At 46.8% G+C, this 71,133-nt stretch overlaps 2 protein-coding genes and 1 pseudogene across 3 annotated transcripts; 2 read left to right on the top strand and 1 right to left on the bottom strand.

Moving 5' to 3' along the window:
- Positions 1 to 14,498: 14,498 nt before the first annotated feature.
- Positions 14,499 to 28,241, bottom strand: Emc8 (ER membrane protein complex subunit 8). The gene is made up of 5 exons (XM_051201788.1): positions 27,958 to 28,241; positions 20,778 to 20,854; positions 18,936 to 19,005; positions 18,382 to 18,476; positions 14,499 to 18,116 (listed from the first exon to the last, which is right to left on the bottom strand). Exons 1-5 carry the CDS (start codon positions 28,177 to 28,179, stop codon positions 17,957 to 17,959), a joined length of 624 nt encoding a protein of 207 aa, XP_051057745.1. The 5' UTR covers positions 28,180 to 28,241; the 3' UTR covers positions 14,499 to 17,956.
- Positions 28,242 to 28,374: 133 nt separating this feature from the next.
- Positions 28,375 to 35,203, top strand: LOC127234699 (cytochrome c oxidase subunit 4 isoform 1, mitochondrial). Of its 2 annotated transcripts, none has more exons than XM_051201789.1 (5): positions 28,375 to 28,522; positions 29,671 to 29,744; positions 33,579 to 33,746; positions 34,177 to 34,308; positions 34,978 to 35,203. In XM_051201789.1, exons 2-5 carry the CDS (start codon positions 29,672 to 29,674, stop codon positions 35,112 to 35,114), a joined length of 510 nt encoding a protein of 169 aa, XP_051057746.1. In that variant the 5' UTR covers positions 28,375 to 28,522; position 29,671; the 3' UTR covers positions 35,115 to 35,203. The 2 variants fall into 2 exon arrangements, with proteins under 2 accessions (XP_051057746.1, XP_051057747.1); XM_051201790.1 differs by lacking the exon at positions 28,375 to 28,522 and adding an exon at positions 28,843 to 28,867.
- A 17,585-nt stretch (positions 35,204 to 52,788) lies between these two features.
- LOC127234705 (cleavage and polyadenylation specificity factor subunit 5-like) lies at positions 52,789 to 56,020 on the top strand (annotated as a pseudogene).
- Positions 56,021 to 71,133: the final 15,113 nt, after the last annotated feature.

Genomic DNA, 71,133 nt, shown 5'->3' with positions numbered 1-71,133 from the left:
CCACCCCAGCACTCAGGAGCTGGGGGACACAAAGAAGTGTAGAAGAGTAGTTTAAGACCAGCCTGGGCTATGTCAGAAACCCCATCTTAAAAAAACAACACAAAGGCTGGAAAGATGGCTCAGTGGTTAGAGGCACTTATCACCAAGCCTGACAACTTGAGTTCAATCCCCAGGACATACATGCCGGAAGGAGAAAACTGACTCCAACAAGTTGTCCTCTGACCTTTACGTTCATGCTATAGCCCCCACACCATGTGTCCCACACCACACGTAAATACATGTCCAGAAAAGGAAAACATCAACAAAAAACAACAATTGGTAAGGATGTAGAAGTTGTTGCTAGGTATATGGTGCAATCTCTTGGGAAACAGTTTGGCAGATTCTTCAAGGGTCAAACATTTGCTTATCAGTGGGTCCTTTTATACTTCTAAGCTCTACCAAAGAGAACGCCCACTCAGACTCTCACAGGTGTGCTCTGGTAATGTGCTTACAATAGTTTGGAATGGAAACAGCAGCCATGGTCCATCCAAACTCTGGGGTGCTATCCCAGTTTGCTCCTATTGCTGTGAGAAAACACAGACCAAAAGCAACTTGGTCTGTAAAATATCATTTTCAGTTTATAGTCCGTCATTGAGGGAAGTCAGGGTAGGAACTCAAGGCAGAAACTGATTTAGAGGTCATAGAGGAGCGTTGCTTAGTGGCTTGTTCTCCATGGCTTACTCGCCATGCTTTCTTATACCATCTAGGACCATCAGCCTAGGGATGGCACCACCCATAGTGGGTGGAGCCCTCCCATGCCATCCCTAGCAGTCCAATCTGATGGAGGCAATTCCTCACTTGAGGTTTCCTCTTCCCAGGTGTGTCAAGTTGCTATTGAAGATGAGCTATCTATCACAAGTGTCTTCAGGCAGCCACAGAGGGAGGACTGGGTCACCAACCCTGCCCTACCACAGACCTCGATACATATTGCCCAGGGGGTATGGAGCATGCCAGTGATCCCCACTGTGGGGGCAGAGACAAGATCTCAAGTCCAAAGCTAGCCTGGGTACATAACAAGACTTTGTCTCCAAAACCAAAGCAAAACAACCCTCCCTGCACCCCCAAACCTACGGTGATCATAGAATGAAGCCAGATGCAACAGGTCACATAGTTTGTGATCTCACTGACAGCAAGCACCCAGAACTGGCAAATCCGGAGACAGAAATCGGATTAGTGGTTGCCAGGGCTGCAGGTGAACCTAGTTTACTGAAATTATTGAACTGTGCACTTATAATGGGTGGCTTTAAGGTATAAACATTACTTTTGCATAAAACAATGACCATACCAACAAGGACCACCAGAGCCTCCAGCAAGGCTGGCCCATTGGCGAGGAGGAAAAGAGGGCTCGGTGGGTGCTAAGCAGAAGGGTGCTAGAGAGGAAACATTGAAGAGACAGACGCTGCCCTGGAGGAGGGTGCAGAGTTGGCAGGAGGGGAGAGATAAAGGCAGGGACACACAGACCACTTAGGCACCCAGCTCACCTCAGGGTCACCGTGACTCAGTGCCCATGTTGATCGGGAGTCAGGTCACCATTTCCCAGCCAAGAGCTAAAGTCTTTCTCCCTTCCTTCCTTCTTCCCTCCCTCCCTCCTTTCTTTCTTATTTCCTCCATTCTTCCTTTCTTCCTTCCTTCCTCTTTCTTTCACTCATTCTTGGCTCACTCCTCCTCTACAGACATGGCTTCCCACACCTCTGTAACTGTCAGCTCTTGGGAAGGTACTGGCAGCTCGAAGAACAGTCAGGCAAGCCTTCTAGCTGTGGGGGCCACTAGGCCAGTAGGACAGAACCCTAACATGGGCAAGCCAAGTAAGATGCTGTGTGGCCAGCAAGCTGAGGGGCAGAAGGGGCAGACAGCAGGGCTTGGAGTTAAGGAGGTGGGCAAGTGTGGAAAGATGACAATCTCAAGGTTAGTCAGTGGACCAGGATCTGCATTCCCAGTGGTGGTGGGGGCAGGGAGTGCAGGAGGACCAGGAATTCAAAGGTCATCCTCAGCTACATGTGAGGCCAGCCTGGGCTACATGAGATCCTCTGGGAAAAAAGTTCCCATGGGCAGAGTCCTGACTTTTGCACATTCCAGGCAAAGAATCTACACTCAAATACATGGCCATCTCTTCATTTTGTTCTAGGTTTGTTTTGTGTGCATGTATCTTTTTCTTAGTTTTTCTTTGTAATTTATTTCTTTGTATTGAAGTAAAATTCACTGTGACTTCAAATCAATGTTAAAGGAAGTTCTGTAACAAATGATATTGAATATGGGATGTGGGTAGGCTCTGTGGAGGAACTTCTCAAAGTAAGGAATTCAGGGGTTCCAGATTGGTGGGGTGAGGCTAGGGTGGGGACTACAGAGGGAAGTGACTCTCTGGGAAGCTCGTGTGATGGGAGCCGCTGCCTGGGTGTGGGGGCATCGGCTGGCTCCTGACTTCATTCTGTGTGTCCTGCAGCCTATGGAGTCCCGTGTGAGCTAATGTACACACATTGCCCAAGTCAGCTATTGGGACAAAGACCGGAGTTCTGCTCATATGCCAAAGTGTCCATACCTCCACAGAGAACCAGGTGGCAGAAGGACTGGAAGGTTCCTAGCTCTGTCCAGGGAGCTCTGTCCAGGGAGATCTCAGACTGGGGCAGGAGGTAGGTGGGCTATGGACCAGTAAGCTCCGGGCACAAAGTTACAGCTACTGCCAGGCCTTGTGGGCAGGTCTGTCATCCCAGATACTCAGGAGTTGGAGGTGGGAGGATGGCAAGTTCAAAGCCTCGCTAGGCTAAAGAGTGAGTTCAAGGCCAGAGTGAGTTCAGTTTAATCAGATTCTGTCCCAAAATAGAAAGCAGAAAGAGGACCAGGATGCAGCTCAGGGGTAAAGAGCCCTTGCCTGAGGCCTTCAGTTCTACAAAACACTAGCAGAACAGTACAGATTCCTCTGTGAACTCTTTTCCACCTTAAGCCAGGCATGATGGGAGTGGGGGTAGGGGCGTGAGGTTGGTACTCCTAAACCCAAGCTGCATGAAATTCATTGTTCCGGACTCTGGTCAGGAGCAACTTCATCCCCCAACTCAGTGTGTGTGGAGCGTAGCATCCATTCCCAGGCTAACTAGGTGCTGGCCCTGGCCCTTGTGAAGCGCTGGCCCAGCATCTTCAAAGCAAACACCATGGTGTACCTACACTGCTGGCCTTGGCCTGGGAACTGTGCCCAGGGACGACCACATGCTGGCGTTTTCCTCCCTGAGAACTCAGGCTGTTGGCTGCACCCTTCCATAGAGCAGCTCTGCTCTGCAGGCTCTGAGCCAGAGCTCTGGGGATGGTGCCAGGAAGTGTCGGATGGGGTGGGGTCAGAGAGCTATTCCCTGGACTGCTGGGCAGAGGCTCAATCTCCCACTGCCCCATCCCCATAGGGGCTTGAGGCTTTGTGAGGCGAGAGGAGCAGGAGAGAAGAGAGGCTCCTGGCCTAGAAGTCTGACACTGCTGAGCTTTGGCCACTCTGCACATCAGTTCAGATGTGAACTTGCTCACCCATCTGTCCTCCTGTCCTTCCATCCATTGTCTGTGATACTTTCCTTGAGCCCCTGCTGTGACTGTGACACATCAGACTGTCTGGGAAAAGGATTAGCAGATTTCCAGGCACCATTTAAGAAGCCACAGTAAAAAAGTAAACAGCCTGGCAGTGGTGGTGCACCCTTTAATCCTGGTGCCTTGGGAGACAGAGGCAAGTGGATCTCTGGGTTCAAGGCCAGTCTGGTCTACAGAGGGAGTTCCAGGACAGCCAGGGCTACACAAGAGATCCTGCCTCAAGAAAAGTAAAAAGAAACGGTATGGTGGCCCATGCCTGTAATTTTAGTATCCAAGAAGTAGAGGCAGGAGGATCAGGAGCTCAAGGCCTGCCTGGGTCATATGAGACCCTGATTCAAAACCAAAACAAAACCCTTCTCCCAAACCCCCAAATTAAAAACAAAACAAAATTAAGATTCACTGGATTCTCATCTTCCTTCAGCAGGGTCTGTCAACACACCCAACACACCCTCATATAGTATATTGTTGGTATAAACATTGTTCCGAGATTGGCCTTTCCTCCGTCTCAAAGCTGGTATCCGTGGTGACATCACTGCTTGCAGCTGGCTGTGTAAAGCAGGGCTGCCTTGTCACCTGGTGACTAGGCACATCTCTTGGCCATGCATTGCTTTGGTGGGCTAATCCTGAGGAATTTCCATGCTCTACCCAGCAACTCCCGACAGAGCTTGGCCTGGGCAATGGGCAGAATCCTCACAGCTGGAGCCATGGGCAGGGCAGCTCTCTGTTATTTGCCAGCATCTGGAAAGCTCTTCCCTGGGGAAGCAGTGGCTTTGTGTACTCATGTACATACAAACACACACACAATCAATCAATCACAATCAATGAATCATATCAGAAGACCAAACTGGGGAGGTACTAGGGTTGATGTTCAAGTGTCCTGTGATTTCCTGTGCTTGGAAGATATTTTTTGTTTGTTGTTTTGAGGCCTAACAAAAACTCTTGTTCTTGGCCTGGTCATGTAAGCCCAGGCTGGCCTTGTCCTGTGTAGCCTTGGCTGGCCATATATTTGAGGTAATCCTCCTGTCTCAACCTCCCAAGTGTTAGAACTACAGGTATGTCCCATCATACCTGATTTATGTGGTGTTGAAGATTAAACCCAGGGCTTTATGAACGTTTCAAGAACACTCTATCATGTGAGATACACCCCTAGTCCTATTTTTGTTTTGTTTTTGAAAAAGAGTCACTTCTCACTCTTTGTGGACCAAGCTGGCTGGAACTCACCACATAATCCCAGGCTGGCAGAACCCTCCTGCTTCAGCCTCCTGAATGCTGAGATGACAAGTGTAAGCTACCATGCCCAGCCTGAGAATTATTTTAGTCTACAGGTGCTAAATCACCCCTCTGGCCCTGGCACCAGGGGCCCTTGGGAGTCAGAAGTGGCTGCCAAGACTATATGGAAGCCCAGGAAGCCACTTTTGACTCTTGGAGGCCCCAGATCCGAAGACTGCTGGCTCACTGGCTCATTGAAGGATGCTGATATTGCTCAGCTGGTAGCCCTTTCTTTTGCCTTCCAACTAGAAAGACATTCAAAGAGGCCATCTGCACAGGCTGTCCTGGGAGAGAGTATGCAGGGAAGCCGCTGGCTGCCTCTGCTGGAGAGGAACTCAGAAACCTCTAAGGCGACTGTTGATCTCCAGGAGCAAACAGACTGTGTAACAAATGGCCATTCCCTTCTGCACAGGGCACTGCCAAACATCAGTGAAAGAAGTGAATTTTTCCCTCATAACTTTAGTCAGGAGGGAAGCAGGCAAAGATCAGAGCAGGCAAGTGGGGACTACAGCATGGCAGGCCCCTCTTTCACCAGAGTGGACAGATGTCCGTAGTTTTTACCTTAAAATAACCCAACACAGAGCAGTAGAGATGGCTCAGCAGACAAAAGTGCTTGCCATTAAGCCTGATGACCTGAGTTTGATCCCTAGGAACAGCATGATGGAAGGAGAGAATTAAGTACTGCAAGTTACTCTCTGACCTCTTCATATGTGTACCATGACAGCTTCCACAATGAAACCAATCAATCAATCAATGTAAACCTTTTTGTTTAAGAAAAAAATAACCCAACAACAACAGATGTGGTGGTACTTTTAACAAAATAAAGATGACACTTCTTAGCCTTCACTGGTAAGAGGTTCGTAAGCTCATGGCACATGGCTGGGCACAGGGGGAGTTAAGAGCCCCGGAGGTGGCTGAATACAGGTCCTCTACATGCCTTCTAGGACCACCCCTTCCTGCCCCTCCTACCTGTTGTCACAGGAGCTCAGTGGCTGTCTTTAGTCTCAGAGAACTCGTTCAGGCAGGGGACAGTTGCTTGCTCTTCTGTGGTGGCCATCTGGGCTTGGGCAGCTCCCCGTCCCTCCTGGCTCTTGTGGACTAAATGCCTGGCCTTTGCAGAGAAGGGAAATTATCCCTAAGCCCAGACCTTGTGTGTGCCCTGTAGCGTTTGAGGCTTTAATCCCCTGGCTTTGGATCCCCATGTCTGGCCCTGGGGCTAGAGGGGTGGGCCAGTGGGGAGGAAGAGGAATGGGAAAGGAGAAGCCATTTGTGGGTGTCTGTCCCAGAAAGGACAGGTGTGTGCATCTTGAATAATCCTAGAAGGATACTAGACAACAGTAGAGGTTTTAAGTTTATACACAGCCTGAGGGTACAGGCCAGCAGTGGAGAGGAACTGCCTCAGGGCCAGTGGGTCCCCTGAATTTGGAGTGTTGAATCTCTGAGTCACCACCCTGGATTGCTCAGGGGTGGTGACAGAGTGAGCTCCTTGCTCAGCAGGCACCTGTCCCAAGGCACATCCAGTCCTGCTGGTGGGTGTCTGAGCTGGCTGGCTAGTGCACTGCTGCCTACCTTCAGAACTCTGAGCCAGCATTAGGCAGGGTGTTGCTCCCAGGAATGCCCTCCCCAAGGCCTGTGATGCTTGATCAACTTGGGAACCTCAGGGCTGACTAGAGGCCTGGTGAGAGCTAGGACTCCATTGGGGAGAGAGTTATAGAGCCTTCTCTGGCTGTGGCCATCAGTGCCTGGTCCCAGTGAAGGGCAGCAGGGCAACAGGACTGACCTGGGAAAGGGAGGCCAGATGCTGTAGGTGCCCGAAAGAGACCAGGTCACCCTCAGCAAGGGCATAGCTAGAACCTTATCTATGCTCCCATTGGTCCTAGAACCAGGACACACCATAGAGCAGCCAGCCACACAGCCTGTCCCCAGAAGCTCCTGAGCCTTGGGTCTTGAGAAAATTCCCTTTCTACCTCCCAGTTCTGGAGTCAAAAGTGGGAGTGAGCTGGGGCCACAGGGTATCCTGGGCTGTTCTTTTACACCGGTGTTAGAAAGGCCTTGGATCTGTAGTATACTGTAGGTCAGACTGAGGTACCTCTCTGTGATTCCCCTCATGCCAGGAGCCTCAGCTGGGGGATCACACAATCACACACCTGTTCAGTGACCCTGGCCAGGTCAGATGTGGCCATGGCTTGTCCTGGACAGAAGTTTCTGGGTCTCACAAGACTGAGGGGATTGTGCAGTCCTAGGGTGTAAATGGTCACCACTGACAGCCAAGCCAGGCCTCTTTCTGACAGTCACACCAAACACTTTGTCTATCTAGATTTGCTTTTTAAAAAAATAGATTTATTTTTTGATTATATATACAGTGTTCTGTTTGCATGTATCCCTGCAGGACAGAAGAGGGCACCAGATCTCATTATGGATGGTTGTCAGCCACCATGTGGTTGCTAGGAATTGAACTCAGGACCTCTGGAAGAGCAATCAGTGCTCTTAACCTCTGAGCCATTTCTCTAGCCCCTCTAGATCTTATTTATTTATTTATTTATTATGTATACAGTGGACACCAGATCTCATTACAGATGAGTGTGAGCTATCATGTGGTTACTGGGAATTGAACTCAGGACCTGTGGAAGAGCACCCAGTGTTTTTAACCTCTGAACCATCTATCCAGTCCATTTTCCTCCCCCTTTGAGACAGGGCTTCTCTGGGTAGCTTTGGTTGTCTTGGAACTTGCTCTGTAGACTAGGCTGACCTTGAACTGCCAGGATGCAGCCCAAGTCATTTTATTTTTGTTAAAATTAATTTTTTTCTTTCTTTTTATTGAAACAAGAGTCTCATCTTATTTTCTAGGATGCCTGGAAATTACTATAGAGCTGAGACTGGCCTTGAACTTATAGTGATCCTCCTGCCTCAGCCTCCTGAGGAACTGGGATATCAGGAGCTATTACACTCAGTTTAAATTTGTTTTTGTTTTTTGAGACAGGGTTTCTCTGTGTAGCTTTGGCTGTCCTGGAACTTGCTCTGTAGAGCAGGCTGGCCTCCAACTCACAGATCTGCCTGCCTCTGCCTCCCAAGTGCTAGGATTAAAGGCATGTGCCATCACCACCAATTGTTTTTTGAAAAAAAATTTAAACTGGCTGGGTGGTGGTGGCAGAGGCAGGAAAATTTCTGAGTTCAAGGCCAGCCTGGTCTACAGAGAGAGATCCAGAACAGCCAGGATTATGCAGAGAAATTATGACTTGGAAAAACAAACAAAACAACAACAAACAAACAAAAAAGGCAAGCAAACCATAGATCTGTCAAAAGTAAAGAGTAAGAACTGAGCTAACATCCCATCTTGGTACATCAGCTAGAGGCCCCTGGGGGAGATGAGCTGCAGAAGTGGCAGGGTGCTTCTCTCCTGAGACATACCTTAGTGTTTGGAATTCTGGGGTCACACATCTGGGGAATGCCTAGCTCCATTACCCTCCTCACTGTGACATGTGCAGGTGGCTGTCCACAGGGACAGGTTGGGCCTTGGAGGACTGTCCAACTTCCTGCATCATGGCCTCTCTGGGATTGTGGGTAGCCATTTCTGCCAGTGTGTGGAGAAGATCTTGGTTCCTCCTCTCAGTCCTGTGAGAAGGATACCTGCCTCAGTTTGTGGAAATGGAAGTCTCTGGCTGGTGAGTTCAGTGTGCCACCATCAGTGTGGTTCTTCCTGCATGGGAGAGGGTGAGGAACCATGAATCCCGTGAGAGAGACTGGCTGATGGTAGCCAAATGGTCCCCTCAGTCCCAGGCCTTCATGAGGCAGCAACAAACTTAGTTGAACTGTCTGGGGATGTAAGGTTTTACCCTAGCTGCAGACCCCTGGGGGCAGAGACAGTATATTAGACAGTGCCATGTTCAGCAATAGACCCTTGCTCTCCCTCCCAAATCACTCCCAGGAGAGACAAGGCAGTAGGTTTGTGTTGGGTGGACAGTCTTCTCTTTGGGCTTTGATAGAGATGAATACTTACAAAAGGCTGGACTGGGATGTTGGGCAGAAAGCTGAACAAGGAAGCTGGACAGGGATGCTGGGCAGGAGGCTGAGCAGGGAAGTTGGACAGGGATGCTAGGTAGGATGCTGGAAGGGAGGCTGAGCAGGGAGGCTGGACAGGAATACTTGGCAGGAGGTTGAGCAGGGAGGTTGGGCAGGGATGCTAGGTAGGAGGCTGGCCAGGGATGCTGAGCAGGAGGCTTGGAAGGAAGGGTAGACATGGAGACTGTGTGTGGATGTTAGAGAGGATGCTGAGGGGAATATTGATTAGAGTGCTGAGAGTGGTACTAGGCAAGATGCTGAGAAGGGTAGGAAGTGGGTAAACTTGGTAGGTACTAGGGTAGAGGGAAGGGTGATTTCTTAGTCCCAAGGGTGCTCTTTTTCTAGGTCCATGGCCCAATGATGGGGGAAATCTGTATGTGATCAGAACACTTCTCTCTTGGTTCTCTGGGAATATCTTTCCTTTCCCACGTGTTTTCTTGGTGGTGCTTCTTTGGCCATAACCCATACTTGCTAGATGTGGGCTGGTGGGGGCCCTGGATAGTACTCTGGATCACTCATCTGCCACGAGTCATGTTGGCTGAGATGCTGGCTCCAGGTGCACTCATCACTAGCTCTGTCTACCTTCCAGTAACGGTCTCAGGGGAAGGAGGTGGAAGCCTAAGGCAGGAAGGGCTTCTAGCTGCCTCTCAACTCTTCTCATCACACTCTAAAAGATGGGCATTCCCTGTGGCCTGGGGTGGACAGGTGGAAACTCCACCCAGACTCCTCTTTGCTCTGCTCTGCGCCTCCTGGGTATCACCCTCATAGTTACCTCCAGCTTGTCTATCTACATAGAGTTCTTCACACTTCTGTAAGGGTCCCCATTCACTCTTCCTTGTGCCCTCTGTTTTCTCAAATGGTGAGCCCAGGAAGGCTGTGGTGACAAAACAGAGTGGAGACGCAGCTCAGTGAGTCTTGCCTGGCATGTACAAAGTCCTGGGTTCAAATCCTATCATGAAAACGAAAACACTGGAGAATGTTAGTCCAGATCAGACACTGTAAAAGGAAGGTCTGAAAGTCCAGCTTGGTGCACCTGGACCAGGGCCAAGGCAGGCATCAGCATGGCTCCTGGCCATCAGCAGATCTCCTGGACAGCTTCAACAGGGGATGCTGGAATGGGGTGAGGTTCTCTGGAAGCAGCTGTGTGGGGATGCTCTTGACCTGAACTTCCTCAGAGTTCTGAACTTCCCCACCCATTCACTCCTCAGGTGCCCTAAAATGCACACTGCCCTTTCTCCACTTCCTGGGCCAGCAGCCTGGCCTGTTGGTCATATGAAAACACCAGTGGGCCTGTAGCAGCAGGTGTGTCAGCTCAGGCTGACAGCACACTGTGACTGTCACTCTCTTAATATAGATGATCAGACAGATCAAGGCATAGGGCCCTGGGCTGCTGCTTTGAAAACGCCTGCAGAACAGACCTTTCTGCAACCCTGGGCAGAAGTTCTCCAGCAGGCATACAAAAGCAGAAGTTCTCCAGCAGGCATACAAAAGCAGAAGTTCTCCAGCAGGCATACAAGTGGCTCTGAGCCCTGCAGAGGATGGTGCCAACCCCAAGAGCAGGAGACACTGCAGGGTTTGGTCTGGGCTCTGGGAGAGACAAGGTGGGGCAGGTGTTAGATGCTCACGGCAAATGTGGGACTTTAGGGGCCTTCAGGAGAGCTGTGTCAGCACTGGAGAACCCTCAGTTGTAATTCTCAAACCAAGAACCCCATTCTCCATCCAGAGGTTGGTGTGGAGGACACATGTCCAAGACCCTCCATCTCTGACATAGGACAGCTGGTTGAGTGTTGGTCTGATGTGGCCCGTGGTCCAGGTGCTGAGACTGCATATGTAGGTCATTGCCTGTTAAGGAATTACCTCTCATCTTTCACTTGTTCCTGCTTGGGGACACCAATAACACACATCTGTGGACCTTTAGAAAAACAAAACAAACAAACAACAAACAAACAAAAAACCAAAACCTGATGCAGTGGTTCTCAACCTGTGGGTTGTAACCCCTGGGGGGGGTTGAGTGACCCTTTCACAGGGATCATCTAAGACCACCAGAAAACAGATATTTACATTACAATCATAACAGTAGCAAAATTACAGTTGTGAAGTAGCAATGAAAATAATTGTATGGTTGGGGGTCACCATAGCATGAGGAACTGTATTAAGGGTCGCAGCATTAGGATGCTGAGAACCACTGGGCTAGAGCGTCATGTCTCAGTACTTGTTATATGTGTAGATGAGTAGTACACTGGGTAAATGCCTTTTTAAAGATGTATTATGTATACACTATTCTGCCTGCATGTATGCCTGCAGGCCAGAAGAGGGCACCAGATCTCATTACAGATGTTTGTGAGCCATCATATGGTTGCTGGGAATTGAACTCAGGACCTTTGGAAGAGCAGGCAGTGCTCTTAACCTCTGAGCCATTTCTCTAGTTGTTTTTTTGGAAATGTGTTTTATTTCCATTTCTATTTTACATGTATGGATAATGTCTTAGTTTTGTTGTTTGTTTTGTTTTCAGACAGGCTTTTTTTTTTTTTTTTTTTTCTGGCTGTCCTAGAACTCCTCTGTAGACCAGGATGGCCTCGAACTCACAGAGATCCATCCACCTGTCTCTGCCTTCCGAGTGTTGAGATTAAAGGTGTGAGTCACCATAGTTTGGCTTGTGTCTTAGTTATTTTTTCTATTGCCATGACAAAACATCATAGCCAAAGTTAATTATAAAAGCATTTAATTTGGAGCTCATGGTTCCAAAGGGTTGGAGTAGTCGACCTTCATGGTGGCAGGCAGGCAGGCAGGCATAGTGCTGGAGCAATAGCTGTGAGCTTGTATCCGTATCCACAAGCATGAGGCAGAGAGAGCTCCCTGGGAATAGTGTGGGCTTTGAAATCTCAAAGCCCACCCCTGCCCCCAGTAACACGCATCCTCCAACAAGGCCATACCTCCTAATTCTTCCCTAACAGTTCCACCAACTGGGTACCAAGAATTAAAACGTGAACCTATGGGGACCATTCTTATTCAAAGCAGAGCAGGTGTTTTGCCTGCATTTGTTTTTCCGCATTATGCACATGCCTGGTGCCAGGAAAGAGATCGTAAAAGAACTGGAGTTACAATTAGTCATGAGCCTCCATGTGGGTCCTGGAAATTGAACCCAGGTTCTCTGCAAGAGCAAAGGTGCTCTTAAGGGCTGAGCCATCTCTCCAGTTCCCTGGTTGTTTTTAGGTAGTATTTCATACTGTAGCTCCTAGCCTTGAATTCACAACTATCCTCCTGCCTCAGCCTCACAAGTGCTGGGATCACAGGCATGTACCAGCAAGCATGGTTGTTAGGTGAACTATTATAAGTGTCTTCTCACAGTGTGCTGCTTCCTGAATTTTTCAGTAGCTCAGGCTGGCCTTGACCTCTGAATCCTTCCGCCTCAACCTCCTCAGTGCCAGGATTAATAAGTATGCACCACACTTGTCTGCCGAAAACACTGGCTTTGGTCCCAACCTCCTTGGGTCTGAATCCTCTGGGCTAGAGTTTGAGACTACTACCCAATACTATGCCTTCCATTCTTCACTGCATGGGCCCAAACACAGGCACCTTGCTATCCACCTCTGCTTGGCAACGCTGCTGCTACAGCTCTGACCACTCTTAAGTCATTAGTGAAGGGGATGGCTGAATGCTCGTGCAGGTACACACATACACAAACAACAATAAAAAGAAGAGTACTTGGACTGGGCTGGAGCTGAAGGGCACTGAGTGCGTGCAGAGAGAGGGTTTTCTGCAGTACAGGGTGCCAAATCTGGATCTCACTCATGCCACATAACACTGAGCTATTGTCTCCAGTAGAGGTATGGCCAGCTCAAACCCTCTCCTCCATTACTTCCTGTTGTGTGACACTAAGAAGTCACTTCTTCAGGCTGGGCAGGCTTTGGTGACTCCATCTGTAAAAGGAGGCGACACCAACACTAGGTGAAGGGGCAGCTGATAGAAACAGTGGGGTGAGGTGGAAACTGCGCCATCTTTTGAATATTTTATTCACGTATCCTCCCAATACTGATTGTTGTCTATAGCCAGGTGGTACCCTTGGATGCATACGGCCAGCGACACATTCTAGATGTTAAAACAACCAGCAGCTAAGAGCTTTCTCAATGTCATCTAATATATCTAGTGTGAGTATGTTCTCTGCTCGGCATGGCCCTGTTATCAGAGGGTTGTGGGCAGCAACATGCTCAGGGCCACAGAACCACAATATGGCAAATGGCACTTACCTAACCCATCCTGGACTATCCAGCACGGTGTAGGGCTGTTGGCACCAGCTGACAACAGGCTCTAAGCCACCACCTGATGGGAAATGTCATTCTGTAAATATGTTTCTCTTACTGGTTAATGAATAAAGCCTTGTTGGGCAATGGGAAAGCAAGATAGGCGGGACTAAGAGAGAAGGGGGATTTGGGAAGAGGTAGGAGATTCAAAATGTAGGACGAAGAGAGCAGAGGTTGCGGCCCTCTCTCCGGTAAGATAAGACCACCTGAAAATACTTAGATTAATAGAAATAGGTTAATATTTAAGTCAGAGCTAGCTAATAAGAAACATTAGTAACAGGCCAACAGTTATATCTAATACAGTGTCTCTGTGTGTTATCTGGGGCTGACATGGCTGTGGGACCCGGTTGGCGGGAAAACTGTAACAACCACTCTAAGAAGCAAGGCCTGTTGGAAGCCCAGGGGGTGTCTAAGAATGCATTCAATTTAGAAATACCCAGCTTCCTCCCAGGGGTAGGTGACAAGAACCTGGAGGTATGGTTGATCCTCAGAGGCTGAACACTGACAACTGCCCACTCACTACTCCTGGTTGGTCCCGATGGGTAGGGGCTTTGTTCAGGGGATGTCACAAGTATTTGGAAATACAATTCTTTAGATTTATGGTATCTGAAATTTTCTCAGCCAGCAGTCAACACAGCATGCTATTCTACTTTGCAAGATGACAGTTTGAGCCAAGGCTTATCTCCAGTAAGATCCAGGTCCTAGTTGTGCTGGTGTGCTGCCTGCTTGGAAAATACAGGCAACAGAGAAGGCAATCCTTGGCCATTCTACAGCTGCCTTAGATGATTCCAGAGCTAGCACTTCAGATTCCAGCCTTTCAGAAACGTGCAAGGAGCAGCTCTCCAGGCAGTTAGTCTTTTGGGGATGGAAGTTTGAAGAACAGCTTTGAAGGAATGATAGAGTTCTACTGAGGATATCACAGGAACACATGAAGTTGCAAGCCAATTTGAAGAGAATGAAATATTTACAGGGCTGGGGATGTAGTTCACAGGGTAGGGTGCTCACCAAGCATGTATGAGGTCCCAGATTCAATCTCTAGCACCATGCATGCAACACCCACACCCTTTTATGCTCTCACCTGTGAGCTGGCAGGGAAGCATTCTACTGAACTTTCTACCAAACCTGAGATATAGGTCTCACCCAAAACAGGTAGGTTTCAGAAAGACAAGCGATAGAAGTAGGTATGAAGTGGAAAATATATTGAATAAAGTTTCTCCAGACATCAGAAAAATAAGCTCCTAGGATAAATAATGTTAATTACACAAAGGCTTTAAAAATAACATTTATTTATCAATTATGTGCACATGTAGAGGTCAGAGGACAACCTATGCAATTCTAACATGTGGGTCTCAGACATAGAACCAGATTTGAAAGGTGCATTTATCTGCTGAGCCATCTTCCCCAGGATTTCCAAGCTTTCTATTGCATGAGCACTGGACACACATAGTTTAGGCAAACACCCCAGACACCCCTAAATTAGCAGTCAGCTTTATCTAAGCAGCAAAGGATTTCTGATGAGGCTGTTGACTGTTTTCCCATATGAGCATCCTTCATTCTAACTTTAGGTTGTCCTGGAACTCACAACATAGCCCGGGCTGGCCTCAACTTGTAGCAATTCTTTCTCAGCCTGAGTGCTAGGATTATGGGTGTATGCCACCATGCCTGGATAGTATCCATAGTATCCTTAACTTTATTTTGGAGACAGGGTCTCTCTACATAGCCCTGGCTGTCCTAGAACTATGTAGTTCAAGCTGGCCTTGAACTCAGACATCTGCTTGCCTCTGCCTCCAGAGTGCTGGGATTAAAAACAAGCACCACGATTGGTTTAGTATCCTTAATTCTTTTTGTTTGTTTGGCAGAGGCAGGTGGATCTTTGAGTACGAAGCCAACCTGGTCTACTCAGCAAGTTCCAGATCAATTCTGTCTCAAAAAACAAACAAACAAACAAACAAAACAACAACAACAACAAAAAACCAAATACAAAAAACAAAATTAAAAAAAAAACCCAACAAATAAAAATTAAGTGGAAAATTTATTAAAAAAGCAAAACGATACAAACTCTTACAACAAGCTTACAACAAACTCTTACAACACACTCAGACACTGCACATTTGAAGTGGGTCAGACAGACTTATCTTTTTATCATTGCCTTATGGTGAGACCTTCTAAGTCCTTTCTAGTTTTCTGGAATGTCTAAGAGAATTTTGTATAAAGTTTTTACTATATGTATACTTTCTAATGGTGCCCTAGTTTAGTCTCCATTGCTGTAGTAAAAGTGGCCCCAAAGCAACTTGGGAATAAACAAGAAAAGTAAAGTTATGGTTTAAATAGTGCTGTGTGTGTCAAACTGACAAGGAGTCAATTGTCTGATTGTGATTGCTATTCTTGATTACATCTGGAACTAATTAAACCCCAAGCCGTTGCATACATCTGTGAGGAAATTTTCTTTATTCACCATTTAAAGCTGGAAGATACACCTTTTGGTGAAGCCTATAGAAAGAACAAGGAAGCTTCCACTAAGCTTACCTTACCTTCATTGGCAAGTTCATTCTTTCTCTGGCATTAGAGCCTACTTTTTTTGTGATTTCAGTGTATACACTCAAGACTAGCTGAGACATCCAATCTTGTGGACTGAACACTGAATTCTTGGACTATCTATTGGGAGCCAGGTATTGTTGGAATAGTTTGACTATTACCTGTGACTCTAATAAATTCCATTCTACATAAATATATATTTTATTAAAAAAAATACATACATATACACTCCCTCGGTTGTTTCTTTAGTGAACCCCAACTAAAACATTGCAGGCCAATTTTTGTCAACTTGACATAAACTAGTTTAGTTACCTGGGAACAGGGAACATTAAGGAATTGCTGCCATTAGATTGTGGACAAGTCTGTGAGTCATTTTCTTGATTAGTGATTGATGGAGGAGGGCCCACTGTGGATGGTTTTATCCCTAGGCATATGGTCCTCAGTTCTTAAGCAGGCTGAACAAACCTCAGAGAGCAAGACTTATAAGCAGTTCCTCCATGGCCTCTACTTCAGTTCCTGTTCTTTTGACTTCAGAGTTAATGGTGAAATAAATCATTTCCTCCCCAAATTATTTTGGTGCTTTATCACAGCAACAATAACTTAACTAGATCAGATGGGTAGGAGAGGTTAAAATGTTCCCTCGAGGCTGGATGGTGAAGCCTGTATTCTGCTCCCGTGAATGAAGCCCATAAGAACCACTTGCCAGGCATAGCTTTAAGGAGCTGTCTCTAAACACAATGTAGGTGACCTGCTTCCTGCATTCAGACTTTTTAGAACATGTTGTCACTCTAGTCTAAGTTGGCCTGAAACTCAAAGGATTGTACTCAAACTTGTGATCCTTTTCTTTCTGTGCTAGGACACAGGTATGGGCCATCATACCTGACTTGGACAGAACTGTGAGTTGCCACCCAACCATGGATAAAGAAACAAGGTAGTACTGGGGGTGGGGGGTGGGGATAGGGATGGATTTGGACCACACATATGCCTATTACTGTTCTGATATAGATGAGCCTGCAAAGCCCTGAAGGAATGAGGGTGAGGAAGGATGGGACTGGTCCTCACACCTTCCTTTGTTTGGATACAATGTCAATTTAAAAGGTTAAGGGGATTTGGGATGGGTGGTGATCTCAGTACTTGAGAAGCAAAGGCAGAGGGATATCACTGCACATTCAAGGCCAGGCTCCTTTCTTCACACACACACAGTCAATGCCAAGCTAACCAGAACAGCAATGGGATATTCCCAACCAACCAAAGCTAAACTCTTCCCAGCAGCAAAATTCAAGGCTCTTGAATAAGGGGGAGAAGCCACACCCATCAGGGTTCATTCACTAAGGTCACCCTGGCTGACCCACTTTCAAAGAGTGGGGGAATGCTGTCACCAACCCTTGGCACCAGCCTCATGAAGCCCAAGAAAGGCACTGTTTTCTGTGCAAAACATTCACAAAGGATAACACACAATGTACCAAAAATCTGCATACTATTTCCTAAGATGGTCAGAACACTTGGTCAAATGATCCAAGCTAACAAGCACATTGCTTGGGATATCCCAGGGACATTGGACACTAAGGGGTTTTTGCTCCTTTTAAATATAAAGCAGCTCTCCTTCTGAAGACCCAGAGCAGCTGAGTCAGGTTTTGGGAATGTTCACGGCTCGGCTTCCTCTCCTCATGGGAATCTCTGCTCTCATCAGCAATGTGCTTGTGTTCATTGCAGTGAGGTTTTCTCAGGCAACGGTGTTGGCTCTTTCCCTTGTGCAGCCTTGGGGAGCCCACAGCTCTTAGCCCCGATACCAACTTGGTTGATCAGACGATGCTCTAGTAGCAGTCCAAGAGGCTGCCTGATGTTAGGGTGCCTGGAATTGGCTCAGTCAAAGTAAAGACTTACACACTGGAGTAAAGACTGAAATGCATTCTCTCTAGATTATAAAAGACTAGAACTGTTTAATGGGAATAACCTGGAACAAACAGAAAGAGCTTGATAGGCAGCATTGGGCAGTGCATGACTAAGAACCCAAAGCCTAGGCAGCCCTTACCTCTCCACAGCCCTGCCTTGAAGGATGCTGACCGGACTCCCCTTCCAAGGCACACATCACAGACTTGCAGCTTCCCATCAGGCTAACTCAAATTCCTCTAAATTCAAAAATATGTTTCTCTTTTTTCTGTAGTGGAGTTTCTAGTTGTGGTGGCCCTGGTCTAGCACAGGTGCAGAACTGCTTTGTTGATCTCCGGGTTTGTCCAGTCATTCCGAATGTCATCCAGGTGGTTATCAAAATCCACAAGTGTTTCGTAGGAGCGGCTGTCCAGGAGTGACGCTGAGATCCTCTGCGCCTCTGGCCAATCTTCACAGTAGTCACTGCAGGGCAAACAGGAGAGTCAGCCTCATGCCTACCCAAGACCACACAGGCTGCTAAAGACAGAGCAGCTGCTGGGAAACACAGAGATGGACCTAAGACATTGTGAATAGACAGATCCCCTCCAAACAGGGCGCCGAAGAACCTAGAAGGACATGGCTGAAGAATCCGTGTGGTGCCATGGGTGGAGACCAACAAGTACCACCCAGACCCTGTCTTCCACACAAGCCCTACATTCTAGGCCCTGCAGGAGGGCACCGCACTCACTAGTGTGGGTCTCTGCTTCGCCACCTGTTCTCATGGTGCTCGTACACATGGATTGTAGGCGCTGCACAGTCCATCGTGAACTTGGCATTGTCCACCTGAAGAGAAGGTGAGGGTTGTGACAAGCATGAGGACAATGCTGAGAAGAGCAGTGCTTTCCTGGGCTCCCATGTGAGTAGCACCAACAGCACAGATAGGCTCATACCAAGGAAACTCTGTATTGCTTGGGCTGAGCATGAGGCCCTTCCCCACCTTTCCACAAAAGCATAGCAGAATGCTCAAACCAGATCCCTCCCCTCACACTGAAGACTACGTAGGCTATTCCCTCACCCTTAGGCTATACTGGCTTTTAACAGTAGTCCTTGTTTTTGCTGGGCCACCCCAAGGTTAGGGTTCAGTGAAGTTGGGGAGCAGGCCAGGACTGCTGGAGCTGAGAGCCCCACCCCAGTGCTGGGACTAAAGGAGTACTCAGCCCACTACTGTGATGTAACCCTTGAGGCCTGGAGTTGGCATAGCCTCAGGAAGGAAGCTCACACAGCACCATTAGTGAGACTCACCATGATAAGTGCAGTGTCACTGAAGCCCTCAGCGATCCTGGAGGCCACCTTCTCTGCCACCTGGTTTGGGCTGTAAAGAAGGATTTATGAGCTCTACCATATTTTAGCTGAGTCACCAGTCACCTTTGTCAGTATAGTTCACCAACACTTGAGTTAACAAGCAGCAATGGAGCAAACTGAGCGTTGGCTGGCTCAGTGAGATGACTTGGGGGCTATGAATGCCAGGGTGGGCCCTGCCTCACTCCTCTAATGAGCCCTTGTAGAGGGGACCCTAGGGGTATCTCCTGAAAGGATGGGGCTTTCCTTCTCGGGCTCAATAGAGTGTTGCCTAGGGCTTGCCAAAAGACCAGCTGGGCTGGAGCCTGTACTCTCCACATGCCTGCTACTCAAGTGGCTCATTCACAGCAACTAGTCACAGGAAGTTCAGGGCCCTGGCAAACAAATCCTCTTTTTAAACCAAGCTACGTTTAGGACTCTAAGCCATTTTACATCTCTCTATGCTGTGAGCTTTCAATCTGGTGCCACCTCAGCTTGACCAATGACACTTGAATCTCACATTGACAACCATGCTGCAGGGTAGGTCTGCAACTTTTGCTGCTGTAGCCTGCCTCTTTCTTTCAGGGCCCTCACAGGCTCTGTATGTGTGTGTGTGTCACACAGCTTCTTCACAGCAGCTTTTGTCATGCTCCTAGAGGCAGAATCAAGGGCCAGAATGAACAGAGAACAAGAAGTGGCAGGAGAAACAGGGGACCTGAGCAACAGGGCTTCCACAGGTTCTGGGTGGTCCCAGAAGGTGCCTTGATGAACTCAATGAACCCAGCATCTAGCTAGCTATCAACTTAAAAGTCCCTGGCTGGATACAGGCTTCCATGGATAAGATGGGCATTGCTCCCAAGCCTACTCAGTGACCACAGTATGGGTTCTCCAGCTCACTGTTTTATTTCTACAAGAGTCTATGGACCACCCTACCGTCCATACTGCATAAGCACACTGGGGTCTGTTGGCTTCATTTGACCACACAAGAAAACCCCAGTACTTACTGTGTGGGTATTTTCCAGCTGTCTCCTGGCTTCTAGCTGGCTGCAGCCAAAGGAAGCCTCAGGAGGACAGCAGAGGGCATGGAAGGGACATCAGTACCGACTGATCTGGACCTCCCTTCCCTGATGTGGGACCTATCAGGCTGGCTGCTGGCCATAGGATGTTGCTCCTCTGGAGATGGCCTTCTTTATCAGCTCTTCCTCGCTGGCCCTGGAGGGCTGAGGGATGGAGGCTGCTGTCACCATCTTGGTCCCTGCACACAGCTCCTGAGTTCTATCTATGGCCTACCTCGCTTATGAGCTCCTTAAGTTGCCCTGACTAAAGGTGTCCTTGGCTAGGCTCTTGGGACCCAGTCTGAAGCAGACAGTGAACTAATCCTGCTTGAGAGAGACAAGGTGGTGGTGTCTTGGGTTCAGAAATGTGGACCAATTCAGGTGCCAAAGACCATACTTTTTTTTTTTTTTTTTTTTTTTTTTTTTTTTTTTTTACCATAGGCCCCATCCTAATAGCCCCAAACTCCAAACCACTTTATTTATGCAAGAGAGCTATTTTGCCCTCCACAGCCTCTTGTTTTGGAGTGAGAGGCAGCAGGCTGGTGGACACAGGCAGACCTGGCAGCTGCTCCTCCTCTATGAATTCCCTTCATGCATAACAGAGGAGCCATGGATAAAATTCTGGCTATACTTCTGGCCAGTTGCCTGAACACCTCATAAAGCAGGGGGCGAAGGATGGAGGCTTGCATAGGGTACCTCAGTGATGGCTCTGTGGCTTCTAACCCACAACCCATAGATGTGTAACCCATACCTGGCATCCTTCACACGCTCATTAGCTTGATAATAGCCGGCGATCACATAGCTGTTCTCTTTGCACCATGAGTCAATCTGAGAGGAACACAAATAGGAAAAATGACCTTAGCATCAGGTCTCAGTAACAGCCCCACCACACATGGGACAAGCCACACTCCAAACAGTCCTTGCATTTTCCTTGACTACAATGAAATGAGAGCTCACAGAGGTCAGGGAAATGCACCAGGGCGGGGCCTAGAGGCAGGGTCCTCCCAGACAGGCTGTACTGGGTTCAGCAGCGGACTCAACAAAGGCAGTGCTGTGTAGATCTGAGAGGGAAGCATCTAGATTCATTCTTATTTTTTAAAAAGCACAGCACATGCTGAGGTGCTGCTATAAAGAGCAGCTTCCAGAAGCTCAGAGAAACTGGAAAGGAGGTGTGGTGTTGGAGGACGGACACACACACACACACACACTTTTTCTGAGAGCCAAAGTTTAATTCATTTTATTTTTCTTTCTGTTGTTTGTTCATTTTCTATTCTTTCTGTTCTTTTCTTTTACCCTGTTGTTTTTCTTTTTCTTCCCAGTTGTTGTTTCCCTTTCTAAGTTTTCCTGATTTTTATCCTTTTACTTCTTTTCTGATATCTCCCTTTAATTTTTCCTTTGCCTCTTATCTCTTTTATACCTCCTCATAAGTCAAGTATTTTCAAAAAAAAAATTAAAGTCTTTATATAAGAAATCACACTAAGAACACAGTTACATACTTTTTCTTAGAAACCCATAAGTAGTTAAACGTTTTTCTTCACCCCAAAGCAATGATTCCTTTATAACTGATTAACAAAGTTTTAAGCAAGCTAAACATATTTCAGCCAGTTTCTTTTGTACTGGCAGGCAGCTGTTTGCAGTTCACTGTAATAGATTTCTATTTTCTACTCTAAAGATACATTAAATTCAGTGGTCAGTTTGCCATCTATTTTCCTTTATACACAATAGGGTCATTTAATTTCCTTTCACAACTTTTGTTTTTTTCAAGGTGCATACTGGGGCCGGTGATTAATTCTGTAAGTTCCATGACCAAGGAACTCAGGCTGAACACTGGAGGTAGGGACATAATTATTTTCTTTGATCATTAGCCTGTTTTTCCACAGGCACAATGAATGGGTCTATAATGCTCCAAACTTCCTTGTTCATATTTTTCATCTCCTGTAAGTCTCACATTTAGCAAAGGTAAGGTAACTTTTAGCCTATCTATATTTACTTTTTTGGTATCTTTTATTGAAGCAATTGGCAGAATAACCTACACTATTTCCCTAATCTACTAACTGTTCTAACCACCTGTATCTTAGGCTAACTCAGAAAGGCCAATTAAATCATAGATCTAACTAATCATCATTGCTCCCTTAAAAACCATCTTCATGGGGCTAGAGAAATGGCTCTGCGGTTTAAGAGCACTGAGTGATCTTCCAGAGAACCCAGATTCAAATCCCAGCACCCACTTGGCAGCTCACAATTGTCAGTAACTTCAAGAGCTGACATCCTCACACAGACATACACCCACATAAAATAATAATAAAAATTATTTTTTAAAAATCATCTCTATTGTGCTCTGCAAGTACACTATCCAGTAAGGATAATTGCACCATGCCAAAAACAGAAGGTGTTTTTACACAGCAGCAGCAAATGGAAGGAAGCAGAGCAGAAGGGGCCTTCTGGAGACTGTCCCCCTCCCCACCCTGGGGCTTTGCCTTTCCAGGATGCACCCAGAATAGTTTTGCTATCCTCTGACTGCAGCTCCTCTGACAAAGCCACCAGCACCTCCTTTTTAAAAAAATTACTTTTCAACTGAAGCAGATAAATTCTCTGGGCTGAATGGATAGAAGATCCTAAATGTTTGAAAATGACGGGAAGAATGATTATTCCTATGATGATCCCTAGACTTAACAAAGATCCATAAGGAATTATCTTTTGCAAAATTTTTGACTGAATTAGCAAAGTAACTGGTTACTTCTTTTGTCGAGGAAGCCTGTATTTTAGAATGACTAACAGCACTAATCTGAGAATGGAGTGTGTCCATATTGATGACAAGTTGTGAGCTACTCCAGACACCTCATAATTGTGATTGTATTTGGTCCCAAGATATTTCTGACCTACTATATGATATAGGAGTAATACAAATGAGTAGTATGTACATGCTGATCTAAAGCTGTAACTGAAGCTGACACAGGTCTCAAACCTAACTGATCTGCTGGCTGTTTCTAATCAAAGCTGACCTGCGTGTCCTTACTGCAGCTGACCCCACATCTGGCCAGCTCTCTCAGCTCTTAGGGCTGGTTCCTCTTGTTTCAGGACCTACCTGTTTTCCACTTAGTGCTCTTGTTTAAGGTACTCAAACATGTTGGCACAGAACAATGTTAATTCATTATCTCACAAATGGGAAGTCTACAACAGGGATGAGGCTGGTTCTTTCCATGAGCTCTGGGCATCCTTTTGCTAGCCTGTCTTCTTGGACCTACACTCATACCCTCCTGAGTGCATCTGTTTTCACCCCATACCCACTGACTTTAACAACGCCTATGCTTACTCTGGTCCTACACAGAGAATCTAGGACAATCTCTCTACTCATGAATATCTTTTAAAGTCTATTCAGCTGACTGACAGCTATGCTGTATTTATTATTGAGGTACAATATATATTTTACTCCCCAATAACATAGCATTAGCCTTCAGCGGGCAGTCTAATCTGGCTCTTTGGCCAAAAGGTCCAGTACTCACATCTGCCTCAAACATACCTGGTACCATCTTGAATGTGTCCTCTGAGCACAGACAGCACTTGACAAGAGACTGATTCCTATGACAAATGCAACACATGCTTCAACCTACCTATGTTTGCTGAGGACAAACGTCTATGTGAAAATTTCAAGCACCTAACCAAATTCCAGTGGGAGAAATAACGCTGTGACCTAGAACTTCTAGAATTCTGTGGGGAGGCTTAAAGTAAACCAGGGCATAAAAGCTCTGCCTTGGCTTTAGGAACTGCAACAATTTTTTACACTGTGCATGTCTCCACCAACTCACAGATACCTACCCACTAACAGATGAATAGATCCATGTACCACCAGAGCTCAGAGGCATTTGTTTTAAGAATAGGGAAAGAGGGGCCGGAGAGATGACCGAGTGGTTAGAACAGTAGCTACTCTCGCAGAGGACCTGGGTAATTTCTAATACCAACATGGTGGCTCATAACTGTATGTAACTCCAGTCTTAGGGGATTTTTGACAGCCTGGTTTCCACAAGCACCATACACATGTATGTGGTGCAGACATACATGCAAGCAAATACCCATACACATGAAGTAAATTTATTTGTATGTAGGTGTGTGTACAGAAATGCAGGTACCTGCTGAGACCAAAGGCTGCAGATTCCCTGGAGTCACAAAGTGTTGTGAGCCACCCAACATAGGTGCTGGGACCTGGACTGGGTCCACTGAAGAGCAGCAAGTGCTCTTAACTATGGAGCCATCTCTTTAGCCTCTAAATAAAGCAAAATTTAAACAATGGACAAGGGAAGTTTCAGATGAGTGAGGTAGTAGAGGATGGGATAGGCTATTGGACAGAGGTTAGCAGTGGATAGGCATACAGAGGCTCAGACCCAAGATAGCCCAGGGGGCCCCATGAAAAGCAGTGTATATGTGTGACTTGGAATGGTAGCACATAGACAAGTAACCTGCCCCCTCCCAAGTGGGCCACAGCAAAGCACAACCCTAAAACTGACTTCTGCTCATGTCCATTTTCCTGGCGTTGTTGTCTGAAAACCCAGGTCTCTACCACGTAGCTTGTGAGAATAGAACAGGACCAGCAAATACCAGCCCAGGCCATAGAAAGGTGAATGCATCTAATACAGACACCATACCCTCTGCAGGCATGTCTTCACCTTCACAGGGAAAGGAGAAAGCTGTTACTGCGTGTGAACCTGCCCACTCTGCTCAATGTCCTCTAGGCTGTTCTGGGCCAGTCACATAGGAGACCTGCTGAGGGGCCAGGGCCAACTCTTTTTGGTTCCTGTTAAGAATCTGCACAGGTGGCCCCTCTCTGCAAGCCTGCTAATGTTTTATCTAAGCATCACCATCTATTTTAGGTGACTCCAAAATAACAAGAGAACAGGAAGGCTAAGAGCCTCTTGGAGGAGGGTACCATTCCTGACCCTGCATGACCACCAAGTGGAGGGTAACCTGGTAAAACTTCCTGTTTTAGAAAGAAGCAGGCCTTGGCTGAGTTTCTGAGTTTCCTTCTTAGGTCAGCTGTGACTTCTCTTTGGAAGAGAAGCTCGGGAGGCTAATGAGCAGGGAGTGTGGGCATATGCTGAGGAAAACACCCAGGTCAGGTGGGACAACAGCTGTGGAACATGGACCAGAGACAGCGGGAAGAAGGCTGGCTTGAAAGAATCACATCATGGTGAGGAAGAGTCACCTGAGCAGATACACAGAGAAGTTCCTGCAGCAGCAGAAATCAAGGCAGGGGAAAAACACAAAGGGGCTTAGAGAAACAGGGTCATGCTAATTTTCCTGCCAACATTTATGGGTTTTTTTTGCTATTAGAGGTAATTCCTTCACTGCCTACGTCAAAGGGCTGAGGATAAATAATAGGCGTAAGTACTTTAACAAATGAAAAACACCCAGAAATGCAAGGATTTTTTTTTTAATGGAAAATAATAATAGAAATCTCATGTTGCCCTTTGGCAGACCACATGTTAAAAAATGGCTAGCTGAGCTTTCCCATGTTCAACAATCCTTCCAGTGTGAGCTCCCCAGCAGTGGGAGCCACCAGGATAGGGCTTCACCACCATAGCTGCATGGGTTCTGCTGCTGTTAAAACTTCCACAGGCTGCACTTTGACAGTGGTAGGTTCCAAACCCACAGACTTCTCATAGCCTTTTGCATGTAAACTTGTATGGTTGAAAAGTAAACAGCACACATGTAAGGAACTTAATTAGTGGCTGTAATGGGGGCTGGTGAGATAGTCCAAGGGTGAGTGGGGGAGAACAGAGAATACTCAGGGCAGAGGGTGTATGAAGGAGGAATAGTAGTGGACACACTGTGTGTGTGTGTGTGTGTGTGTGTGTGTGTGTGTGTATCTAGGGCACAGTAGTGAGAACACTTGGTGGTGGTGGAGTGTTTGGGAAGAGAGAGTGGTTGATAAGGAAATAGGAGCAGAAAGAGGGGAGCAGTGGGCATATGGGACTTTGCTGCTCCATGGGCACGGGGCCACATCCTGGGGACAGACAGAACACTAATCTGAAAAGGTCCTGAGAGATTCCAGGCCTTCAGGTGGAACCTGCAGCCTGCTAGAGAGGATGAGAGTCACCTGAGACTAGAGGCTGCAAGGACATGAAGGGAGGACAGTCCACATTGTTTAAGGGGCACAGCAGAAGATAGCATTAGGACAGTGGTCACAGCATTGGTGCACAAAGAGTGTGAGACAGTCAAATTAACTCCTGATGCTCAAAGTTGAAAAGTAGGTCTGGGCTTGAGCTGGAGATTGAGAAAGGCAGAGCTTCCCAGCACCTGAAGACACCAGGGCAGGTCACATAGCCTGGGGCAATGGCCTGGCTTGAATGAAAAAAAAAAAAATCTTATTTTACCTTTTTTTCTTTTGAGATAGGGTTTCTCTGTGTAACAGCCCTAGTTGTTCTGGAACTCACTTTGTAGACCAGGTTGGCCTTGAACTCAGAGATCTGCCCGCCTCTGCCTCCAGAGTTCTGGGATTAAAGATCAGTGCCACTATGCCAGCTCTTTATTACAGATTCATGTGTGGGTATCGGGCATATGAATGTGCTCAGAGGCCACAAGAGGGAGTCAGATCTGGAGTCATAGGCAGTTTTGAGTGGCTGATCTGAGTGTTAGGAACTGTTCTTCTCAAGAGCAAGAAGTGCTCTTAACCACTAAGCCACCCCCACAACCCCTCTACTAGCTGGTGTTTCTTTGATATAGAGCTTGTTAGGCCATTGCAAATCCAAGCCTGAGTCTTGGGTTCAACCCACCACAAGTCACACTCAGCGGAGAAGCTGAGAAACCTGCCCTACTATTGAAGGCAGAGCCCTGCCAGGTTCACATTCAGCCACCTGCAACTTCTCTGCTAACAGAACAAGACTGGTCCAGAACATACACACTAATCCTCAGCAATGCTTCAGGCATCAAAAGCACACTTCTCCAGGAACTAAAATTCTGCCCCCTCCCAAAGGATCCAAATTAAAAAAAAAAAAAAAAATCACTCGATAATTCTTTAAGACACTCAAAATATGCTCTGTAAATTCAAGACAATTTGCCTAAAGGCATTTGCAAATAGTCATTTGTTTCCTTTGGTGTTGTAATGTAAATTAAGAAATGGACGAACCAGGCATGGTTGTGCACACCTTTAATCCCAGCACTCTGGAGACTAAGGCAGGCTGATCTTTGTATTTTGGAGGCCAGCCTGGTCTACACAGAGTGTTCCTGACCTGCCAAGGCTACAAAAGCGAAACCCTGTTCCAAAAAATGAATAATAGATGGCAAGGCATGCTAGTTCATGTCCCAGTTCTCAGGATCCTGAAATAGGAAGAGTGTTGGGAGTCCAAGGCTAGCCTGGGATACACACACACCAAATCTGTCTCAATCTTGCTAGAACAGCAAATCCTACAATATTTTATTTATTTATTTATTTATTTTTGGTGCGTGTAACAGCTCTGGCTGTCCTGGAACTCGCGCTGTAGACCAGGCTGTCCTCGAACTCACAGAAATCCACCTGCCTTTGCCTCCGAGTGCTGTGATTAAAGGCGCACGCCACCAACGCCACGCAAGATCAGTCAATTTTAAAGTCTTCAACGTCTGGGAAAAAAAGGCAAGTGGGCTGACAGGGTACAGCCTGTACATGCTAGAGGCATTTTTTTTTTCTTTTTGGTCTTTCCACCATAGGTTTAAACTTTTAAGTGTAACGTTAAGTATCACAGGGCTCCTTATGTAGATCAGGTTGACCTCGAACTCAAGAGAGATCCACCTACCTCCACGTCCCGAGTGTTGGTTTGAAGAATATCACACCACACTCGGTTTCTTGGTAATCTTACAGAACCTTGAGAGCTCGCTATGCTTGCTGCCTACCCAGGAGACGCTTCTCGCACGAAGGGCAACGACTTCACCCAGCCCAGAATCCCGCGTGACCCCGAGCTTACTAGGGTGAGCGCCACCTCCAGCATGGGGGCCAGGGCCAGCGTGCCATGGAAAAGCGGGATGCAGTCCACGAAGAGAGTGTGGCTGCCCGCGCCTGGCGGATGCTCCTTGCGCGGCCTCTGCCTCTCGGCCACCAGAAGCCCGTTGACCGCGCAGTGCGGGTACTTGGCGCCGTGTAGCACCATCTTGCAGTAGGCCTGGGTGGTCAGCTTCACGCCGGGCATGCTGAGTCTGGCTGGTCACGTAGCAACGGAGGCTCCCACTGTATAAGACACGACCCCACTGCACTTTGAGACAAACTTAAGCCTCCACTATCAACCTCCGGCTCCGACCCACCCGCCGGAAAGCGTAGTCGCTAGTGCCTGCCGGAAAGCAGCGTGACCCACCCGGCCTTTTGCGACAGTTGCGGCGCTACGACCTCGGCACGACGAGTACGGGCGGGGCTTCCTTGATCCCGCGGTGCTTCGCGGCATCATCTTGCTCTTCCGGTGCTGGCCTCACTCTTCCGGTCGCGAGCAGCCGGGGTGTAGAGGGCGGTCGCGGCGGTCGCTAGGGCAGCAGTGGCAGGTGACAGCGGGTGTCGGCCTTTGATGGCGGGTGAGGGCGGCGTGGCGGGGGGCCGAGGAGCTGGAGTGCCGGGGCGGGGGCTGTGGCATTGAGGCGCCTGCAGGCCCGGGATTTGAGCCGCTCCGTGACCTTGGCGCGCCCGCTCCCCGGACCGGTCTGTTGTCCTGGGTCGCCGCTGGCTGTTCGTCTCCGGCCTGGCTCGCATCTGGCGCTCGCATCTGACAGGCCCGAGGCGCAGCGAGCTGAACCCTGACGTCACGCTACGGTTTCTGCCGCTCCAGGCGTTGTTTTCTAGGGCTCGGAAGTCCGTTCCCGGGGAGCGTATCTCCGCGGGATTGTGCTGAAGTGAGGCTTGGAGCTCGATTCGCTGGGGCGGGTGACAGGGTCATCCAGGTCGCCCATGGGCCGCAGGGACGGCAAGAGGGCCACGGCCTGCCTGAAATGCCTCCTCCTCCGCTTGCCTCTTCGTAGTCTATGCGCAAGTCGTTTTTAAGTAAAACCCAGTCGCAGGCTGTGATGCCACCGCCAGCAAGAGGAATAGCTCGTAGTTGCATCGTGCTCTGCCGAGTTCTAGCCATGTTAGCTATTTGTCTTAACAATTGTCGTCTCCCCTCCCCTTAGGAAGCGGAGTTTTCTGTTAATTGGCCAAAGCTGTGTATATTACAGCCCCTGGTTTGATATCAGGATGCTCTGTAAATGCATACTAAGAAAAGCCACCTCTTTTACACTACTTCATGCAAGGCCATAAAAACAGATCCTGAGTGCAGGCTGCTGGGCTGTAATGACAGCTCTTAGGAGGCAGTGGAAGATAGAGTGCAAGCTACAGGCCAGCCCGTGTCTTAAAAATAGCCAGGCGTTGGTGGTGCACCCACCACTTGGGAGGCAGAGGCAGGCAGCTTTCTGTGAGTTAGTTCGAAGCCAGCCTGGTCTACAGATGGAGTTCCAGGACAGGGTCCAAAGTAATACAGAGAAACCTTGTCAGAAAAACAAAACCAAAAATCAGATGAAATCATAACAACAAAAAAATCATTTAACATTGGAGGAATGAGTTGCATATACCTCCTGAATGATTCGTGGCAAAAAAAGACACACTAAAAGGTGTTCTCTCATTGTTAGAAGTATGTATTTTTTTTTTTTTTGTCTTTCAGAATGTTGGCTACCAGGGCACTTAGCCTAATTGGCAAGAGAGCCATTTCCACCTCTGTGTGTGTTCGAGCACATGGTAAGTGAGACTTTTAATTTCTTGTCTGTCTATCTGTCTGTCTGTCTGTCTGTCCCTCTCCTTCCCTCTCACCCTTTCTCCAACCCCCTCTTTCTCCAAGACAGCATTTCTCTGTGTAGACCAGGTTGGCCTTAAACTCAGAGATTTGCCTGCCCCTGACTCCTGAGTGCTAGGGTTAAAGTCATTTACCACATGCTTGGTTAAAGACTTACTTTCAAATAGGCTAACTTAATGTCATTTTGCTTCTATGGCCAAGATCCTGTAGTGGCGTTTTAAACAAAGATGCATGGCAGCTTGACCTTGCAGGGACTTTCAGGAGAGATGCGAATTTAAGCAAGGCATTTGTCTGAGAATGGATGAATCCTATTAGTCTGGATCTTTACTTGTCCCCTCCCTCCCTCCTTTTTCTGTCTTATTGTGTAGCTCTGGCTGGCCTTGAATTCACAGGATTTCTGCCTCTGCCTTCCCAGTGCTGGGGTTAAAGGTGTACTACCATACCTGTAATGTTCATTCTCCTCTAGAGAGTGTCTCCATACATGACTTGCATCTTTTTTCCCACTCTATGTTTACTAAGCCCCCTCCTGTTGCCATCACAGAAGCAATGGAGGCAATGGGTGGTGAGCTTGGGTCTGCACTATGTTTGGATTTCATTTCAATCATGGCTCCTGAAGTCTAAGAATCTGCTTTCTCACCCGAAGCATACATGCGCATGCACACAATCTCTCACACAGTTTTAGTTCTGAGTTTGCTTAGCACCGTTTTAGCTTTGTGTTTATGAAACGTGGTGTCCTTTGTACCAGTGTTAGGTACCAAAAATATGATAATGTGAGAGGTGGATCTTCTCAGGGAGCTTGCAATATGGAGTGGGTTGGTAAGATGAAGGCAGTATAGACAGTGATAGTCCTAGAAGCAGACTGTTTAGCCAGGCTGGCACTTGGAAAAGACTTCTAGAAGAAGGGTTTTCTGCTGCAGGGCTAGCAGTAGAAGTGTGAGTCTTGGGTTATAGATGAGAAGTTAGAGAGCAATGTTTGTGCATCTAGAGGCCCAAACACCAACATTCATTCTTCCTACAGCTGCCTTATAATGCAGGTGTGTCAGTAAAACCATCCTGCAGTATCTATAGTCCCCTGTGTCCATCATTCCCCAGGGGCATCATGGGCACAGGCTGAGACATTGTTATTGAAAGGTGTTTGGAAAAGGAAAACCCTTTTTATTAACCCATGTGGAAAGACATGCGCCACTCCAAGGATAGACATGAGTGACAAGATTAATTGAGTAGTCTGGCCAGAAGATGAAGAACTGCAATCTCTGTGTTCTCTAATAAGTCATATGAGTCCTCCATGGATAACACATATGGTTATAGTATTAGGTACTGTGGAAACTCTACTAGGGCACTGTTGTCAGTTGAGTTATTCATAGTGTAACCTAACAGATCTGATAAGTTGAGCAAAACTCATCTTGGTTGAGAACAGAAGTGGCCTTATTGAATGCAAAGTCTTATTTTTTTAATTTCCCACCAAAGATACAGGTTTATTAAGGGCATGAAGGGCTACTGAGAACCCCTGATGTCAAGGGTAAGGCTTGGCATGTGCCTATGCAGGAAGGAAAGGTTTTTTACAACCTGGGTCTACTTGAAATTAAGGCTGTCAGCTCCACTCACCCAAAGCCTTTAGGCCCAAGGATGGTTGAGTAGCAAGGATGGTTGCAATAGGACTTGCCTTCATGCTTGGCCCCCAGAGACCAGTGTCTTTCCACATTTCTCACGCTTCAGGTGGGGATGATGCCAGTCTTTACCTGGTGAGGTCATTCACTCAGCAAAGTGTACCTCCTTGTCACACTTAGTTGGAACACTTGGGCATGGTGGGACCTGGTCTATAGCTAGAAGTAAGTAGGCTGTAGGCTTTGGACCCTGTGTCCCTTTTAAAAGGGGAGTGTGTGGCTTGTGGGCCTTAGTTTTCCTCTGATTCCAAGGACAAACACAAAGCTCTGAAGTGAACTTAGAAAATAAATTAACCACTCTTGGTCTAGAATATACCATTTTATGGCTAGTGTGTTCTGAGACCATGAGGGTTTATGGCAGTCTAATAGCTGAGCTGTAATTCACACAATACATTGATTCACTTAAATTGTATGCTTCTCATTGTTTTTACGATAGTTGTTAGTATGTGCTATCATCACCATGGTTGATTGATTCTAGAACATTCTCATCCTAACTTACAGTTGCTTTAATAACCTGTAATCAAAGTGTTTTACGCCTGGAGAAATAGGGGTTGGGTAGGGTGTGTATTGAACTCAGTAAGAATGTTCAGTAGCCACTATTCTTTTTTTCTGATCATTTTCTCCTATGTTTTGAGATTGTTTCCCTATGGAGTTGAGTCAGGTCTCATATTTGAGATTTCCTGCTTCAGCCTGCCAAATGCTTGGATTATTATAGGCATGTGCTATCATGCCCAGCTTTATGGGATGCTAAGAGTTAAAATGGAAAAGTTATTGTGGCTGTTTTGGTTCAGATTCTGTTGGGATGAGGTTGTACAGAAGAACAGAGACTTCACTGGTCATTTGTGCACTAAATAAACACCTGGAAGGGTCACAGCCTTGCTCAAGGCTTAGTGTTGTTTATCAACATGATGGGAAATTTAGACATGGGACGGGGCAAAGCATTTCTGTAAGGGTGTGTCCTTCCAGACAGGTGCCGCAAAGTTGGAGTTTTTAGCAGCAGGAAGCCTGGGGTGGAGTCTGACTTGGTTTCCTGAGTCCTGAGCTGTAGGGAGTTCGGTTTTTCTGCCCGCTGCCTGGTCTTGACCCGCCGCCCCGCGCCAGACCCAATTAACACACTGAGACTCTGTATTTGATACAATGTTATTGGCCAGGTGCTAGTTTCTTATTGGCTAGCTCTGTCTTAATTATTAACCCATTTCTATGTATTTCCACGTGGTCTTACCGAGAGCGGAGGAATGGCAGTTCTGTTCTCTCCAGGCTTTCCATCCTGACTCTTCCTTACTACTTCCTCTTCCTCCTTGTCTCTTAGTCCCTCCTATCTCCTTTCCTATTGGCCAACAGTGCTTTATTAATCAGTATGAGAAATATATACAGAATAACATCTCCCATCACTGAGCTCTGTGTTGGCGTGGCCTGTGTGATGCAGCAAGAGCCTCCACTCAGCTCATGCTCTTCTCACTGCTCAGTGTGGGCTGACTTGCCTGTTCTTGAGTATTCAGTATACATTGGAGGGAAAGCAGAACTGAACTGACCCGGCTCTTTTGAGCACATCATTTTTTCCTTGGAGTTTCTAGGGCTACCTCTTGGCACTTAGGATCTGCTTTCTGTCATGTGTGCATTCCTAGCATGTGACCCCATGTGTTATGTCTTGCTTGTTTCTCACAGATTGTGAGCCTGTGGGGGGTAGGTAGGAATGTTCAGTTGTTTCCTGACAATCCCATGTTTATAGAGCTAGCCTTAGTGAACAGTAGGTACTTGATAAGTCCTTGATAAACAAACGAGTTAGGTGGCTCTGTGATTGATCTTTTGTATGAGACCAACAGTTTCTGAGTGGGCCTCTGGGAGTCACAGTGGTCAATCACTCTGCCCTGCAGCAGCCACCTTTCTTGTCCCTTCTTGAGTTTCATGTTCTGAATATGAGTTCCTGCAGTTGGGACTTCATTTAGTCCAATTGCCTGTCCAGCAAATAACCCTCAGCCCTAGTCCCACATGTGGTGATTGTAATCAGATTTGGTTAGGTCAAGTGCTTACATTTAACTTTTGACTTGCTATCATCCTTCTACCTGGACTCCTACCCACACACATGGGTTTTCAGATTTATCCAATATGTTTTAGGGAGTGTTGTGAAGAGTGAAGACTATGCTCTCCCTATTTATGTGGATCGGCGTGACTACCCCTTGCCTGATGTGGCCCATGTCAAGCAGCTGTCTGCCAGCCAGAAGGCCCTGAAGGAGAAGGAGAAGGCAGATTGGAGCAGCTTGTCCAGGGATGAGAAAGTCCAATGTGAGTATCAGGGTGTGCATGAAAACTCAGTAACATGTATAGGTAAGTGTATGTGTGTGATTGCTTGTGCTAGACCAGATTTCCCTGCTCAGTTTCTGGGTATCCTTATTGATGCTGCTGGCTTACTCTTTGTGAGGAACAGGGTATGGAGATTATAGCTTCTTGTACATGTGCTTGGTGCAGCTTTGCTGAAAGATGAGCTAAGTATTCACAGTGTGGTATAAAAGCAGCACGGGAGAGCCAAGCCGACCTCATGTCCATAGGGCTTTGCATGCAGCCAGCTCTGCATTTTCTTCCTCCTGTATGTGCTAGTGTGTGAGGGCAAAGCTGTGCACACTGTGTGTCCAGGCCTAGCTGTACTGTCCCTGGGATGGGTTATTTTGGGAAGGGGGCTGTCTTCAAGTTCTTTACTCTGCACGTTTCTGTTCAGTGTACCGCATCCAGTTTAACGAGAGCTTTGCTGAGATGAACAGGAGCACCAATGAGTGGAAGACAGTCGTGGGTATGGCCATGTTCTTCATTGGCTTCACTGCGCTCATTCTCATTTGGGAGAAGCGCTATGGTAAGTGCTGAGGGAGGAGTGGCCCAGGATGGCTCTAACTCTTGGTGCTTTGAGGGCCTCATATGGCCTCTAGGCCCAGGATGGATAGAGAAACTGTAATCATGGGAATAGGTGTAAGCTAGAGCTTGCCTTTTGCATGGCCAGTCATCCTTGTGGCAGGGCAAGATAGGTTTGCTTTGTACAGCACACCATGTTTGATAGCACTGGATCTGTTTAATAAGTCACAGAGGGTTACATAGTGTTGTGAGTGAGAAGGGGCCCTTTTGCTTTGTGGCTGGCTGTATCTGAGCATCTGGAGTCTGGGCTGTTAGGCCTTTTCCATATTGTTTGGACATTGTTGGGCTTGGCTGCTCTCTGACATGTATTCTCTCTGGGTCAGTTCATGCTTCGTTCTGAGCAGGCCCACCCCCTAGTAAGTGTGGCTGCAGATGCCAGCCCTCTGAGTGGCACCCCCTGGCTGTATGCTGGACCAGCCTGCAGAGTCTGCCACTGATATCTGGAAGGAAGATACCTAGCTAAATACCTAATGACTTCCTTGTTGACCTTCTACAAGCAAGGAATGGTTCTGAGATAAGAATTATCAGTGCCCTGGATTAAAGCAGGTAGCTTGGTTTGGGCTTTGTTATCCCAGCAGGACACCCTGCCTCACATAGTCATTTTGCACCACAGTGTACGGCCCCATCCCTCATACCTTTGATCGTGACTGGGTGGCCATGCAGACCAAGCGGATGCTGGACATGAAGTCCAACCCCATTCAGGGCTTCTCTGCCAAGTGGGACTACGACAAGAACGAGTGGAAGAAGTGAGACCTTGCTGCTTGCCAGTTCCCTCCTCTCGGCATGCTGGAAGCCGCTGTGTCCAAAGGTCCATCCTAATAAATGACCAGTTTACGTGATGCCTGTGTGTTTCATTCTTTGATAATCACTAAGTGAAACTATCTGAATTGAGAGGCTAGGTTTCTCACAGTGAAGGTAAAGAGGGTTTTTACGTTTTTTTTTTGTTTTTGTTTTTTTGTTTTTTTTCTAGTTGTATTACTGTGTATGAAGTGTTGCAGAGGACAGAACACAACTTTGGAATTGGTATTCTCTCTCCATTTTGGTGTAGTTCTGGTGGATCTCTGAGTTTGAGGCTACCTAGTTCTTAGGACAGCCAAAGCTACATACAAAGAAACCCTGTCTCAAAAAACAAAACAAAATCAACGACAAATATGAAACTAGCCTGTCTACTGTCATTTGGGAGATTTTGGGTTGTGACAGTTTTAATGAATCCTGATAAAATCCTGCTATGGTAGCCTACAGAAATTGCTGTGAACTGTTGGGACTTTCCATCTCTTAAAATTGTCACTTTGGGGCTGGAGAGATGGCTCAGAGGTTAAGAGCACTGACTGTTCTTTCAGAGGTCCTGAGTTCAATTCCCAGCAACCACATGGTGGCTCACAGCCATCTGTAATGAGATCTGGTACCCTTTGCTGGCATGCAGACATACATGCAGACAGAAATACTGTATATACAATAAATCTTAAACAAATTGTCATCGTTGAATGTAGGTAACTACAGGGCTGTGCAGAGCAAGAGCAGGCCAGATTCTAACAGCTGGCCAGGCATGGTGGCATGTTCTGCCACCCAGCACTCAAAAGCAGAGGCAGACCCTGACAACATTAAATTGTGGCCTTAGAGTTGGGATGTGACCCAGTAGAGTGATGGCTGCTCAGTATTCTGGAGGCGCTGTGTTCCTCTGCTATAAGGTGGCAGCAGAGCTGGAGCCTACTGAGCAATGGCTTAATGAGCACCCTCCTGGCTCCTGGCAAGCACCTGGGGAACACACCCTGCTATCTTGTCCATGTAAACACCAGAGACTGTCCAGAATGGAAGAGTTCCTCAAAAAGTGGCCGCAGATCTGGTGCCTGTGTCCCTGGGGCCTCCTGCCTGGGTTGGTGGCAGGCACAGGCGTTGTCAAGATGTGGGCCTGGAGAAGCATAGCTGTGACGAGGACAGGTATTGGCCCTAGAAGTCTGAGCAGAGGGGCCTGGTTTTCTGGACAGCATGAACAGCGAGATAATCCAGAGTCCTGGCTGCTCTAGAAAACATCCCTGTTTTTACTTGGCTTATTGAGATTTCCATTTTCAACATTGTTTCAATTTGGATTTTCTTCAGCAATTTTAGTCCTTGTTGAATTTGTGTTTTCATATCTTGGGTTGATAGCTTTATTTCATGTTTTTTTTTTTGTTTGTTTGTTTTCTGAGAGCATATTCATATCTTTGTTTGGACATGCACATTCTTTTAAGTTCTCTAGCTCTTCCCAGTTTTCATTGGGAACCTTATATAGTATTAGTGGTTTGTGGAGCCGTTTGTCTTGGCTTTTCACTGAAACTTAAGATCTGATGTAGGTTTTTTGGTTGCCCTTTTTCTTTTGTATTTTTTTAAATTAAATTCAGGTCTCATTGGTGTTTGTAGTGTTTAGTGGAGGACTGAGTCAGAGTGGGACTTGTAGGGACCAGCCCTCAGCAGCTCAGCCCCGGAGTCCGTGAACCCATCACTCAGTTGACTTTTCTATGAGGGAGTAAAACTTTTTTTTAAGTGAATGATTACAATGAATAGAAGAAAAAAAAAAATCAGGTTTCCTATATCCCCTACATGATAAAACATTGTATGTATTACAGGTGAAAAGCCTACATACATTCATGACCAAGCAACTTGCTGTAGACCAACAAAGTGTAAAAAAGCACGATGCTTTTCTCAGCCAGTTCTTTTACTGGCAGGCTTCATTTTGCAGTTACAAAGAAAGGATTAATCATTTTATTATTTATCTCAAAAGGTAATTATCTCAATGTAATATAAAAAAATCTTAGAAGAATTACAACTCTGAACATTTATATGAAAACCAATCAGTCATCTCTAAATCCTCAGGGTGCACACTCATTCAAAAGTGTTTTACTAAATCGTATTAGGAAGCTCAGGGCAGAAATAGGTACAAAAAATCACTGCCTTTGATCCCAAAGGCAAGAAAGGTATATCAGCCAGCAGTAGCCAGGCTGCTACTGTTTTAAATTTTAATTTGTTCCCCAAGATTTTCTACCTTAAAACCATTAACAAGAAACATCTTAATCTAACTTTACTAACAATTTACATGTCTAAATTCTTTTTTTCTTTTTTGGTTTTTTAAGATGGGTTTTCTATGGCTTTGGAGGCTGTCTTCTAGACCACGCTGGTCTTGAACACACAGAGATCTGTCTGCCTCTGCCTCCCGAGTGCTGTGATCAAAGGTGTGCACCACCACTGCCCGGCTCTAAATTCTTTCTAAAGGCGGTGGTTGCATCATTAATTTGCTCCAGCAGCAACAATTGGAAAAAGTCAATCACTATTGTAAGTACCAGTGACACTGCCCAGTGAGGGGCTAGAAACCCTCTGAGATTTTCCATACATCTCTAGATTATGAGGAACCATGAAGGCAACACTCAGAGCCATGCACAAGAACAGCATGAGGTCCTCAGGATGTGTAGTCCTTGGGGCTCTGGCTGTCCAAGGCTTGCTCATTTGATGAAGCTTTGCTGATCTTCAAACCATGTTCCTTGATGCTGCCTGTTCTCTTCTTACAGCCTTCCTCCAGTTTCAGCATGGGCCTTCTGCCTGGATGTATAGCTTCACTATGAAGAATTCTCACACTCTGGGTCTGCAGCCTCTGCCAAAGCCACAGAATGACATGGAAATTCTGTGCTTGTGGACCTAAACCAGAGTCAAACCTGGTCTCTACCTGGGCCCATTGTTTCTGTTGAAGCATCTGCAGGATGTGGAAGCCCCTGAGTACCAACTGACCTTACCAGTTTCAGGACTGGTCTCCATCCCCCACCCTTCTGCTGAAGCTGCTGGGAAATGTTCATTTTTTTTCAAGATGGCTTATGTGTGTTGGCCAGGGACTCATGGCAGTCCCCTGCCATTAGCCCTCCAAGTGTTGGGATAACAGGTATGCACCACCCTGCCCAGCTCTACTGCACTCAGCTTTACTCTAGTGTATTTAGCCTTTGTGCTGCATGCTACAGGCCAGGTGGCAGGCATTTGTCTATGTACCTGGTCTTTTGCGACTGTAGCTTCTCAGCATTCCTGTGCATCCAGGTGTGGCATCTTTGTTTGAGGGAGGCCAGCTGCAGTGGGGCTGCTGGTCACATTGCACTTTCCTGTTTATTCTTTATTTTCTAATTGGGTGCCACTTTACATTGTTGTTGGCATCTAAGAAGGGGCTCACTATGAACACAGGCATTCATGGCAGTTGGGAGTTACCTCAGACCTGTGAGGCTTTCAGATGCCTGGTGTCGGGGAGTTCTGGATCCCATACAATGCCTAAAAGGGAGGGTCACAACAGGAAGTGCAAATATTCTATCCCCTCTGGGCAATACCAGGCCTTGAGTCTGGGACCTTGCACACAAGTATTGGGCCACTGAGCTATAGCTCCATGCTTTGTGCTTGTTCTTTAAAACAAAACTAGGAGCTGGAGAGATGGATTGGAGGTTAGGAATATGCTGCTCTTCTAGAGGACCTGAGTTCAGTTCCCAGTACACATGTCAGAAGGTTCACAATTGTCTCTAACTATAGCTCCAGGAATCGGATGCTCTCTTCTGGAGTATGCAGACACTTGCCTTCTCATACCCATGCCTCCCATAAACACATAATTTAAAAATAAATCCTTAGAGGTGGGTTGTGTTGATACCTTATTTTAATCCCAGTACTCAAGGGAGGCAGGAGGATCTAGGGGGTCTGAGGCTAGCCTGTTCTACCTAGTTTCAGGACAGTCAGGACTGCATCCTGTCTAAAAACCAAAACAAAAAAAACTTTAGAGAAGTACTTGTTTAGTATGTATTTTGTATGTGTGAGGTGGGTGTCTATGTGCTATGGTGAGTGTGTGGCAGTCAGAAGGTAACTTGTGGGTGTCTGGGTATCTGTTCTTTCCTACCCTGTGGGTCCTAGGGTCAAACTCAGGTCATTAGCATTAGCAGCGAGTGTCTTTACCTGAGGAGCCATCATGCTAGTGCAGGCTTATATTTGCCATTCCTGAGACACATAATTCTGGCCCCAGAAAGGGGGCCCAGGTGCCTTTTAAAGGGGCAATCTTCTGCTTCCAGGCATCTTAATGTCCCCTAACACATCTTGGGAAGTCCTATTTCCAGGCAACTGTATTCTCAGCTCTGGGCAGCAGAGGGCACTCTGAGACCTAAGCAATTAGTGTCAAGTCGGCAGTCAGAAATCTGAGCCAAGACTGAATGATCTGGGGCCCAACCCGGACATACCTTTCCCAACTTGGTTTTGTTGGAGTACCTGGTCCAGTGCCTGGCAAACAGGTACTTATAAGTGCTTAGAGAGTAAGTGAGCACATCCAAACGCTAGGGATAGGCTTTTGAGATTACTTCAAGTTTTTATTCTTTGGCCTCCCTTCCTCCATGAGTCAATGAAAGCAGCCGAATTCAAGTACCTAAGGGTCTCCCTCAGCTGCCTGCTGAACTAGAGGAGGCTGTGGGCAGCACCTTGCTTTGCAATGGATGCTCTTTCCTAAAATGCCTTTGTCAGGTTGATCTAGGCATGACCAAGGTGAGTCCTGGAGATGAGTATGGAAAACAGGTATTCCTGTCCTTGGGGCAGAGAGTTCAGATTCCTTTAAGAATTTTATGGTTGCTGGGTGGTGGTGGCACATGCCTTTGAGGCAGATTTCTGTGAGGTTGAGGCCAGCCTGGTCTACAAAGTAAGTTCCAGGACAGTGAGAGCTGTTAACATAGAGAAACTTGTCTTGAAAATAAGCCAAAAAAAAAAAAAAAAAAAAAAAAAAAAAGAAATAATTAATTAAAAAACCCTAAGGTTGATAGTTGTTGGGTGTGGTGGCACACACCTTTGGTCCCAGCACTTGGGAGTCAGAGGCAGGCTGATCTCTGAGTTTAAAGCCAGCCTGGTCTACAGAGAGAGTTCCAGGACCACCAGGGCTACACAAAGAAACCCTGTCTGAGAGACAGGGAGAGGGAGAAAGAGAGAGGGGAGAGGAATCTATTGGTTATTGGCTGCTTGCTCTCCAAAATGGATGGTTTGTACAGTGAAAGTCTGGGGCAGCAGTCTCCCCCAAACATTCCCAGTTTTAGCACTGAAGTTCCACAAATGTGGTCATTAAACCAATCAGTTCAGACCATAACTGTAACAAGACAGCTCTGAGAGATGCATGAGGATTTGCTGACACGCATGGGGTCCTGAATCAGTACTTATTGGGTAGAATAAGCTCACTAAATATGCAATATGTTCACACTGGACACACACAGCACACATGCCCCTGAATTCCTGTGGTTTCTGTGGAATAGAAGGAATGGTCATATTAGACTTAAAAAAATTATTTTTATTTTATGTGAATTGGTGTTTTGCCTGCATGTATGTCAGTGTGAGGGTGCCAGATCCTCTGGAACTGTAGTTATACAGTTGTAAGCTGCCATCAGTGCTCTTAGCTAATGCGCTATCTCCCCTGCCCCCTCACCTGAGCCTTATTAGGAACAGAACACAGGACCATCTATGGTGTGTACTGCCCTCACAGTGCAGGTAGCGGTAGGACTACCTGGCAGCTAGTGATAGGCACTTAAGGTAGTCAGTCTGGGTGTATGGGCTGTCAAGTACCCCCCCCCCCCAGTGTCCTAATGGAGGTTCAAGTCACTGCACTCACTCAGAAATGGATGGAGCCTAGGAGGCCCCTGGGAAAATGACTTGACACACAGGTTTGGCCTCTCCACCCTGAGGGGCTCAATAGGACCCAAGAGAGCAAACAAACATTAATAAGCCAGTTGGATTCCTAGAAACTAGGCAAGGTTGAGGATCACCACCCTATCTTATGGGGAGCTCCTGCCTTGAAACAGGCAGGTAGGGAAGGGGCACTGAGGCTGCCATCATTCTAGCAACCAGCTCCCCCAGGGTCCAGCTGCTGGTGCAAAATCTTGTGATATGCACAGCCTGAGATGGTTAATATTAGTATCTGGGTCTACAGGACCCAGAACCACCTAGGAGAAATCCTCTGGGCATACCTATGAGAGATTGTTTTGATTGGGCGAACTTAAGTGGGAGGCCTCACCCTAAATGTAGGCAGCACTGTTCCATGGCCTGGGAGCCTGGACTGAACCAAAGGGAGAAGGTGAGCACCAGCATTCACTGTTCTATTCCCGACTGCCGGTACATGACCAGCTGCCTCATGCTCTGCCATCATGACATCCCTGCCACGATAGACCCATCCTTGAGTTATGAGCCCAAATCAACACTTTCTTAAGTTGCTTCCTTGGGCAATTTCTCACAGCAGCCGAAAAACAGCTAACAGGAGTGAAAAAGTAACTGTCACTGATGTATTCTTGGATTCAGTTTGCCAGTATTTTATTGAGTATTTTTGCATCAATGTTCATCAGGGATATTGGTATGTAGTTTCCTTTCTTAGTTGTGTCTTTGTGAGGCTTGGGTACCAAGGTGATTGTGGCCTCGTAGAAAGAGTTTGGTAATGAACCTTCTGTTTCTATTGTGTAAAATAATTTGAGGAGTATTGGTATTAGCTCTTCCTTGAATTTCTGGTAGAATTCTGAACTGAAGCCATCTGGCCCTGGGCTTTTTTTGGTTGGAAGGCTTTTGATGACTGCCTCTATTTCTTTGGGGGTTATAGGTCAATTTAAGTTGTTTGTCTGTTCTGGATTTAATTTTGGTAAGTGATAGTTATCCAGAAATTTGTCCGTTTCCTTTGAATTTTTAAATTTTGTAGAGTACAGGTTTTCAAAGTATGACCCGAAAGTTGTCTGGATTTTCTCTGTGTCCATTGTTATGTCCCCCTAAGTCATCCACCATGACCAAGTAGGCTTCATCCCTGGGTTGCAGGGATGGTTTAACATATGAAAATCTATCAATGTGATCCGTCATATAAACAAACTGAAAAAGAAAAACCATATGATCATCTCCCTAGATGCTGAAAATCCTTCTACAAAATGCAACACCCTTTCATGATAAAGGTTTTGGAGAGATCAGGGATAACAGGAACATACCTAAACATAATAAGAGCAATATACAGTAAACCAACAGCCAACATCAAACTGAATGGAGAGAAGCTTAAGGCGATTCCTCTAAAATCAGGAACAAGACTCTCTCCATATCTCTTCAATATCATACTAGAAGTTCTAGCTAATGCTATAAGACACCAAAAGGAGATCAAGGGGATCCAAATTGGAAAGGAAGAAGTCAAACTGTCTCTATTTGCAGATGATATGATAGTTTACATAAGCGACCCAATAAACTCTACTAGGGAACTCCTACAGCTGATAAACACCTTCAGCAAACTAGCAGGATACAAGATAAACTCAAAAAAATCAGTAGCCCTACTTTATTCAGATGTCAAAGAGGCTGAGAAAGAAATCAGAGAAACATCACCCTTTACAATAGCCACAAACAACATAAAGTATCTTGGGGCAACGCTTACCAAACAAGTGAAAGACCTATATAATAAGAACTTTGTGGCTTTAAATAAAGAAATTAAAGAAGATACCAGAAAATGGAAGATCTCCTATGCTCTTGGATAGGTAGGATAAATATAGTAAACATGGCAATCTTGCCAAAAGCAATCTACAGATTCCATGCAATCCCCATTAAAATCCCAGCACAATTCTTCATTGACCTAGAAAGGATAATAATCAACTTTATATGGAAAAACAAAAGATCCAAGATAGCCAAAACAACCCTGTACAATAAAAGAACTTCAGGAGGCATCACCACCCCGACTTTAAGCTCTACTACGGAGCTATAGTTCTGAAAACAGCCTGGTATTGGCACAAAAATAGACAGGTAGACCAATGGAATGGAATGAAAATCCTGATATTAACCCACATACCTATGAACACCTGATTTTCGACAAAACAGCTAAAAGAATACAATGGGGCGGGGAGGAAAGCATCTTCAACAACTGGTGCTGGCACAATTGGATGATGTTGTGTAGAAGACTACAGATAGACCCATGTTTATCGCTATGCACAAAACTCAAGTCCAAATGGATCAAAGACCTCAACATAAATCCAGTCACACTGAACCTCTTAGAAAAAAAAGTAGGAGGTACCCTTGAACAAATTGGTAGACTACTTCCTGAACATAACTCCAGTAGCACAGACACTGAGATCAACAATTAATAAATGGGATCTCCTCAAACTTAGAAGCTTCTGTAAGGCAAAGGACACATTGGACAAGACCAAACAACAACCCACAGACTGGGAAAAGATTTTTTTTTTTAACCAATCCTACATCTGACAAAGGGCTGATCTCCAAAATATACAAAGAACTCAAGAAACTAGTCAACAAAACACCAAATAACCCTATTAAAAAATGGGGTACAGAATTGAAGAAAGAATTCTCAATAGAGGAAATCAAAAAGGCTGAAAGACACTTAAGAAAGTGTTCAACATCCTTAGCTATCAGGGAAATGCAAATCAAAACAACTTTGAGATACCATCTTACTCCTGCCAGAATGGCTAAAATTAGAAACACCAATGACAACTTATGCTGGAGAAGATGTGGATAAAGGGGAACACTCCTCCACTGCTGGTGGGAGTGAAAACTCTTACAGCCATTTTGGAGATCAGTATGGTGGTTCCTCAGGAAAATGGGAATTAGTTTACCACAGGACCTGGCAATCCCCCTCTTAGACATGTACTCAAATGATCCACATCCATGCAACAAAGACATGTGCTCAACTGTGTTCATAGCAGCATTATTTGTAATAGCAGGAACCTGGAAGCAACCTAGATGCCCCTCAACTGAAAAATGGATAAAGAAGACGTGGCACATCTACACAGTGGAATACTACTCTGCAGAAAAAAGTAATGGAATCTTGAAATTCGTAGGCATTTCAAGGATGGAACTTGAAGAAACCATCCTGAATGAGATAACCCAGTCACAAAAAGAGGAACATGATATGTATTCGCTCATATATGGATTTTAAACCTAAGAGCAAAGGATCACCAGCCTATAATTCACACCACCAGAGGAACTAGGATACAAGGTGTATTCTAAGAGGTTCATATAAGGCCCCTCACAAAAGGGGGAAGGGACAAGTCCCCCAGAGCACATGGGAAATGGGGGGGGCAGTGAATGGAGAACTAGGAGAAAGAGAAGGGGAGGAGAGGAAAGCATGTGTGACTAGGAAGATTGAGTCAGGGTAGGAATAGAAAATGAGAGAGAGAGAGAGAGAGAGAGAGAGAGAGAGAGAGAGAGAGAAGAGAGAGAGAGAACATAAAAGAGGGAGCCATTATTGGTTTGAAGAGAAAACTGAACCTAAAGAAAGATCTAGAGACCTACAAGACGGATTCCAACTAACAATTTGAGCAACCGTGGAAAGGCTACCATAAATGCCCTTCCGTGATAGTGAGATCAACAACTAACTTAAACACCATCATGGAGCCCTCATCTAGTACTTGTTGGAAACAGAAGCAAACACCCATACCTAAACACTGAGTCGAATTAGAATCAAGATGCAGAGGGATAGGACAAGACCAGGTTGCAGAAACACATAGAGACAGCTGACCTGAACAAGAAGGAGCTAATGGGTCCCCCAGACTGATAGCTGGGAATCCAGCATGGGACTGACTCAGACCCCCTGAATATGGGTCTCAGCTACAAGGCCTCAGCAGTCTAAGGGACCTCAGACAGTGGAACCAGAATGTATGTATTCCTGGTGCACAAAAGGACCTATCCCCATGGAAGGATACTCCCTTAACCCAGAGACAGGAAAAGAACTCCTAGTCCCTACTTCAAATGACTTGACAGATTTACATGACCCCACCTGGATAGCATAGCCCTACATGTGGAATGGGGGTTGGGGGATGGGAGGGGAGGGTGGTCAGGGTGCATGTGAGGGGGGAGAGAGGGTAAGAGGAAGGGAGGGAGAGGGAACTGGGATCGTCATGTTAAAAAAAAAACAGTTGAAGCTACAAAATGAAGAGTAATATGATTTAAAATAAGCTATGAAGAGATTGAATTGGTTCACAGAATTAAATAAAGAACAAGTACTTATTCAGAGGGGACTATTAATATGCAAAACATTAATATATAGCACACTAAAAAGACTTATAACAAGTTTATAGCACCCTATTTTACAAGAAATAGTGTATATTGATTATTTCACTATTCTTAGGAGAAATATGGACTGTTAGCCCTGAGATTCACTTCCAATTTGGCAATAAAACACAACGTTGCATAAGGAAAACAAAACAAAACAAAAAAGTAGCTGTCACATCCTGAGTGAACAGCAGGGGGCGCAAAGACTCCGTGCTTGGTTTGGGTCTCTAGTGACTCTCCTGCCCCCATGCTTCACCTTCACAAACTGCTGTATTCATTCAAAGGTCTGAACTATTAGACCTTTTTCATTTGATTTTTAATTTGAAACTTTACAATTTGAAATGTTTTTGAGTTTTTAAATTATATTTATTTAATTATTTTAGTGTGTTTGTGTACTACGGAACCAGTGTTGAGGTCAGAGGACAATCTGTGGGAGCTGCTGTCTCCTTCCACCATGTGGGTCTTGGGGGAATGAACTTGGGTCCACAGGCCTGGCCCCACCTGCTGAGTATTCTCATTGGCCCCTCCTGTGAGTTATACGGCTTGATCTGGACGATCCATGGGCATTGTGTGCTGCTCCATGACACTGCTGTGGTTTTAAAATAGAAACAATCACTTCCACAGGTGATGCAGAGCCACCTGTGTCACCACCCGCAGGACCCCAGACGGGTCTGGCACACAGGAGAAAGGGTAATGCAGGCCTCCCGTGTTTATTATTTCCTCAAGCATGCTACAAACTCTGTCAGGAAAGGGTGGGATATGCATCCTCAGGCCGGTTGAGAAGCATCACCAGCTGTTTCAGACATTTCAGCTTACCTCTGACCACATGCTGCTATTTCATCCAGCTGCTGATCATTCTGCTGCAAACGCCCCTGTAGGAACAGGGAATGGAAACTCAGGGAGGTTGGCCTGTATGTGGAAGGTAACATGGGTCTTGGGGCCAAAAGCTAACCCTGGGCCAAAAGCTTTCCTTCTTGTCCTGATGTCCTTTGACCATGAATCCAGGGTTGCTTGAGTATGGACCTCACTTCAGGTCCACTCAGAATACAGAGTTGCACTCCAGCTAGCTGAGAAGACCCTTCCTCCACAGGCCTGGTCACCCCTTCTTACATGCAGGCCAGAGAGGGTGTTGTTTTCTCCACAGTGGCTCAGCAGTCTGTGTTTGTGCTCCTGACCTCACCTTCTGGGGACCTTTGGACATACATGGTTGGGGCTTGGAGAGCTTAGAAGGATGTCTCTGTGTGTGGGCGATGCATGTCCCAAAAGCTATAAACAGGGTATGTTTTTTTGGGGGCATCATTTTCATTCCAAGTTTGGAAAAATGTTCTTGTTTATAAGTAAGACAAACATGGCTGTACCACAGAATGGAAAGCTTAACTTTACAGATACAACATACAGCTTCAAAGGTACTTGAATTGGGGACTGCTTGTGTGGGAACTCTTTTGCTTTAACAACTCGAAGAACAAACTTATTCATCAGCAGCTTTTTGAACACCTACTATGCACATAAGAGAAGTTATGTGTAGTGAGTAAGGTTTTTTTCCCCGCCGCCAGTCCCACCACCATGCCTGCCCCAAATAACACACTGACATGCTGTATTTGATACAATGCTGTTGGCCAGTTACTAGTTTCTTATTGGCTAGCTCTGTCTTATGTATTAACCCATTTCTATTAATCTAAGTATTTCCATGTGGTCTCATCTTACCGGAGAGTGGGCCCAGACCTCTGTTCTCTCCAGTCTCTCCATGTTGACTCCTCCCTACTACTTCCTGGAATCCTCCTTGTCTCCTAGCCCCGCCTATCTTGCTTTCCTATTGGCCATTCCTATTGCTTTACTCATTAACCAGTATGAGAAACATATTTACAGAATGACATCTCCCATCAGTTGTGAGGTACACTTCCTGCTGAGGAGCCTATGTTCTGGATAGGAGTCTGTTTCGCCTTCATCATCATCACTGCCACTGTCACCCCCACCATCATCACTTCAACCACCATTGCTATCATTACCAACCATCATCACAGTTATCACCACCATTACCATCACCTGTAATAACTACCACCACCATTATCACCATCACTATCATTGATGTAATCACTCTAATTTATCATATCTCCATCACCATGATTGTTACCATGGGTGAGGCTATAACAACCACCATCTTCCACCTGGCACCTACTAGGCAGCTGGTCCTGGAGGATACTTCCATTGTGTAAGATGCCCGTGCTCTCTTGTGTCTGCACTATGCTTAGTGTTACTTGCTTCTTATTCCAGTCGTAGGAGGTAGGAAGTGTAGTTTTCTGATGGAGACAGGATCACTTCTAAATGCTGACCATCAACTAGACACGAAAGTCAGGGGGCAGTCCCTGATCTTCTGTCCCTAGATCCTGGCTGTGTACATCCTTGAAGAGTAGCCTGAAGTTCATAGCATGGACCTTGGGTCAGAATTGAACTCAGGCATGAGCCATGGAAGCTGGGTTAGTCAGGGATGGCTAGGAATTAGCTTTCTGCTGGCTACTGAGACTAGCCAGTGTTTGGGTAGCAGAGAGTGCCGACTGGGGTTGACCACATGTGGTTAGAGGGTATGGCCTCTGGGGATTTTAATGCTGGATTTTGTGTGTGGAGCCCTGTGGCTACTGACATCTTGGCTCCTAGTGCCACTCAAGCATTTCCATAGGAGTTCTGGCTACACTGGGCTGGAGGACTGGGGATCATGGGGCTTTCCCTTTGAAGAACCTGCTGGGGAGTTTGGAAGAGGATGCCTTTTTAGATTGTCTGGGGTCACCTGGGAAGTAGAGTCATGAGGCCCAGAGAGGACTTTCCCAGACTTCATGGCCACTACTTCCTCAAATGTCCCTGTGATCTTTTTGGAAAACCCCAGATTGGGATGCTTGAGTATGGAACATAGGAGTTCCAGACCATGGGTGGAGAATTCATGCACTCATGTTGGGATGATATTGGAGTGGAGGAGCCATGCACTCATGTTGGGATGATGATGTTGGGGTGGAGGAGCCATGCACTCATATTGGGATGTTGGGATGGAGGAACCATGCACTATATTGGGATGATGTTGGGGTGGAGTAGCCATGTACTCATGTTGGGATGATGTTGGGGTGAAGGGTCATGCACTCATGTTGGGATGCCTAGTTTATACCATCTGGTCAAAGCCAAGGTCAATGTGCTGCTCAGTTTTATGTCAGCTTGATACAAGCTAGAGTCATTTGGGAAGAGGGAACCTCAAGGGAGAAAATGCTCCCACCAGACTGACTCATAGGCAAGTGTGTGCAGCATTTTCTTAGTGATTGACACAGGAGGGCCCATCCCACTGTGGGTGGTGCTGCTCCTGGATAGGTGGTCCTGGGTGCTGTGACATGCTGAACAAGTCATGAAGAGCAAGTCAGGAAGCAACATTTTTCCACTGCCTCTGTACCAGTTCCTGCCACCTGAAGTTTCTGAATCGACTTCCCTGGATGATGGGCTTTGTGAACTGAAATAAAGCCTTTCCTTCCCAAGTTGCCTTTGGTCTTGGTGTTTTAGCACAGCAGGTGGATCCCTAACTATGATAACAGAATTGAATGTATATTCGTTTCCTTGGAGCTTTGTTTAACAATGACCTGGATAGGGTGAGGGTTGAAACAGAGGTTTTTCCTTACACTTCGAAGTCTGAGGTTCAGGGCGCTGTTTGAAGACTGAAGTGCTGCCTCCATCTCCTGAGTGCTGGAGTCCCAGGTGCAAGGCACCATGTCAGGAGTTTGTCTTTTATTCATAACAGGAGGCCAGGCTGAGGTACACAGATTCTGGGACTTTTGGAGTCATGCTCCCTTTAAGAGCTCTAAAGCCAAGGATCCACCCCTCCTGAATACACACAGGCACTTAAATCTTGGTGTGCAGTAGGGCACCTATGTTCATGGGTCTCTGATGTAGGCCTTTAGGCTCTAAGAATCTCAGGATGAAACTCAGCTTTAAAACATTTGAAAGTTTCTAGACATGTGTGCAGAGGCTGACCAGAGTTTCCTTGGGCTCTGAGATGGATGAGCCAGGATTGTCCACCCTGGTCCTGTGTTCTCAGAACACACAGGTATGGGACAATTGTGCCATGCCTTCAGGGCCAGGCACTCATGCTCTTGAAGACTTGGTTACTGCCAGGTTTGTACTGGTGGAGAAGTGTCCTGGCCCCTGGCCACAAGACTTCAGCTATGTAGTAATATAAGCCAGGACCTGGGTGGCCGGAGGCCAAGCTATTTATGCCGAGAGTGAGTTATGCCATTTTGTCTGTTTCTAGAGAATGGATCTTTCTGTTTACAGAATAAAGATCCTCCCAGACCTGGGGATCAGGAAAGCAGTATTTGTTTCAGATGTCTGAGCAGCCTGGCTTTTCTTTGGGGGTTTGAGAAACCTTGCAGGTTCCTTCCATGCAGGAATGCTTTAGGATCCTTGTAGGGGAAGAAAGACAGCCATTTGGGGGGTGGCCTGAACAGGCCTGGCTCCTGGAAGCTGGATAGAGGGTCCTTAGAGTCCTGAGGGACCCGAGGCATGACTGTCACACAAGGCACAACTGCACTGTGGCACTGAGGCAGGGCCTTACTTTCTGTTCTGTTGTCCCATGGCTGGATTCTAGGGCAAGCAGCTGAGTCCAGCCTTAGACTCACAGGGCACAGCCACTCAGCTAATTTTCTTGTTTTTACTCGGGGATAGAGCAAGAACTGATCAGGTCATTTCCTTAAGATTCTATGGCAGTGGTTCTCAACCTCCCTAATGCTGTGACCCTTTAATACAGTTCCTCATGTGGTGACCCCCAACCATAAAATTATTTCATTGCTACTTCATGACTTTAGTTTTGCTATTGTTATGAACCACAATTGTAAACATCTGGTATATAGGATATGTGATATGTGACCCCTGTGAAAGGGTTGTCTGACCCTCCAAAGGGGTCGCAACCCATAGGTTGAGAAACAACATTCTAAAGACCTGTTTCACAAAGGCCAATGCAGGGACCCATCGGGGCCTAAGAAATAACACATCTCCATGCTCAGCTTCTTTCCACCCTGACCCCTACAGGCTTCTCTCACCCTGCCCCTTGTCCAGTAGGTGAGCTCTTGGTGACTCGACTTCAAGAAGCCTCTGAGGCTTCCTATGTCTGAAAACTTGAAAGTGTCTTCAGAGTCACTCAAAGCCTCTCTGAGCAGGAGAGGAAAAAAAGGTACCTCTAGGCAAGGGCTGATTTCTAGGACCTGGAGTCTGTCTGTAGACAGATGTCACACTCCTTCCTCAAAATAAAAAGGCAAAAGAAAGGGCTTTCTTCATAGGCTGTTTAGCAACCTAGGGAGGGAAAAGCAATCAGGGACGTGGAAACGGCTTAGGGTGTTCTATGTGTGCCTGCAGATCCCCACTGGCCACAACCTGCCTGGGAAAAGCAGAACAGGAAAAGCATGGTTGGTTGAGCAACTAGAAGCCCAGATTGGGGCTAAGGCAACCACAAGCCATGGGCACCACAGCTGCCTGGCGTTGGCAAAGAGGCTGAGCTGGCTATGGGCACAACCAGGCAGGAAGCACCCTTCAGAGCCAGGCCTTGCTTGGGGGGGGCGGTCATGGCTCCTGCTTGTTGCCAGGATGGGGCTGTGGCCCACTGCACCCTTTGGAGAAGCCCAGTAATTTGGTGACTGAGCACAAAGGTTTGGCAGCTAGCTTTCAAACTAAGACCTAACTGTAAGGTTCTGTAAGATGGGGTCCTCCACCAAATGCCTATGAGAGCCTGTCCTTGTCCTTGTGGGAGGCCGGCTTTGACATCCCCATTACCACACAGTCCTTTCCCTGAGATTGTGGCTCTCCTAGAAGCCAGGTGACTTGTGCATGGGACTCAGTTCCCTTGATGGTGCAGTGCCTGGCTCCTGCCTATTACCACCTTGGGTTGTATGGAGTTCATACTGAAGTCTATGTGAAGGGCCCTACTACAGACTGCTTAGAACAAGGAAAAAGATCAGCGGTGTTTGAGTTACATACATCCCAAACTCCAGCACTTGGGAGGCTGGGATAGGAGGATCACCTTAAGTTCAATGCCACCCAGGGCTGTGGGTTCTCAAAAAAATAAAACAGGAAGAAAGAAAGGAAAGAAAGAACTATCATCCCTCTATTCCGCCACCCAGACTTCAGTGGTTGTAATTTTGGTGCATGTCATTCTTCTTGGTTGTATATTTTTGCATGTAATTTAAGCCACAGCACAGACTCAGCTGGACCATCAGACCCTGTCATCTGTCAAGCATGCTTCTGCTGTAGTTTCACAGCAGTATAGGATAGACTGCCAGCTGAAAGTGTCCAAGAAAGCATGTTGTGTATATGTAGGGGATCCCAAGGACATCCCAAGGACAAAGGCTCTCCAGTTTCAATGATCATCCTGGCTTTTTTGTTGGTGGTTTTTGGAGACTTGTCTCATAGCCCAGGCTACCCGGAACTCACTGTGGAGGCAGCAATGGGATCATTTTGCCTCAGCTTCCCAAGTGCTGAGATCACAGGCATGTGCCACCGTGCTTGGGTTTGGCATTTCATTTTTATTGTGCCTAAACTTTGCCACTGCAAGCATTTTAAGTATACCTTTCAGTGACATGAGGTACAGTCACATTTCTTGGCACCCCCTCTCCATTCCCAGCACTTATTTAGCACCCCAAGTGAAATTATACCTAGCAGCCACCACCTCCTTTCTTCAGGTACCTGCCATCTTGCTGTCACTATGAATCTGATGCTGTAGGGACCTCACGGAAGTGTGACTGCAACCCCAATCTAGGGTTGGCACATATAGCATGGGTCAGCCTGCTTTTTCATATGAACAGGTCTAGAGCTGCTGGTCAGCCAAGTCAGACCATGCATGTGTCCAGAGAACCAGGCACAGAGTTCCCTCCATCTAGTCCGAACAGGGGCTGGTTGGAAAAGGGACATATTGCAGCACCAGCTAGGAACATCTCTGCATCCAGTGAGCCTCGGGTGCTTTTCAATGCGGTCTGTTCAGAAAGTGTCTGCCTCTGCTGATGGATGGCTTCCCTCAGAGCAGGTGTAGGATGCTCCACCCACACTCCTCCCTCTTGGCCTGCTGACTGTGGAAGCAGGAGTACTGCTGGGCCGAGTCCCAGTTAAATTCAGCCCTGCTGCAGAGTAGAGGGAAGGGGAAAGCATGGAAGAAGGGGATAGAGGGGAGGGGAAAGGGAGGAGGAAACGAAAAAGGGAGGGGGGAATAGAAGGAAAACAGGGAGAGTGTTCTTCACTAGACAGATCATTTACACAGTAAAGAAGAAAATTCCATAGAAATTTCAAGGCTGGCAGGACAATGAATTCTGTAAGGTTGTTCGTACCCTGGCTTCTCCCAGTGTGCTACTCTGGCATTCCTGGCCCAGTGCTTTGTGGTGTAAGAATGGGCTGCACAAACTCCATCCATCACATCTGCATCCTAGCTGGCAAGGAGAAAGAAATGAAGACAGAGCTCCCCTGCTTTGGCTCTGAGGAGAATGCACCTCAGTGTGCACTGTGCCAGCTTCAGCTCTCCCCTGTGGGTGCCCTTGGGCAGTGGGCTGGGCAGCGCTCATGCCTTTCTCCCAGTGAGGACTCCACGTGTTTGCCAGAGACACCTCTGAGGTGGAAGGGCACTACACGGGGAGGGTTGTGCCTAGCAGGGCTGCCTTTGGGAAGCGTTCAGACCTCATGCCTAAAGAGGTGCGCTAAAGGAGCTGGGGACATGAGTGGCTATGACAGGTCTAAGCACAGGTGGCACTTTCCAACAATATACACTTTACGTGGCAGTTGACAGGTGCTCTAGAAGAGACCATGGATGGCAAGTGGCAGAGCTAGGCTCTGAACTTGGGCAGCAAATGTCACTCAGCTGGCTGGATGGGATCAGACACAGATTGGAGGAAAGCAGTTTCCATCAGAAACCCAAGGAGGAACATATCCACTGTGGAAGGAGGCATCAGCTGGTAAGGATACTTGGGGATGGATGAATTCAGAAATCGTCATCATACTGTTAACCATGTGCCTGTATTTTATGCACTGGCTGAGACAGAGAGCAGCCATTACAAGATGGACAGACCAGGCTTGCAAGCTAAAGCTGTTAATACCTGCTTTGTGCTGCTCCTGCCAGCTGAGAAATGGCCTGTCTCCAACGTGGCTCCCTGGGCACATCTATCTTAGGGTTTCTGTTGTTTTGATGAAACATCATGACCAAAAAGCAAGTTGGGGAGGAAAGGGTTTACTTGTAGTCTTATCACTGAAGGAAGTCAGGCAGGAACTCAAACAGGCCAGGAACCTGGAGGCAGGAGCTGGTGCCGAGGCCATGGAGGGTGCTGCTTACTGGCTTCCTACCATGGTTTGCTCAGCCTGCTTTCTTATAGAACTTAGGACCACCAGCCAGGGGATGGCACCACCCACAATGGGCTGGGCCTTACCCTATCAATCATTAATTAAGGAAATGTCCTACAGTCTTGCCTACAGCTCCATCTTATGGAGGCATTCACACAATTGAGGTTTCCTCTTCTGCGATGACTGTAGTTTGTATTGAGTTCACATAAATTTAGCCAGCACAGGGCATCTTTTAGGGCTGACAGGCCTTTGGTATCCAGCACACACAGACTTTGAGTAGACTATTAGGTTCACAACTTTCTGGGTCTATCTAGGAGACTTCATCTTGAAACAGGACTAGTGTGACAAAGGACATGTGCTACTGCATGAAAATGGTCTCCTAGCCTCTTCTGCTGCCCCTAAAGCCTACATTATAGCTCCATCTATGTAACAGGGCCTGAGTGAGGTATCCTTGCTTTTGTGTGTGTGTGTGTGTGTGTTTTATTTTTGAGACAGGGTTTCTCTATGTAACAGTTTTGGCTGTCCTGTAACTCTTTTGTAGATCAGGCTGGCTTCAAACTCACTGGGATCTGCCTGTCCCACCTTCCAAGTGCTGGGATTAAAGGCTTGCACCACCACTGCCCATCAGTGAGGTGTCCTTTAAGTCTCAGATAATCAATACTGAATCAGGAGAGTACTTGACAGTTTGCTGTCAAACAACTCTGTTCAGACATGAAGCAGTCTAACCCTGTACCCATGGGCAGGTGGACCTAGGGGACAGGGAGAGCCAGGTAGAAACACTAGGTATCCAGGCCCTTCCTGAGCCCCCTTGGCAGTATAAGGAACATTGGTTCTGAGACAGGAGTCAGCCGGAAGCTCACGTAATCACCCTTTCACTGACAGATGGTTGGGAGATTGCTATGAGTGTTTTCCCACAGGCCTGGTCCCAGAGCCACACCAGCCACAAATAACACACAGAGACACTGTATTAGATATAATTCTGTTAGCCTCTTACTAGCATTTCTTATTGGCTACCTCTGTCTTAAATATTAACTCATTTCTATTAATCTAAATATTTTCACCTGGTCTTATCTTACTCTGTAGGTCTTACATCTTGAATCTCCTTCCTACTATTTCCTGAATCCTCCTTGTCTCCTAGTCTCACTTATCTTGTGTTCCTATTGGCCAGCAGGACTTTATTCATTAGCCAATAAGAGAAACATATTTACAGAATGACATCTCCCATCAGGAGATCACCTGTGGGGTTCTGCTAAATTCTGATGACTGGCTTTCTTGGAGAAAGCCCTTATTGCCTAGGGCTGGCCATTGCTGCCCTAGGTGTCAACCCTCCCTCCATGGCTGACTTCCTACCAACATCATGGTGCTGTTGGCTCAGAGGTAAAGAGTGAAGAGCTGGATGGGTGTATTAGTCAGTGTTCTCTAGAGGAACAGACTGATGGAAGCACGCGCACGCGCATCTTTTATGTAGGCTGCCACCAGAAGGTGTGGCCCAGATTTAGGGTGGATTACCTCACCTTTGATCCAGATTAAAGGTGAGACTTTTCACTTCAGAAGATTTAATTAAAAAAAAAAAATCGCTCCTCTTGCCCTAGACTGTTAATGGCAGGCGGCAGCTGCTGAGCAGGACGCAGATAACCGATACTCGCCCTGCCCTGCGGAGCGCACCATTAACCTGTACCCACTTACCAATTATACCTTTGGTACAAAAGAGCCCCTCTATGAGAAGGACAGCTCTGTTGCAGCCAATTTTCAGCGTATGCGGGAGGAATTTGATAAAATTGGGATGAGAAGGACTGTTGAAGGGGTTCTGATTGTACACGAGCACCGGCTACCCCATGTGTTACTGCTACTGCTGGGAACAACTTTCTTCAAATTACCTGGTGGTGAACTTAATCCAGGAGAAGATGAAGTTGAAGGACTAAAACACTACCTTCTCAGTATCCGTATATTCCTGCACATATTACAAAGCCGAAGGAACATAAGAAGTTATTTCTGGTTCAGCTTCAAGAAAAAGCCTTGTTTGCAGTCCCGAAAAATTATAAGCTGGTAGCTGCACCATTGTTTGAATTGTATGACAATGCACCAGGAAACGGACCCATCATTTCTAGTCTTCCTCAGCTGTTGAGCATGTTCAATTTTATTTATATACAACTGAATCCCTGCACAGAAGTAACGAAGCCGTCTCTGTCAGCACAGCTAACACTTAGAAGAATTGTAGAGAATTGTTGGTTTTCTCTTGTCCCCTAAATTGTCACCACATTCCTGTTTGAAGAGTAAATCAATATGAACTGGATAGTGGTGTAAACATGTGATAGTGTTCATTCATTGTTTGTTCTACTCATACATTTTTTGGTACAACATTAAAAAAGGTGAACTTACAAAAAAAAGATCCCTCAGCTGGGTGGTGGTGGCCACACCTTTAATTCCAGCACTTGGGCGGGAGAGGTAGGCAGATCAATGTGAGTTGAGGCCAGCCTGGTCTACTGAGTTGCAGAATATTCAGGGATACACATAGAAACCCAGTCTCAAAAAACCAAAAGGAAAAAAAAGAAAAACCTTTCAATGCAAATAAAAACTGTTTTGAGATTTCATCTTTACATCTGCCTGAATGGCCAGAGTCAATAAAACAAGTGACAGCTCATGCTGGAGAAGATGTGGGTTAATGGGGCCATTCATTCATCGCTGGTGGAAGTGAAAACTATTCAGCCACTATGGAAATCAGTGTGACAGTTCCTCAGGAAGATGGGAATTGATATATCTCAAGATCCAGCTATACTACTGTTATGCCTATACCCAAGAGATGCTTCATCTTACCACAGAGATACTTGCTCAATAATGTTCATTTCTGTTCTATTCATAACAGCCAGAAAATGGAAACAACTTATATGATCCTCAACAGAAAATGTACATTTATACAATGGAGTATTACTCAGCTTTTAAAAAAATGAAATCATAGCTGGGTGATAGTATCACACAACTTTAATCCCAGCACTCAGGGGGCAGAGGTAGGCAGATCTCTAAGTTCAAGGCAAGACTTGTGTACAGAGAGAGTTCCAGGAAAGGCAGGGATATACAGAGAAACCTTGTCTTGAAAAATAAAACAAACAAAAAAAGAAGTGAAACTTGCAGGTAGGTAAATTAATTGAGCAATAGAATCACCCTGGGTGAGGTAGCCCAGACCCAGAAAGACAAATATGGTATGTATTTGTTTATTTATGGATATTATCTGCTAAGTCAATGATGATCAAGCTATAATCCATAGAACCATAGAGGTTAGGTATAAAGGAAAGGGGTTCCAACAGATCTCTTTAGGAAAGGCAACTAGAATAGACAGGTATGGATGGATGGGCAGGGGTAGGAATGGGAGGTTCAAGTAGGGAGGGGGAGGGGAGAAGAGGATGAGGGAGGAAAAAGAGGAGAGACAGCTAAAATTAAGGGCCGTTTGAGGGTTAGTATGGAAACCTAACACAGTAGAAACTTCCTAAAATATATACATATATGAAGGTGATCTAAATGGACTAGACAAATAATGGGGAGGCCATTCTTTGTCACTAAATGAAGCTTCCAGTCCTGGGATTGGGATATATCTAATTACTTGGCCAAAAGGGTCCCATGGGAATCCCCAAACAACCAAGGCTGTTACTAGGACTATAGGTTGCTCTCCACAAACTGATGGCAAGGCCCCAGTGCTCACCTAGACAAGTCATTGAACATGAAGAAGTTGAATGGGTGTCTACATAGAGCCTTCATTCCTACTTTCTACTGTCTCTGGGGTGGGAAAGTACTCTGCAGCTACCAAAAGAGAAACAAAAACATTAACCTCATCACAAACCATTTGATCTACAATCTGTCCTGTCTGCAAGATATGCTAGGTCAATGGAGGTATAAAGCTTGTGGAAATAACCAACAACCTGATTTGACTTATGAAAAGGAGCCCATACCCAACACTGCTTGGGTGACCAAGAACATGAGACTAGGTAGCTCAGGGACCTAGGGTAAAATCAAATACTACTGTTCAAAACAAACCAACTAACAAACACCAACATAGCAATAAAATTACCCCTAATGACATTCTGCTATACTCATAGATAGTGCCTTGCTCAGCCATTGTCAGAGAAGCTTCCTTTTGCAGCAGATGGGAACATATACAGAGACCCACAGCCAGATGTTAGGCAGAGAATAAGAGACCTTGGGACACTCAGTCCTAAATGGGGTGTCTCCATCAAATCCCTCCTCTCAAGGGTTAGAAACCCAGTAGTAAAGGAGGCAGGAATGTAAGGGCCAGAGGGGATGGAGGACACCAAGAAAACAAGACCTTCTAAACCAACATGATAAAAGCACAAATGAACTCACAGGTTGAGGCAGCGTGCAAGTCCTACACTGATCTGCACCAGGTCCTTGCGAGTATCTATGGCTTCCAGTTTAGTGTTTTTGTGGGGTTCCTGAGTGTGTGACAAGTGGGTCTCTGTTTGTTCCTTGTACCTTCTTTTGAACACTTGTTTTTCTGTTTGTTTTGTTTATTTTGGTCAATTCCAATGTCTTACTTTCTGTTTTATCTTTTTTTTTTTTTTTTGAGACAGTTTTCTCTGCTACAGTCCACTCTGGCTGTCCTGAAACTCACCTCTAACTCACAGAGATCCTCCTGCCTCTGCCTCCTGAGTACTGGGATTAAAGTTGTGTGCTACACCACCCGGCTTCTGTTTTATCTTATTATTCTTTATTTTATTATTATTCCTTAGATGCCCATTAGTCTAATGAGAGACAGAAAGGGAATTGATCCAGAAGTGAGGGGTGATGGAGAGGAACTCAGAGGAATAGAGGGAGGGGAAATGTAACCAGATGTATTATGTGAGGAAAAAAATTCTATTTTCAATGACAGAGAGAGAGAGAGAGAGAGAGAGAGAGAGAGAGAGAGAGAGAGAGACTTTACAGGTGTACTCAACAGCTTGGGTTTTGGTTAATTCCAGATGTAGTCAAGTTGACAATGAAGAATAGCCATCACAGTGGGCTTGGTGAGCTGTTACAGTCCTATAGTGAGCTGTGGAACAGGCCTCCCAGCCCAGATGTGCTGTAACTGACAAGTTCATTGAGGACAGTAAAGGTGACATGCCATCCACAGCTGAGTGTGTGAAGTTTGTGTTCAATTACATAGGAGATCAGTCATGGCAGTGGGTGGATTTTTGAAGCACATGTGTGAGTCAGAAGTGACTGGTAACTTGGGATGGTAGTGTGTCCCTAGAGATCTGCCATGCCATAGGGGACAGTTGTAATTTTCTCCCATGTAGTTCTCAATCTTTTCACTTTCCAGTGATCTGAGCAAAACTGAACATACCACATGGAGTCACAGGTGGCAGAAAAGCCCCACGCTGTGAGGGGCCAAAGCCACAAGCATGGTTTGCCATGGGAAGCCTGGATTTATGAGCAGCACAGGGTTGTACCTCGGTGGGCTCAGTCTCTTGGGTGTGTGACCTGAGCCTGGCAGGAAGGTTTGCAAGGCTCATGAAGCTAGCAATGGGAGGGGTTTGTGATTAGCTGTCTCTCTACTCAGGCTCTCGAAGTGCAAGGCTGACAGGGTTAACAGACTGCTCACGTGACTGTGGAGCCCAAACTAGTTCTTGGAAAAAAGAGAGAATGTTGTTCTGAGAAGGAACATTTGAAGGAAATTCAAAAAGGGAATTAGCAAATTTCCATCAACAGGAGAAAGTGCATCCATGTGGGCTCAGGGCTGGTTTCCAGGGATACCAGAGTCACCTCTCTGTTTACCAGGCATCCAGAAGTGGGTCACTTCAGCAAATGCCTTTTTTGATGAGGAAATGACTATGATGATGTAAGCTGGGGACCTCTTGAGCTCGCGGACCTCAGGAGACCTGTCCTTCACTCTGCAAGTCATAGTAGTTAGGTAGATAGCTTCAAGGTTCAGGTTTCCAAGAGCCACAGACATAAAAAGTGACTCAGCCAAGTTACATAACTAAGAAATTTCAGGCTGGACTCAGGTGTTCAACTCCCAGTGTGGCCCATGGTCAACACTCACCCGTGTCTTCAACAGTGTGATAAGCATGGCTTTCCAAGCCAGGAAATGGGTTCGACAATAGGTGTCACACAAAGGATTTCCTCATCAGGTGGGGTGGGGGTTGCATAGAATTTACATGTTCTTGACAAAGAGAGCACAATGCCCCACCTGCCCTTGGCATGGGAAGTAACTTGTATGGTGTTGAGTGTTGCACAGAAAACTTGGTCAAACCAGGCTCTTCAAGTGGGTGTGACAAAAGAGAGGGTGAATAGCTACTCAAGACACAGTTTACACACCTGTTAGGGCATGAGTGGAGCCAGATTTGGACATCTGGTCTTGTTCAGAGCATCATGGGAGCCTATGTCCCAGTACTCAGCACCTATGAGAGGTCAGATCTGTGGAAGATGAGATAATCCTGGGCACTGTGAGCAGGTTTACTGGGTGAGACCCAAGGAAGGCTCCATCTCCTCTTTCCTTAGTCTCCACCTGGTGTCCATGACCCCAGGGTCTGTTGTTTCCCAATGCAGCTGAACCTGCTGATGATGGCCAGCTGGCCAGGCTCTGTGGAGAACACTGGACAAACAGATAGAGAAAGCAGATGCGATATGGCATCAAGGGAACGTCTGATGCCAGGGGACGGCGTACTGGTGAACCATAAAACACAAACATGGTTTCGTTTTGTTCTCAGGCCCAAGTACCTGTGAACTGAGTTCCATCTGGGCCAGACTGCCCTTTTCAGTTCTCCACGGACTCCTCTGTTCCTAGGATTGCTGGTGGGCAGAGTGGCCATCTGGAAGTGGGTCTGCATGCCAGCACCTGTCCACTGAACAGGATACCATCTTAGCTGGGATGAGTAGCAAGCACAGGTGGCCTGGTGTAAGTGCTGGCTTTCAGGTGTGTGGTAAGGGGCAGGCAGGGTGGACTTCTGTGTCTAAGTGCAATGTGGGTGTCACTGGGCAGGCAACCAAACTCTTTGTAAAGCAGGGCCATAACATCTACATGACATGTTGCTGAGGGAAGCAAATGGTACAAACCGATGGCTGGACAGTGCACAAGGGCTGTGGCATTTGCTCACTTCCATTTTCTCTTGACTCCTTCTCCAGGTCTTCTCAGCACCCTTTTCTGTCCCTCCCCATGTGCTGCTGCACCCTGCAACTCCACAGTGCCCCTCCTCTCTCTTTCAGAAGAAACTGGGGGTGACTACATGTCCTTGGGCATCTCTTGATCTGTGGAGATATACTGCTGAAGAGCTACCCACCCATTGCCTTTTCAGCTGCTCCAGGGAGCAGGGACCCCACTGGGTGTGTCTTGGTAGTTCTGTTTCATAGGTGACTTAGTGTCATAGCTTTGGCATCAGGGTTCAAAGTCTACCTGTGGACTTGGGATCATCCTAAGTGCTGTGGGGTGTAGGCTTTCTTCTGATTCCAGCACACACAATTTCCAAATTTAGTGAGAACTCAGAATATTTTCCCCCAGGCATGAACAGCCCTTTTTAATGCCTCCACTGCTGGCAGATCTTCCCCTGGTAGGAAGCCTGGGTACCTGCTGACTTCTTTATCTCTGTCTTTCTGTGTGAGAGAACTCTTTCTTGTCCAGTGGGCCTGGATTCCACTCAGGCTGGCTGTCATGGTCTTGGCAGTGAGAAGTGGCTTATCCCCAGAAAGGCACATGCTCCGAGCATGGAGAAATCTCTGGGCCACACTAGTTATGCTAGGGCAGTGCACACACATGGTGTACTTAGCCAGGGCACCCCAGCTTCCTGTGCTGCTGCAATGTTCAAGCTGTGGTAGGAGGGTCTCAGAATGGCAGACATCTGTCCGAGTTTGTGGACCAGAAACTAGGTTCAGATTCCTTCTTAGGCTGCAGGAGAGAGTTCTCCTTCCCTTTCCCTTGCCTTTTAGTGGCAGTTGACCATCCTTGGGGATCTTGGGTTTACAGCCTCACCCAGCTATTCTTGCCTCTGCTGTCCTGTGTCCTCACCCAAACCCTGTAGTGTCCTGATTTCCCTCTTCTCGTAGCTCCAAACTACTCTAGTATGACATGACTCTGAACTGGGTTAATCAGCGCAAGTGATGGAGGTTAACACACCTCCATCCGCCTTCCGAAGCATAGAGGGAAACTGAGTCCTGATATGCTTTTGTACAGTGCACAGATGCACAGTCACACAGACACAATCTCACAGACACACGATCACACACACAGTCACACAGTCACACAGACACACAGACACACAGACATACAGGCACAGAGACTCACACACACAGACACACAGAAACACAGGCACACAGACACACAGTCATACAACCTCACAGTCATACAGACACACAGTCACACAGACACACAGACACACAGGTACACAGACACACAGTCACACAGACACACAGACACATAGACACACAGACACACAGTCACACAGACACACAGTCACATAGTCACACAGACACACAGACACACAGTTATACAGACACACAGGTACAGAGACTCACAGACACACACAGACACACACAGACACACAGTCACACAGTCACAGTCACACAGTCACACACAGACACACAGTCACAGTCACACACAGACACACAGTCACACAGACACACAGTCACATAGTCACACAGACACACAGACACACAGTTATACAGACACACAGCTACAGAGACTCACAGACACAGAGACACACAGTCACACAACCTCACAGTCACACAGTCACATACAGACACACAGACACATAGACACACAGACACACAGTCACACAGACACACAGTCACACAGACACACACAGTCACACACAGTCACACACAGTCACACAGTCACACACAGACACACAGTCACACAGACACACAGTCACACAGTCACACACAGACACACAGTCACAGTCACACACAGACACACAGTCACACAGACACATAGACACACAGACACACAGTCACAGACACATGGACACACAACCTCACAGCCACACAGTCACAGCCTCAAAGCTCACACCATTCAAGTTGACCTGGTCTTCTTGCCCAGTTCTGTAAGAACTCCTGATTCCCTCTGGGCACACAGATGCAATGGCTCTTCTTGGTTCTGGAAATGGGAGGACTCTCTCCAAACACCAGCTCCTCGATGCCAAACAGTGGCAGTTGCGGAGCCCCCTTCGTAGGGGCCGTGGCCTCAGGCCTGGTGGGAGAACTCCCCTTGGTGCCCATTGCTTCCCTTAGCCTTTGCATCCACACTGCCCCAGCGTTGTGCGTCTGCCATTGTCTCAGCATCTGCCACTCCCTGACCCCCTCTCCTCTGCTCCCAACCCTCAGAAGTCCCCATGTCTACGGTGCCCTTACTCTTGTCACTACTGCTGCTGCTTCTGGTTTGTAACAGAAGGCCCCGCGCCTCCATTTCACCTGGAGCATCTGCGTGTATCAGAAAGACCTCTAAACCCTCTACAGGCTGTCCAGCACAGGGTGCCGCATTCTGGCTTCTGCGTTGGCCTTTGCTCTTCTGCGGTGCTGGCCTCCCACGGCCTTGTGCATGCCAGACAAACTCCATTGCTCAGCACTGAGCCAATCCTCAGCCACAAGTCTGGGTCCTCAGACTAGTTCCCTGCCGTTCAGACAGCCATGTCTTTTATAGACCATCGCTTGTTTTTCTCCACCCTGGAAATGTCTCTGCATTATTCCTTGGCCACTGACAACCATGCAGCCCCCCCCACACCAGTGTCTGCTTGCAAGCGTGCTCCTGTGTGGCGGCTGTCCCCTCTGGGCCTCTCTCTGTTCTGAACATTATGACTTTGACCCTATTCTATATCTCTCCCCATGAGTTTCTGGGCCAAGAACACTTTCCTCTAACCACACAGCAAAAGAGCAGCTGCTGGGAGGGGCTGGGCTGGAATTTCATGACTAACAGTCACCTTCACACAGTGAGGTTACTCCCCCCACCCCAGGCTCTTTGCTTCTTTCCTCAGAGGAGCGGAGTTGGGGTTGTGTCTTATCTCCCACTGTTTATGTGTCTGTGGGTTTTCGAGGGTCAGGCATAGTTTAACTCCTGTAGTGTTGGGGAGATGGATGGAGTGTTGGGGTTCTGGGTTGTGTATGGAGCTTGCACTGAGCTACTGACCTTGCCTGACAGGCTTAAGAGGCAGTTTGGTGCAGTTTCAAAAGGTTTCCAGGCTGTAACGACAGGGTGCTGACAGCACAGTTTGCAAGGCTTCATTTTGTTGAAACATTTACCTTCAGAGTAAGTCCCGAGAAACCTTTGTCTCTCAGACAGTCAAGGGTAGTCGCGTGTGGGACAGTGCCCATTGCAGACTTGGCTCACTGCATCTGGCACAGCAGGCAGCTGACTTGGCTCACAGCACAGACTTGCTGACCAGGATGTATGGAGGTCCTTTTATGCCTAGCAGAGTGCTCATCCTGTACAGAAGCAGAGAGCCTAGGACATTTTCTGCCCTGAAGGAGCCTGGATTCAAGGTCTAAGATGAAGAATAGGTCCTTTAGGCAGTTTTTCTGAGCCCCAATTTTCACTGCAGCACCATAGTCCATTTTTCTTTTTCTTTTGGGCCGCATCTGCAGACTCTCTGTCAAGGGGAAGATCTGTGTCCTCTTATACACATATATTCATACACTAGCAAGCAGACGGGTGGCCCCTGCTGTCCCTCTGAGTGCTTTCCCGCTTACCATTTGCTCCTCTGCTCCTCCTCCACAAGTATTTGCCAGAACCATCCTATAGCTGTACATGGGCACAGTCATGGTAGCATTAGATGGAATTCCACCCTCACAGTGTCAGATGTGCCCAAAGAAGGAAGACTCGGGTGGGCTTGATCTCTATGGGGACTAGTCTAGAACCCTATCAGGAAGTTCTCTCCCAGGACAGGATGCATTCTCTCATAGTTCTCTACCTGCTTAGCCTTCTGGCCAAAGCTGGGTCATGAATAACCACTGATTCTTAGGGTACAGTCATAGGTCCCTATCTGCACTCAGGTGCCATCACTAGGAATGAGGTCAGCCTGGTATACCCAGACCAGGGCCGGACACTCAAGATGCCTCAAACTAACTCTGGTGGAACGGTGGAAGCCGTCTTCACACATGAAGCATTTCTGCAACTGGGAGGCAGTCTGAGCCGCTCACGGGAGCCACAAAATCCTACATCAGTGGATGGCCTGAGTTAGGGAAGGTGACCACTGTAGTGTATCTGAACTTAGAAACACTGTGACTCAACTCTAAATGCAAGCCAGAGCCAACCTGAAAGGTCAGTGTTCCAGAAAACTAATGAGGAAAAAGTGTGTGTGTGTGTGTGTGTGTGTGTGTGTGTGTGTACATGTGGCTGCACTCACCCCTCACCTCTGCATGCAGGAGAAGAAGGAGAAAGCACCCACAGTGCAGGCTACTGAGACTCATAGGGTCTTCCTGTGAGGGACCACAAAGAGTCCTGCCTAGCACCCGGAGGCAGTGGCCAAACTTTCCCTGGGGTTCTCTTTAACTTTTAAATATTTGCCAACTGGCAGGGAACATACAGAGCAGTTTTACTGGTGACAGTTAAAACCCAATGAGAGAATGAGTGGCTACACGAACTGTGGTCTGTACCGTGAACTGTCTCTTGGTAACAGAAAGGAAGAAACCACAATGCAGGCGAGGTTAATGGTACTGTGTGATCTGGAGAAAAAGAAACCTTATCCGGGATGCATTTGCCCAGATGAAGTCTTCAAGTAGACAAACCCACCATGCAGGACAAACCCCAGACCAACAGAGCACATACAGAGAACAAGAACACAGGAAGAGGGAGGGGGAAGGAGAGGAGAGAGGGCGCTGTGTATACCCCCGTATCCTGCATCCATTTGAGACAGTGACAGACCTTAACACTGCTTCATTGTTGGCCTCTTCTTTTTCTCTCAGTGAGAATCCCCAACATGGTGTTGGCAGAGTCCCTGATCTGGTGGCAATATGTTGCCTTCTATCCCTGCCATTTACTCTCAGTGTTGTTGACGGCATTACAGTCTGATCTCACCCTTGAAAATGTTTCTGATTTTGAACATGCATTGTTTTTTTTTTTTTGTTTGTTTGTTTTAAATACAGGTTTCTCTGTGTAGCTCTGGCTGTCCTGGAACTCACTCTCTGGTAGACCAGGCTGGCCTCGAACTCAGAGATTTGCCTGCTTCTGCCTCCTAGTGCTGGGATTAAAGTGCCACCACCTCCCGGCTAATACACTGTTATTATTTCATCAGTTGCCCATACTTGCTCCTTTTTATTGTGTCATACTTCAAGTGCAAATGTACAGGCTGACACATCCTGGGAAGCAGCTGAGATAGAAGAGTAATACTGTTCATGTGCACAAGGACTGTAAGCCCCTCCAAACCATGACCTCCCTTGCCTGGAGGAGTCATTGCCCTGACTTTTGTATCATGGTTTTGTTTTGTCTTTGATCATCTCTGCTTGCTCTGCATTTAACATCTTGTTTAAAAATTTCTACTAGCGGAAATTGATGATACCCATTTTATTGCAGCATTTACCCAGTGATTAGATCCTGACTCAGCTGACACAGATCTCCAAGCCATTATTACTGCATGGATACAGGCTGAGCATCCCTTATCTGTGAGTCTGAGACTTTTGGTTTTGTTTTTTGAGACAGGGTTTCTCTGTATAGCCCTAGCTGTCCTGGAACTTGCTCTGGTCATTACAAGGCCCAAGACCTTCACAACTGACTGCATGACAGAAGTACCATTTAAGCCATAAAACTCAGCACATAGCACCACCCACCAATGAAACAAAGACCTAAGCCATGAACATTCATAGTTCTGGGACAGTCTCTGATTCTGGCTAACTGTTGTTGTTAACTGAAGTATATCAATCCAGAACATGGTTTTTATGCTTAAATCTCATTCTGAGAAAGACTTGGAACTACACTGGGATCCCAAAGACCCAGTATAGTCACTGGCTAGCTAATAAAGACTTTCTTGGCTTAAACCCATGTCCAAGCAGTCTTCTCTGGTGAATACCCCACAACACTGTAGACCAGGCTGGCCTTGAACTCAGAGATATGCCTGCCTATGCCTCCCAAGGGTTAGCTATAAGTCTGAAATGTTTTAAAATCCAAAGCTTTTGATCACAGAGGTGATACTACAAGTAGAAAATGCTACAAGTATCATCATCAGTTTCCTACAGAAAATTATTAATACTATATACATTACTTTCACCTTATGTATACAAGGCATACACAAAGCAAGGCAATTTTGTATTTAGACTTGGATTTTGTATTTGCCTTGACTAGTGGAAATTTAGTAGGAACAACCATGGGGATGCTGTAGGTGCACTGTGTGACTCCAGCTCCAGTTCTTTGCCAGTTTCCATGGGAACAGCACTGCTGGTTGACAATAGACCTGGCCTGAGCATCACATGGATGCTCTTGCTAACCTACAGGCCAAGGGAAACAAGTGTCTCTAAAAGAAGCTACTTGACCTGCAAGCCTAGAGGGGATTTCCTAAAATATAGTCCACCCAAAAGATGCCCCTGTTAAGTGTGTGGTATATGCTGTGTGTACATGTTCATGTGTGTAGTATATACCATGTATACATGCTCATGTATGTGGTATATACTGTGACATATTCATTATGTGTGCTGGCCGGAGATCAATGCCAGATGTCTTTCTCTGCCACTTTCCACATTATTCTTTTAATACAGGTCTCTCACTGAAACTGAAGCCTACTGATTTGGTTTGACTAGCTGGTGCCCTCCAGCCATCTTCCCACCTCTGCCCCCAGCACTAAGGTTACCAGCACACGTCACCATGCCTGGCTTTTTAACTTGGATGCTGAGGCTCTGCATTTAGGTTCTCATGTTTGTGCAGTAGACACTTCACTGAGCTCCACAGCCCCAGGCCGTGTTTACTTGATCATGATGTTAAAATGACAAACTTGTTGGGTATTCAGTACATGCTTGTAGTCACAGCTAGCTAAGAGACAGAGGTAAGAGACTTGGGCCCAAAAGTTCAAGTCCAGCTTGGGCAACATGGCCTGTTGCAAACACAATCAAACCCAAACCCAAACTCAACCCAGCCCACTCACCACACCCAAGCCCTGTTTTGAAAACCCTCTGAAAGAACTCAGAAGGGCCAAAGAGAAGCTGCACATTGGGAGACGCCGTTGTCATATAGCTGTCCCTTGCTGTGGAAGCTTTTTCTAAAGGGGTCACTCACCCTACAGCACTAAAGTTCAAGGATGTGTAAAGTCTCTCCTGTAAGGCAGTGTGTTACCTACTCCCCATGGCCTGGAGATGCATCTCACCCCTGCACAGGGGAGGAGTCCAGTAAGAAGAAGAGGTCAGAGGCTTTGCTTCTTCCCAGCCTCTTCTGTCTCTGCCGAAACCTCATTGTGCCTGCCTTACCACCACTGCTCTAAGACTGGAAAAGCCTCTATCAGCTGGGTGAGCAGTGAGCATCAATTTGGGAAGCAGAAATCCAGCTGCTGCAACTCTGTGTGACTGCAGCCTTACCCAATTAAGCGTCTGTGATTGCAGGCACATCCCCTCCCTCTGCCAAGCCCACTTTCTGCCTTTAAGTCACCAGTGGCCCAGTACTCTCCCAAGAAACTTGCCAAATATAAGGGCTAATCCTAACTGGTTCAGGCTCTTCCTTGGCTATGCCCCTCACTTACTGAGCTTTGGAGAAGGATCACATTGCGGGTATGTCTATGGGCTTACTTTATCACTAACAGCCCTGTTTACTGAGGGCCTGTGAAGGAGCAAGCTCCCTATTACTCAAAAGTATCCAAGAAGGCTTCCAGGAATTCTTTAGAAAGTGCTCATGTTTGTGTAAGACATCAAGATCAGACTCTGACAAACAGTGACACAGGGGTCAAGTCATTTGTTTCTAAAAAGTAAACACAGCAACCATGCTCACTCATTGGCATCCTCCACAGCTGCTCCTGTTCTCAAAATCAACTAGCTGTGACTGAGACGACATGACCTGCAAACTTATACACTTGCTGTACACCTGGTCCTTACAGGGTTAAAGGGTTGCATGGTCATTCAGATGGATTTCATCATTTGAATGGGGGTCTGAATGTGGCCAATAACTTCCTTTTGCTTTATCTGTGACAATACTACACTAGATCAAATGGAAAGATTATTTTTCCATGAAACAACTGTTTTACATAGCTACCATTAAGTCAGTCAAATGGAAATAGTGATATGGCTGGCTAGGGTGAGGGTCCACCGTGAACTTCAATGCAGACAGACTCTGCTGCAATCAAAGGCAGAGCTCCATGGAAAAGAGCACGGAGTGAAATGGGAGTGTGAGAATGTTCCAGTGCCAGAATTGGTGGAAATGGGACTCCCCCCACCTAAGACAGGGTCTTTCTATGTAGCTCTCACTGTACTGGAAGTCATCATGGAGACAAGGCTGGCCTTAAACTCACATCTTGCCTCCAGTGGGTGCTGGGCTTAAAGGTGCATGCCACCACAGCCTGCTGAAGCATGACTTTCATCCTTGAAGTACAGAGCAGAATAAAGAAAAATAAACTGACAGACATGTTGGAGTGAAGCTTCAGATGCCACAGACAAAATGCTTGGCAAGTAGCCAGAGGGAAATGTCAGCTCAGAGGAACAGAGCTGGGGCCACAGGGATGGAGGCAGAGGACAACAGAAGAGCATCGTTAGAGGGACAAAAGAAGAAAACCACCAAGCTAGACCTGGACTCGACTCAACTACCATTCAAGAGAAACAAAGGCACCCAAGCGGCTCTGTGAGAGGGCAGTGAACAGCACAGAGGGCTGCATGCAGGAAGGAGGCTCTTCAAGCCCCAGCTTAGTCCACCAGGGCCTCCACTGGAGCAGCGTCCTAATGGACACTCAGAGAGCTGCATGGGAAGGGCACGAGTGTTTGCAGGGCTGGGAAACTGGTTTGATGATGGCGGGGCTAGGAGATGGTTGGTGGCATAGGTGTAGAGCTCTTACTAAACTTAGACTTTATCTTCACAGACCTATGAAACAAAGCGGGGGGGGGCACTAGATAGGGCAAACTTTTTTCTTTCTTTTTCTTTTTCTTTTTTAAATAAGAACTAACCTTTTCAGCAAATCCAGCATACTTTTTAACCTCTCGTTTCCCCTGAAATTGTGACATGTCTACATGAAATCAGCCACAGGAAGGAAGCCTGTTGGAGGAGCTATTTTCTGAGCATCTCTTTATAGCCCTGATTGCACAATCCTGATGCACGAAGGCAGAGAGGCTGGGCTCTGGGCTCAGGCCCTTGGTGGCAGCTGTAACTCAAGAATCAAGTGTTTCAGGAAGCACACGCAGACTGTGCATGATCCTTCGTGCAGCACAGGGAGGATCAGATAATCAAACATTTACTTTAATTTTTATTGTTTTGCATGTATGAAATGTTTTGCCAGCATGTATGCCTGTGCACCATGTGCATGCAGTGTCTTTGGAGGCCAGAAGAGGGCACCAGATCCTCCTGGAACTGGAGTTACAGATGGTTGTGAGCTGCCATGTAAGTGCTGGAAATTAAACCCAGGTCCTTTGTAAGAGCAACAAGTGCTCTTAACCACCGAGTCATCTTCTCAGCCCTTCAAACATATGCTTTAAAGAAAGAGATAGACATAACTGACAATCTAACTGGGAAGCAAGCCTGAGTGAGGGCAACCTAAGGGGATCCTCCAGCGAACAAGTTAGGAGTTTAGAAAAGATCTGAAAAACAAAAACAAAAACAAACAAACAAAAAACAAAACAAAACAACAAAAACAAAACACAACTGGCCTATGGCAGCAAAGACTGTACATTCATACGTAGACCTTCAGACTTCCCAACGCCTATCCACACAGTGCCAGGTCACTGCTCACCCACACTGCCTCTGCAAACATGGATGAAGTTTGCATAAGTGTTCTGTACTTGGAGGTCTTTGTCACTGAGGTTATAGACAACGTAGGAATCACCTTACCTTCTTGCTTGCTGCTTTCCAGTTGTGGAGATTCATCCTGCAGCCATGGCGACTTCCCTGTGGTGCTGTTTCCAGGAGGAAATGAGATGAGCCATGACTGGCCAACTGGGTCTCCTCTCCCTCTTCTCTACCATTGCCTCTCATGGTCCTGAGGTTGCGCTGAAGAGGGCAGGCTCCATGCTGGCACTGTGTTGGAACCTCTCCTTCTGTGGGCATGTAAGGATCTGGAAGCTTGTTCCAAGCAAAGGTGTAGCAGTTCTTGGGTGCTGAGGAGACTGGACCCATACATAAGGAATGTTCACCTGTAGAGGGCTCCGGCAACTGCCTGAGAGGGCGGCACACTCACCCCACAACCTGACATGTGCCTTTGTTTGGAACAAAGGGTCTGGCAGATTAATTAAGGAGCTTGAAATTGGATCATCCCGGATGACTTTCATCCAATGGAAATTCCTTGCAAAACTCAGAAGGGACAGAGACACAGGAAGAGGC

The sequence above is a fragment of the Phodopus roborovskii genome, unplaced genomic scaffold, assembly GCF_943737965.1.
Source record: "Phodopus roborovskii unplaced genomic scaffold, PHOROB, whole genome shotgun sequence".
In the NCBI taxonomy this organism is placed as follows: domain Eukaryota; kingdom Metazoa; phylum Chordata; class Mammalia; order Rodentia; family Cricetidae; genus Phodopus; species Phodopus roborovskii.
The sequence above is the reverse complement of the archived record's forward strand: the minus strand, read 5'-3'. Positions and strand labels throughout refer to the sequence as shown.

Excerpts from the sequence above, each read along its gene's own strand:
- Emc8 (XM_051201788.1), bottom strand. The coding sequence starts at position 28,179 with ATGCCCGGCGTGAAGCTGACCACCCAGGCCTACTGCAAGATGGTGCTA. Across the intron at positions 18,477-18,935 it reads GTGACACTGCACTTATCATG|GTGGACAATGCCAAGTTCAC; the intron begins GTGAGTCTCACT and ends CCTTCTCTTCAG. Across the intron at positions 18,117-18,381 it reads CGAAGCAGAGACCCACACTA|TGACTACTGTGAAGATTGGC; the intron begins GTGAGTGCGGTG and ends TTTGCCCTGCAG.
- LOC127234699 (XM_051201789.1), top strand. The coding sequence starts at position 29,672 with ATGTTGGCTACCAGGGCACTTAGCCTAATTGGCAAGAGAGCCATTTCC. Across the intron at positions 33,747-34,176 it reads CAGGGATGAGAAAGTCCAAT|TGTACCGCATCCAGTTTAAC; the intron begins GTGAGTATCAGG and ends GTTTCTGTTCAG. Across the intron at positions 34,309-34,977 it reads CATTTGGGAGAAGCGCTATG|TGTACGGCCCCATCCCTCAT; the intron begins GTAAGTGCTGAG and ends TTTGCACCACAG.